The 72,089-nt window shown below is 36.6% G+C and overlaps 3 protein-coding genes and 1 pseudogene across 3 annotated transcripts; 2 read left to right on the forward strand and 2 right to left on the reverse strand.

The window, feature by feature from the left end:
- The first annotated feature begins 6,223 nt into the window (after positions 1-6,223).
- LOC142621067 (metal transporter Nramp7.2-like) lies at positions 6,224-15,216 on the forward strand (annotated as a pseudogene).
- Positions 15,217-32,973: 17,757 nt separating this feature from the next.
- On the forward strand, positions 32,974-43,622 carry LOC142621051 (metal transporter Nramp6.1-like). Its single transcript, XM_075794369.1, has 13 exons — positions 32,974-33,129; positions 33,247-33,325; positions 33,406-33,446; positions 34,930-35,008; positions 35,143-35,247; positions 35,877-35,987; positions 40,400-40,580; positions 40,702-40,771; positions 42,052-42,225; positions 42,412-42,516; positions 42,645-42,776; positions 42,857-42,952; positions 43,281-43,622. Exons 1-13 carry the CDS (start codon positions 32,974-32,976, stop codon positions 43,620-43,622), a joined length of 1,671 nt encoding a protein of 556 aa, XP_075650484.1.
- A 25,908-nt stretch (positions 43,623-69,530) lies between these two features.
- On the reverse strand, positions 69,531-70,214 carry LOC142620496 (uncharacterized). Its single transcript, XM_075793859.1, has one exon. The coding sequence runs from the start codon at positions 70,212-70,214 to the stop codon at positions 69,531-69,533; it is 684 nt and encodes a 227-aa protein (XP_075649974.1).
- A 1,214-nt stretch (positions 70,215-71,428) lies between these two features.
- LOC142620497 (uncharacterized) lies at positions 71,429-71,755 on the reverse strand. Its single transcript, XM_075793860.1, has one exon. It carries the CDS (start codon positions 71,753-71,755, stop codon positions 71,429-71,431), a length of 327 nt encoding a protein of 108 aa, XP_075649975.1.
- Between the last annotated feature and the right edge of the window lie 334 nt (positions 71,756-72,089).

Below are 72,089 nucleotides of genomic sequence, written 5' to 3' on the forward strand. Positions count from 1 at the left end.
GCCGGGCGCTACGAGGCGCTGAGGAGAGGTACCCACGGATAGAGAAACTCGCCTTCGCACTTGTAACTGCAGCTCGAAAACTGAAGCCGTATTTTCAAGCACACACAATAACAATCCTGACGGATCAGCCATTACGGAGAGCAATGCACAATCCTGAAACCGCCGGACGAATGGCTTTGTGGGCTATCGAGCTAAGCGAGTACGATATCCAATACCAGCCACGAACAGCTGTGAAAGGACAAATATTGGCAGACTTCATTGCGGAATTCACTACACATGAGGAGCAGGGGGTAGAAGAGACGCCTACATGGAGAATTCATATAGACGGATCCTCCAATAAGCATGCGGGAGGAATCGGGGTTGTACTCCATACCCCGGAAGGAGATAAGATTGAATGTATGATCCGTCTGGAGTTCCCTGCTACGAATAATGAAGCGGAGTATGAGGCCCTGGTGGCGGGATTGGAGCTTGCAATAGCAGCTGGGGCCAGGAAAGCAATGGTCTACTCCGATTCCCAAATCGTAGCTAGCCAAGTTAATGGGAGTTATGATTGTAGGAATGAACGAATGAGAAGGTACCTCGAAGAAGTGAAGGGTCGGACGAGTGCCCTCAAATTCACGATAACTCAGATACCGAGAGAAGAGAATCAAGAAGCGGATCAACTCGCAAAGGCGGCTTCGGCCGAACCTATGGTCGTCCCAGAGCAGGTATTGTCCTTCGTCCAATATTCATCGTTACTAGATAATGTTCAGGTGCAGGAACTAATCACTAGAGATGATTGGACGGTTCCAATTGTGGCGTACCTCAAGGACGGCAAGCTTCCAGACGGGAAGGAAGACGCAAGAAAATTGAAGGTTAGGGCTGCCCGATTCATACTGATCAAAGGCATCCTCTACAAAAGAGGATTCTCCCGCCCTTATCTAAGATGCCTGGGCCATGACGAAGCAGACTACGTAATGAGGGAAGTTCATGAAGGGATCTGTGGAAACCACTCAGGGTCAAGGTCTCTAGTACACAAGTTACTCAGAGCTGGGTATTACTGGCCGACAATGCAGAAGGATGCCCATGTATACGTGAGAGCCTGCGATAAGTGTCAACGGTTCGGCAATCTTATTAGGCAGCCAACGGAGGAACTCACACCTATGACGGCCCCATGGCCGTTCGCACAATGGGGATTGGACATCATGGGTCCGTTTCCAATGGCGGCAAGACAACTGAAGTTCCTGGTAGTAGGAATCGACTACTTCACCAAGTGGGTGGAAGCGGAAGCTCTTGCTACTATCACGGAGAAAAATATTCGCAACTTTGTATGGAGAAATATTATCTGCCGATATGGGATTCCGAGAGTACTTGTGTCGGACAACGGGAAGCAATTCGACAACGATGCGTTCCGAGACTTTTGTTCTCAACTAGGAATCAAGAATCACTACTCGTCGCCCGCTCATCCACAGGCTAATGGACAAGTTGAAGTCACAAACCGGTCCTTATTAAAGATCATCAAGACCCGGCTCGAGGGGGCAAAGGGCATATGGCCAGACGAACTACCAAGTGTCCTATGGGCGTACAGAACAACGGCAAGAACGCCAACGGGAGAGACACCGTTTCGATTAGCGTTTGGTGCCGAAGCCCTCATACCGGCAGAAGTTGGGTTGACGAGCTACCGTGTGGAAAGCTATGACGAGAGTAAGAATGCTGAAGCATTACGCCTACAGCTTGACCTTGTTGATGAAGTCAGGGCAACAGCGGCTCAAAGACTGGCTCGGTATCAGGACATGATGGCAAAACATTACAACTCTAAGGTTCGGCACCGAGACTTCAGAGTTGGAGATCTAGTGTTACGAAAAGTGCTTGGCGCTACGAAAGATGCATCCCTGGGAAAGCTGGGTCCCAACTGGGAAGGCCCGTACCGAATCATTTCATGGCACAGGAAGGGAACGTACTACTTGGAGACACTAGACGGAAGGAAGTTAAGCCATCCCTGGAACACGGAGCACCTGAAGAAGTACTACCAATAAGTGCAGCAGTCACGACGATACCAACTGCCTTACTTTCCAGTTTAATTTTAGACAGTTATAGCTTTTACTTTTTAGAGCTCAGTTTTTTCTTTTTCATAAACAATTTGGTTTATTGAACTTATGAGTGGAATTTTTTCTAAAAAATGCATGCTGATGAAAATCTACAAGTCCAGGAGTGAACGGTCTACAAGTCCACATAGTGGACGGATCACCCAAAGGATGAAAAACCTACAAGTCCACATAGTGGACGGATCACCCAAAGGGTAAAAAAACCTACAAGTCCACATAGTGGACGGATCACCCAAAGGGTGAAGAACCTACAAGTCCACATAGTGGACAGATCACCCAAAGGGTGAAGAACCTACAAGTCCACATAGTGGACGGATCACCCAAAGGGAGAAGAACCTACAAGTCCACATAGTGGACGGATCACCCAAAGGGTAAAAAACCTACAAGTCCACATAGTGGACGGATCACCCAAAGGGTGAAAAACCTACAAGTCCACATAGTGGACGGATCACCCAAAGGGTAAAAAACCTACAAGTCCACATAGTGGACGGATCACCCAAAGGGTGAAAAACCTACAAGTCCACATAGTGGACGGATCACCCAAAGGGTAAAAAACCTACAAGTCCACATAGTGGACGGATCACCCAAAGGGTGAAGAACCTACAAGTCCACATAGTGGACGGATCACCCAAAGGGTAAAAAACCTAAGTCCACAAAGTGGACGGATAACCCAAAGGGTAAAAAACCTTGTCTAAAAAGTGGATGGATTATCCCATATTACAACTCCATAAAATAAGGCAGACTACACAAAAAGATTAGAAAATCTCATTCACAAATGGACGGGTTATCTGAATATACGACGGATAATAAGCAAGCAACATGCCATTTAAGGTTTGATGAGTCAAGTTTAAAAATTACAAATGACGGTTCAAACAAAAGTTCACTAAACAGTGATAAATTTTTACAAAAGGAAAAGTGTTCTATTCGTTCTTCGGAGATGAGTTCCCGTCCAATGGACCATCGTCTTGCTGAGTAGGAGGTTGAACTTCACCTTCATTTGCTGGAGCAGTGACGGCGAACACTTCATCTGTACTCTCTGACTGGACGGATTGCGCGAGTGTTTGCCCTTGAGCATCAATGTTGATGTGAGATACGTCCAACTCAGGGTACGACGACTTAACCTGACGGATAGCGTCGTCGAACCCGTCTGCAAAGGAGTTTCCAAGCTCCGTTATAAGATTCTCAGAATCACGGTATTCTTGGACGGCTATCTCCTTGGCATTGTCAAGCTTCGACACCGTCTCCGTCAGCTGCTTATCTTTATTATTCAAAAGTTCACGTAGATGCCCATTCTCTTTCTCCACTTCGCCTCTAACTTGCTCCGAGCACTTGAGCTTTCTGTCCATGTTAATCTTATAGGTCTTCAGCTCATGTAACTCCTCCTCCATCGTCTTGTTTTTCTGTCTCAGACGGTCCATGGATGTCTCATGATTAAGGCAACGGCCAAAAAGCCCCTTCATCATCACCATAGCCTGGAAGCAAAAGAAAAACGATGCCATGACAATGACGGGCGTAAAGGCACTTAGCAACAATACTAGACGGATCCAAAATTACCTGAGCAAGGGTGAAGAGTCCCGTTTCACCCATCGCCTCCGTCGAGTGGTTTCCAAGGTCTGCGTAGTCGTCAGCAGTCAGCATGGACGACATCTTCTCGAGAGCATAGCTCGAGTCTTCCCGAAAGAGGACGGGTGGTTTCTCCCCTGGAGGTGTTGGACCCTTCATTAAACCTTTGCCTTTCCCGTGTTTGACGGGCGTTTTCTCAGCTTGTAAGGCCACGACGGGTTCGACGGTAGTCCTCTGTTTCTTCTGAGGACGGTCCGTCTTCTCATGTTGGATTCGTTTTGACGGTACCGTATGGGTCGTCCCTTTTGCTTGACCCCCGTCCTGCTTTTTCTTTGCTGCTTGCTGTTTAATAAGGGCTCTCCTCCTGGCGGCGTCCATTTCTGCAAATCATAGACGGATGAGAGACGAAAGGTAAAGTAAAGCAAAAGAAAAAATGAAAGACGGGTATAGTTTTGACGAACTTACGTTTTCGAACTTTGTTATCGTACTGACGGGCGGCGGATGAAGGTTCGGGTCCGTCACAATACCAATTCAGAGTATCAAGCGTGACGAGTTGAGCCCAAGTTCTTTCCTGCAGTTTTGTCTTGTTAAAAATTCTCTCCAAAAAACTCCACTGCTCCAAGTCAACCTGAGGACGGTCCCGAGCTGCAATAAAGGACGGTTAGACCTAGAAAATAAATTAAATTGACTTCAAAGATCGGACGGAAGCAAAAAAGGGTACACATACCCGACGGAGGCATTATGCCCCATGTTGTGTCGACGGGCATGTTAGTTACATCTCCTGGACGGCACATCCATTCGTCCCCTTCTAAAAAGAAGTAACGACTCTTCCAGTCTCTATTTGAGTCTGGAGTGTCACTGACGAGCCTCAATAAGGGACTTCTAGCTACAAAGCTATACATCCCCTTGGACTTGACGATCTCTGTTGGACGGTAACAATGGAAAAATTCTTCCACCGTCAACCTTCTGGCACCTTCAGACATCGCCCCATACAAAACCTCAACCCCAATGAACACTCTCCAGGCATTTGGGGAAATTTGGGTAACGGACAGACCAAGGTATTGAAGAAGTCGACGGTGAAGAGAACTCAAGGGAAATCTGAGCCCCGCCTTTAAAGCTTGCTCGTAGATCCCAACACCGTCTACCCCCCTGTAGTAGCATTTCTCGGATTTGTTGGGAAGACGTAGACGGATGTTGTCTGGTATTTGGTACTTTGTCCTAAGTGTGTTGAGTTGAGATTCGGTCATGGACGACCTAAAATCGTTTACCGTCCAGAGAGGCAGCATGACGAACTCCCTAAGGCCATCTGGGCCAATTACTGATTGGACGGGAGGATCCACACCGTCCAAGCTACTACTGGACGATTCTGAACTCTCCGTCTCTAGACCACCATCAAGGGAAGAAGAGGTACTTGACGGATCCCTCTCTTCACTTGAAGTGTCAGGATCTCTTGGACCTGACGGAAACTTTTCATCGTAGCCCGCCCCCTCGCGGACAAACGACTGGTTACTTGACGCACTAGACATTACCTACATTTATGACGGTACAACCTAAGACACCGACGGTTCTAAAGAAAATACATATACTTAAAACAGCGAAATTCAAAGAAAGACGGAGAAAGGTTTGGAATACGTACCAAATCGAAATGGTTTCTGACGAGAATCTACGGACGGATCTGCTGAAATGACGGGAAGGCACGATAGTTGTGACGGTTGTGCTCTGCTCGCAAGTTTTTGATATGAAGGAGAAATGAGGGGAGGAAAAATTTGGCTTTTTATAGAGCAGAGGGCGCGGAATACGAAGCGACGCCTCGGTTTGGGTAAATAGCCAATCCATGAGGGCCACGTGCTCTCCGCCAAAAATGTAGGCCACGTGTCATCCGTCATGGTATGCCCAGACCGTCCCCATTCAATACATTGCTTTTAGTCATTCCATGGATCCGTCATATTATAAGGACGGGTCCAAGGAATGAAGGGGGCAACTGAAGGGGATAAAAATAGTAAATGGACGGAAAGAGTGAGGACGGATCGACACCATGATTGACCCAGCTATGACGGTTAGGAGTTGCTGAATATCCGTCTGGTATAAATTAATTATGGATGCCACGTGGCATGTCGTTTGATATGTTTCAGATAAGCTTCTGCTTTATCCCCACGCAAACGTGTATATTTAGACTTCTTGCGGCACACGTTTAAGAAGACTCCTATATGGAAAGGAACTTGAGAAGGAAGTTGTATCCTCAAAGAAAGGTAATTCTACCCACTATAAATACCCCAGAAACCCTAAGTATGAAGGTACGCATAATATTCTTAACTCTAGCACTCTAGGGTTAAAGGAACAAGATTCTAACTTGACCTTCGGAGGGTATTCGGCCGACACCACACCGGTGCTATCTTCTAGGTTCTTTGTTTTACTTTTGCAGGTGTTGCTTTCGTTTGAGGAGTGCTTGGAACTCACTGGTGATATTTTCGGCATCATCAGAAACTTTCACATGCAGTAGTTAATCAAAGTCGAGAGAGAGAGAGAGAGAGAGAGAGAGAGAGAGAGAGGGTGAGAGAAAGAGAGAGATAAAAAGAATGAGCAGGCAAGAACAACAGCAGCAAGTAAGTGATGTTGTACCATCATCGTCATCATGGGGTGGAGGGAGCAACCGTATAGCAGCCCTTAATCTAGAGGGAACCCCACTCCCCAATATCACTGATAGTCCTGATCATGAACAGTTTGATCATCATGATGAGGACTCTTTAAGGTTTTTCTCATATAACCCTCTTCTCTTTCTTTCTTAGCTATGCATTTTCTATCTTTAAATTTCATTGTTCTATATGTTTGGATAGATTATCTTGTTAGAATCAACATTTGAGTATATATGATTGATGTTCCAGAAACCGGGGTAGAGCAAGTTCCTATCATATGTAGGCCTTGGATTCCTTGTCTCCTTAGCTTATCTTGACCCAGGCAATTGTGAGTCTCTTTCTGCCTCTTCCTCTATCTCTATCTGTTTGTGTGCGTGTATTTGACAAAGTAATATCATTTTTACCATGTTGCAGTGGAACTGATTTGCAGGCTGGAGCAAGTCATAGATTTGAGTTAAATCAAATAGGAAAAAGATGGAACTAGCTATTACACTAAAAATTATGAAGAGAGGAAGTCGGTCTTTAACAAAAGTTTAGATATATTATAGGTTTATTTTGAAACATTTCCTAAGAAATATTACTTTTACTCCTTATAGAAGTTTTAATTATATTACTTCTCTTTAAAAAGAGAGGATATATTAAAATTTTAGATTAATATAATTTGAAATATTAATTTATTTCTTGAGTGAACTCTTGCATATGATTTTTTTTTTTTTTTTTTTTTTTTTTTTTTTTTTTTTTTTTTTTTTTTTTTTTTGCATTTTGTTATTGTTAGTTTCAATTGCTGTCAAAACTTGAACAATAATGTCAAATTCTGAATGAATTGTTTCTTATATAAATTCATTTTACATGAATAATTAGTGAACCGTTTGTAGATTAATATATGAAAATAAATGTATTTATCCCATTAATACATGAAAATAAATTAATACTTTGACATAAATGTAAAATTTTGTTGCAATGAAAAGTTAATGAAGAGTATTCATTTTCTTTTAGAATAAATTGCACTTTTGACTCTTAAAGTTTGTAATTATTTTCATTTTGGCCATTTTAGTTTTAAATATTACATTTTGACTTTTCATATTGGATTCAATCTTCATACTGGCCTCTTTAGGTTTTTTTTTTTTTTTTTTTTTCTTTTGTTGAAAATTTTAAAAAGTAAAAGGCCAAACAAAAACTGAATCAAACATGAAGGATTAAAATAAAAATTTTGAAACATAAATGATCAAAATGAAAATAACCCAAAACTTAAGGACCTAAAATATATTGAATCAAAATTTTGTTTTGTTTTGTTTTTTTTTTTTTTGAGAAACTGAATCAAACATAAATGGCCCAAATAATTAAAAATTAGTTTACAAGAGAAATATTAAGCATGGTCGTGCTATTTGCTATTTTCAGCTACTGTGGGTGATACTTATTGGATTGACCTTTGCGCTCATAATTCAATCTCTGGCTGCATATCTTGGTGTAAGCACTGGTAAGATGCACAGCAAACAAATTCTAGAACAAAATATAGAATTTAATGTAGTTTCTGCCTCAATTTTCTTCTTCTTCTAGTAAATAATCAAGATAAGTTTTTGTTTACGTATTGCCACAGGCAAACACCTTTCAGAATTATGTAAGGCTGAGTACCAAAAATATGTGAAGCATTGCCTATGGTTGCTAGCAGAGGTTGCAGTCATAGCCGCTGACATACCCAAAGGTAAAACAATAAAATTGACTTACAAAGACAAATGATATCATTACAATATTATGTTTTTTTATTTTATTTTTTTAGAGAGTTGCAACCTATGGCGTCATTTCTTGATAATAGCTTTTTATCATCAGACCAAGATACCAATCAGTTTTTGGTGTAGGCGGAGATTGAACCCCATATCTTTTATACAATCATCAGAGACTTTACCAATTGAGTTAACTAGAATCACCCATATTATGTTGATGCATGCACTAGCCTCATCATTCTTGAATTATCCTCTCATCCATGTCTCCTTGATCATATTAAAATTAAGGAAGAATAAAAAAATTTCAATTTTTTCAATTTGTGGCAGTGATTGGAACAGCCTTTACACTAAATATATTGTTCAACATCCCAATATGGACTGGAGTTCTCATCACTGGTTTAAGTACTCTCTTACTTCTTGGCCTACAGAGATACGGGGTAATTTATTTTATTACCTATTTAAAATTTTCTGCTCCATTAATTATTTATTAAGTAATTTAATTGGGTGTTTAATTTTTATGCTCTAACTATATATCCACATACTTTGTGTGATATTTTTATGCCAACTAACAATTATCCATGTACGTTTTTGGCTACCCGTTAATTACTATTTTATTTTTAATTGAGACTAATATTTTTATGGCCTACTATCAACTACGTTTTTTTTTTGGCCATATAATTTTTTAATAAATGTGTATAATATTTTTATTCTCAACTATCCACTTACGGTATTCAGCAAAAAAAAAAAAAAAAAAACTTCGTACGTTGTGTGACATATAGTTAGGTTTTATTACATAGTTTGCAAGTAATACAGTTTGGATACAGCTGAAAACTGAAAATGCTGTAGTAAAATAATTTTTAAATTATCGTATAGAATATTAGCATTAAAGCCTTAAAACATTACCCCCCCCCCCCCCAAAAAAGTTTATGGTTTTCAATTAGGTTGAGTTTCTATTGGTATAATTTTTACAGACCTTTTTTGAAGTGAGAAACATAGTGCACAATCTTTTTTCTATTGTTTAATCTACTTCTTATCATACAATTTTGGAAATTTTTTTTTATACAAGATGGAAATTATATTTTAGCCTAATCTAAGTGTATATGTGTGTGAAGCTCCTTGCTGGAAACTTGAATCTCGGCCCTTACCCCTCACACTCCACAAACATTTATACTTGAGGAGTGATCATTGCACCAAGACTGTGCAGTAATTTTGGAAATTACTAAAGCCTGAAGATACTATTGATTTTACCATGTACAACACACAAATTAATATAGTAATGAATGTGATTGATGAGTTTTAACCACCTAATAATGAATGCTTGATTTTTTTTTTTTTTTGTAATTAGTGACACAGCAATTTATAAGTTCTAAGTAGTAGAATTTGCAATATCCTAGCATTCCTTTATAATTTTGGGGTTTAAAAAAAAAAAAAAAAAAAGGGATGGGGCATTTTTTTTTTAATGGAATAAACCATAACAAAATTGGGGCCCTAGGCCTAGGCCTTAAGCTGCCATTGAGTGGAATAGAAGATTTTTATTTGCAAAGAGTCATGGCCTCAACCGTAGTGCTACTCCTTGGAGTTCAAGAAATTGAAATCATGTTCTTTCTCGTTTTCCACTATAGTTATAATTCTTGTTACAACATTTCTGGTTGGTAGGTTAGGAAGCTGGAATTGCTGATAACAATACTGGTCTTCGTAATGGCTGTATGTTTCTTTGGAGAAATGGGTTATGTAAAGCCTCCAGCAGTTGCTGTGCTAAATGGGATGTTTATACCCAAGCTCAGTGGCCAAGGAGCCACCGGGGATGCCATAGCACGCACTTTTGGGTGCCCTTGTGATGCCGTATGTAATTTACTGCTTCATTAAATATCCTTCATTATTTCTTAACTGTTTATTTTCTTCCTTCTAATCGTTAATTTGTGTTATACCACATCGTGCATTCCATATCTTTTGATCAATAGGCACAATCTCTTTCTCCACTCGGCTCTTGTGCTATCCAGAAAAATACCAAATTCTATCCATGGCATCAATGTAAGAATCTAGTGCTTACAAATTGCCCCTTTTAATTTTATTCAAATTTCAATTTAGTATTATAACTTCTGATTTATTCAATTCACTCCTATAACATCCATAATCCATTTTTTTTCAATGTAGTCCTTTCATTAGGATGGTTGCCAGTTACGTGTCCTAAAACAATGTAATTTTGGATTTCTTTTTTTTTTTAATTTCTAAAACGACATCATTTTTAAGACATCTAACAACACTGTTTGACGGAATTAGATGGAAAGACTACATTGAATCAAGGTACAAATTTTTTTACTAGTACAAATATTTCAGAAGTAACAAGATTGAATTGACTTTTAGAAAAATTAAAAGATGTAATTTGTAATTTAATCAAAGAACAAATTATATACTAGTGAGCTCCAGACTCTAGTGATTATCATAATTGTAGATGGTAAAACTAGTTTTATTTATTAAATTGCATAGGAGAGATAAATGCTTTCTTTATTTTCCAAAACAATTGCTTTTTGGTAATGTGTCAAAATGCTTGTGTCTTCCTTGTCGTGTTATATCACAGGATGCATGTCGATATGTCCTAATAGAGAGCGGATTCAAATTGTTTGTTGCATTTCTAATCAATGTTGCAATTGTCTCTATATTGGGCACCGTTTGCTTAGCCAATAATATCTCAAATGAGACTGCGAATCAATGCAATGATCTTAACCTCAACTCGGCCTCTTTCCTTCTCAAGGTTCAATTGTATATATATGAAATTATTTTACATTAGAATAATGGTTAAATAATTAAATTCAACAATTTTTACTTTAATTAAAGATTTTCAAATAAATGATAGTCTATCAATTTAAATACAATTAGAATGTTTATGCACAAGGTCTAACATAATTTTTTAATATTTTTTTTTTAATTTTATTGATTTATGTGTGTAGAATGTATTGGGTCGGTCAAGCTCAACAATTTATGCCATTGCATTACTAGCCTCAAGGCAAAGCTCCACCATCACAGGCACTTATGCAAGGCAATTCATCATGCAGGTCCTGAAAATTAAACATACAACATGCACACACAAACATATATGTTTATATCATGTGAAGCTACCCTAATTAATTGGGATTAAATTTTAATTAATTTAAGGATGGTGTGGCTTTTATAAGGTTTCTTGGATCTTAAGATGAAAAAATGGATTAGAAACCTGATAACAAGGTGCATTGCCATTACACCTAGTCTTATTTTTTCCATTATTGGAGGATCTAATGGTGCAACCCAACTTATCATCATCGCATTGGTTTGTAACTTGTGAACTATGTCTTTTTTTTTTTAATAAACGTTTATACCTATATTCAAACATAGGATAAAAATTTAATGGGTTTTGCTTTGCAGATGATATTTTCATTTGATCTTCCATTTGCTCTAATCCCCCTCCTTAAATTCAGTAGCAGTGCCACAAAGATGGGACCACACAAGAATTCAATATATGTAAGTTGTTTTTGTACTTCTTTTTCTTTTTCTACTTTTGCTTTTAAATGAGGTACAACCATTATAGTGGGTCTTTTTTTTTTATACAAGATAGAATTTCTACTTTAACCTAATCTAAAGGTTTGTTTGGTTAGGAGGGTAGAAAAGTGGGAAAATAGAAAATGGTGGGAGGATAGAAAAGTTTTTATTTTCTCTCCTATTTATTTGGTTGAGAGTGGAAAGTAAAGGAATGGAAAAAAGGGGTTTGAATAAATTTACTCATATACTCTTGTTAAAGAATGATGCCCAATTAAAACAAAAAAGTGACAAATAAGCACAAAAAAGAACAATCTCTCAAATTTATTAAAAAAATAAAAATCATGTCCCCAAAAAAAAATCACATCTAGTTAAAAACAAAAGCCCATAGAAAATCAAAAGAAAATAAAAAGGAAAGAAAAGGCAACTTTACTGGCAGAAGAAGAAGAAAGAAAAAAAAAAAAAAAAAAAAAGAAAGAAAGGCACGCCCAAGCCTTAAATAAATAAATTTAAAAAAAAAAAGCAACGTTTTTACCCAAAAGAAGAAAAAAGAAAAAGAAAAAAGGCAGCCTAGAAAAAGAAAAAGAAAAAAGGCAACGTTGCCAAAAAAAAAAAAACATAAGCCAAAGCAACGTTACTGAGAAGAGGCAAAAGTTATAGCTCATGAATAAAGTGAGGGGTAGGTGAGAGAGTATTTGTGTAAAATGTATTTCTCAGCACTTTTCCCTCTCCATTTTCCTCCCAAATTGGGAGGATAAAAAAAGTGGGCCCAGAGGGAAACCTTTCTTCCCTATTTTCTGTCTCTCATATTTTCTTTCCTCAACCAAATAGTGAAAAATGACATTTTCCATCCTATTTTCCTCCCCCTATTTTCCATCCTCCCTGTTTTCACCCCAACCAAACACACCCTAAGTGTATATGTGTATAAAACTCCCTTCTAGAGACTTAAACCCCGACCCTTGCCCCCCACACCCTACAGGCACTTATACTTGTAAAGTGACCACCGCACCAAAAGTGCGTGGTGGTCATTATAATGGGCCTTGATTAAGGTGATATGCTGAATTTATAATGCTCATAAATGCAATTCATATGTATGAGATTTAGATATAGTCTTTTTAGATACTTTTATCTTAGACTCGTCAATTAAATTCAATCATATAACTACATTACTCAATATAGCATAAAGATAATGAATTTCTTTTAACGACAATTAAATTAAAATATATGGCTTATTGACTATTGCAGTCACATGATTGAATTTAATTGAAAAACATAATTTATAACACCTAGGTAACTATATTTAAGTTTAAAGGTATGTCTCTAATAGTTGAATTAGAAATCTGGGATTCAATTCCCGCCTACACCAAAAACCGGTTGGTGTCTTGGTTTGATGATAAAGAACTATTATCAGAAGCGGACGCCATAGGTTGAAAACAATATAATAAAGAAAAGAGTTTAAAGGTATGAAATTAGATGGCCAAGGCAACCAAAGCATAAAAAAATAAAAAAATAAAAACCACCACATTCTTGTTTCTATTACACACACAGATAGGGATGGCCATACCCATTGAGTAATGGATATCCAACCCTACCTAATCCAATTATTCTGGGTAATACCTAGTTTTTAAGGCATAGAAGGTAATTGGGTAGGGTTTGGATATTACCCATTTACCCATTATTACCCATTTAACTGGCCAAAATGGGTATTTGCCCCATTTGCTCAAAAGGTGTAACAAAATGTCATTGTTCTGAAACTATCTAGCAAAATACCCTTGTTTTGAAACTCGATTTTTAGAAAATCAAGTTTCAATGAAATACTCGATTGGATAAAAATTGAGTAATGTGAGAAATTTTACATGGAACTCAAGTTCCATGTATTTTTTTTTTTTTTTTAAGTTTGATTTCACATAACTCGATTTTCTAAAAATCGAGTTTTTCATTGAAACTCAATTTTTAGAAAATCAAGTTTAAAACAAGGGCCTTTGCTAAATAGTTTCAGAACATAGGCATTTTGCTAGAAAGTTTTGATGAAATGGAAAAATGCCCATTTTGGGCCCATTTAGCTAATTAAACTAACTCAAGTCTAACTCAACTAAATTATTATGGGTAAACCTCAACCCACCCAATTACCCAATAATCAAAATTACCAAATTGCCCCTAAAACTTGAAATTGACCAAAGTATTTCTAAAATTGCCGAAATGCACCATAAACCTAAAAAAGGACCGAAACACCCCCGAAACCTAAAAATTACCAAAATATTCCTGAAACATAAAAAATGACCAAAACACCCCCAAAACCTAAAAAAATGACCAAAATACCCCCAAAAATTAAAATTACCAAAATACCCCTTAAACTTAAAAAATGATTGAAAGGCCACCGAAACCCATAAAATGACCAAAATACCCCCCGAAAACTAAAAATTACCACCCGAAAACTAAAAATTACCAAAATACCCTCTAAACCTAAAAAATGATTTAAATACACCCGAAACCTCAAAATTACCAAAATACCTTCAAAACATAAACTACACAAACTTCTAAGCCATGTTTTAGGTTATTTTGGTCATTTTTTATGTTTTGAAAGAACATGTTTTGTGTAGTTTATGCTTAATACTTCAAAGAACATGTTGTTCAAGTTTAGTATTAAAGTCAAGAAGATTGGACTAAGAATCAAGTGAAGAAAAGGTGTTTACTAAGAAAAGGTGTTTACTAAAGCTGGACACCTACGGACAGCTGCTAGACAGATAGCTATCTATCGAGGTTTAATGAGTCTTGACAGATGTTATCTATCGAAGTATCTATCGAGGTTACATAAATCATAATTTTCAGATCTGATTTTTGGGCCAGGCTTTTGTATTTTTGTAGGGTTTATTTTCTCACAACCCTAGGCATATATAAGGCTTATTTTAGAGGCCGTCACACAAGAGAATATAAGGAGAACAATTACAAAAGGTGACCGAAACCTTGTTCTCTCTAAAAGAAGCTACTGCATCTTTGCGTCTTAGGGTTTTGTAACCAAGTGCTTCTTGATCTTCATTGTTGATGAAGTGAAGAACTTTGCAACCAACATCTTCTTCTCTAGTTGGTGATTGAAGTCGCGTACTAGGATCCGCGCAATTGGTTAGTCACGTACTGGAATTCGTGCATCAAAGGGTGGCGTTCATATATTGAAAAGTTCAAAGGTTCTAAAGCGGTAGAAGGTTTTTGCTGTGAGTTCATCTACGAGGATTGTAGAGTCTAGGGACAAAGGTTTTGTACTAGATTTGAAACTTCTCTTTACTATAGTGAATTGCTTTTCGGGAAGGTTTCTCCCCAGGTTTTTTATTGTGAAACTGGTTGGTTTCATTGGTTTTCCTGAGTCATCATATCTTGTCATATATATTTTTTCGTTGCACTTAGTTTTGACATGATATTGATGTTTGTTTTTTATAACAAGTTTTATGCATAATAAATCTAATTAACAACTTGGGTTTAAAACTTGTTAATTCTCTCAACCGGGGTCTAAATTTCCCAACATATATCATAGCAGTCATCTATCTTACCTTCCGAAAAGACACTGTCGTAACATTTGTTGAGCCTGTAAAGCATCACCACCCAGTAGCCCAAAACAACATGGAACACAGGCTAGGCAATTCTTGTGTGGTGGGCGAGTTGGATCACATTCCTTACAGAGAGGATTTGGTTGATATCCCACTACCAGAGTGAAGGGTTTTTTTCTAGATCAAATGCAACAACAGCCAAGCCAAGGTATATCGTTAGTGGTAGGGAGCTCCAAGTTAAATGTGGCTTGAACTTTCGTCAAGTTCATCTAAGGCTTTCCCCCTATGGAAATTGTATGTAATTACGAACCACCATTTGTAGTTTCCATTATTCAATTGTAAGTTTATGTTGAACCTTTTAGTTTGCCTTTAACGAAATTCGACTTTTCATAATGGCTATTTAATCTCATGATAAATCATTGATAAGCTTAAGTCTCATTGTGATATAGGAGAATGAGGAGAGAAAATAGGAGAAATTTTAGAGATATGATTTCAATAAGTCAAGTCAACAAAATTAAAAAAGGAAATATTAGGTTTGTTAGTTGGTGAAATCCCAATACTGATCCGAATATTCTGTCTCCCAACCCTCCCCTCAAGTTAGAGCATGAATGTCAAACTTGTAAGCAAGGTGACAAAATTGATCTTTGCCAAGAGGCTTTATGTAGAAGCCAACAATACGAGAAGTTCATATTAATCTAGCTTTAATCTTTTCATAAATAAGGTGGCAATCCGGTTCAATATGTTCAGTTTGCTAGCGGATGATGATGAGATTAACAAGAATATGGAGTACTACTTTGTTGTCACAATAAAGTCTCATATGGCCATTATGGTTGATGCCAAGGTCCCTGAGAAGCTATTGAAGCAAAATGAGTTCACATGTGGAGGTCATGACATAATACTTGACTTAAGCAGAGGAGTGAGAGACACTAATTTACTTATTGAACTTCCAAGAGATGGGGCTGTTACCCAAAACAATTCCAATAGTTGGTGACAAATTTCCCAAGTAGTTGGACAAATACCTAATCAACCAGATCTGTTTCGAATGCTAATTTGATAGTATAATTTTCTTTGGAAGACAAAATATTCTGTCTCCCCCCCCCCCCCCCCAAAAAAAAGAGTTACAAGCATTTACTACTTAATCCCCTGTCTTTTGTTTTGAAATTAAGCTTAATAAAATTTAGCATTAAAAGACCAATTTACCTTTTATTGTTTATGTTTTAGAGGGAAGGGTAGATTGGTCTTTTAATGTACATTCCGCTAGATTTAACTAATAATGAGACATGTGTTACATGAGTTTTAGTTTAGAGAGTGAAATCGTGCATTATTGTAGTTTAGGGGATAAGTGTAAAATGAAATATAATTAACAGTGAAAAAGTGTAATTCTTATAGTTTACAACAAAAATGATTGTGATATGTCTTCATAAGTTGTTTTATTATCTGTGTGCCCTGTAATTCTTGCTTATTTCTTTTATTTTAGAATTTTATTTGAACTTTTTACTAGGAGACATAAAGCTTCAATATTTGGATTTTTCACTCAAGAATTCATGCCTAACCTCACATCTAGGGGTGGCAAAGTAAGTCCAAACCCATTTGCCCGCCCAAACTCATTTGCCCGCCTAAACCCACCCACTCTAATTGAACCCAAACCCACCCAATTATTAGTTGGGTTAAATGGGCATCAATCCAATTAGACCCAGTGATTATTGGGTTTTAACTAAAAACCCATTGAGGCCCATTTAACCCAAAAACAATATACCCAAATTCAACCCAACCTTTCAATAAAATAAAAAAATAAATAAAAACCCAGCCCTCAGTGTTTCACGAGGGTTTTCATTTCCTTCATTTTCTCAGCCTCCAAACACTTCTCTCTCTCTCTCTCTCTCTTGCTCTCTCTCTTTCTCTCTCTAGCTCTTCACACCAGTGCACTCGCACTCCGTACAAATCCACTCATCGTGGCTGAAAACCTAGCGGCCAGCTCTTACTCTGGCGCAGCAGATGTGGAAGTCGTGCTCACAGCCATCGCAAACGACTACTTGGCCTTTAACCTCAGGCTTGCCGCACGCACCACAAGCACCAGAGGAGCGGGGCGCGTGGTTGATATTGTCGGTGTTAACGTCGTTCTCTACACCGGGGAGTTCCGAAGGCCTCCTAGCAGTAGCAGAGGGTTGTTGTGGAAGTTCCAAACGACCGATTTTCCTTGCTGGAGACGATTTCAGATCTTAGATCCCAAGCTGTCGATTCCAAGAATCCTACATTTTTTTTTTTTGTGAAGTTTAGTATGGCTTCTGTTGGCATTGGATTTGTTGGCTTCTCTGTATTTGTTTGATTTGGGGTAAGATTTTTTAGGTAAATTTTCTTATTTTTGGTAGATTTCAAATGTTTGGTAGGTGGGAAATTGTGGGAAAGTACAAGAAATTTGTTTAATATTTTTAGAGTATTTTGGTCATTTTATTTTAGTGGCATTTTGGCAATTTGGTTAATTGGGTAATTGGGTGGGTTGGGGTTTACCCATAATAATTGGGTTGGGTTGAATTAGGGTTTGAAGGAATTAGTTAAATGGGTTTTAATGGGTAAATGAGTTTTATATACCCAACCCAATTATGCCCACCCCAAACCCACCCATTTGACACCCCTACTCACATCAAAACAAAATCAAAGAGCTTGCTCATGTGAACTACTTTGGCATTTGCTCATAAAAGCATGTAATGTGATACTCTTTGTTACGTCTTCCAATATTGTTTCATCTAATATATTTTATTTTAACTAATTGCAGACCCACATGATGTGCGAAAAAATTAGATGATTTAATTTGTTTTTTTGTTTAGTGAAAAATGAAAATAATAGATGATATTTATAAGTGTTAGTCTCAATCCTTTTTTAAAATGACGTGATTATTTTCTAACAAAGTATTTGATACAATATATTAGATTTTCTAAATTAATCTATCTATATTTTTTATTCAAAAGTGTTTTAAATTTTATAAATTTTTTTCAAGAAATATAATGCACTTTACATTCAATTATTATATAAAATGAGATATTTTGTAAATAATGTAATATGTGGTTAGAATTTGTTATTTGAAAGTGTTTTAAATTTTATAATTTTTTTTCAGGAAATATAATGTATTTTACATTCAATTATTATATAAAGCGGGATATTTTGTAAATAATGTAATGGTTGGTTAGAACTTGTATAATGTTCTCTCTCTCTCTCTCTCTCTCTCTCTCTCTCTCTCCTTTTTTTTCTTTTTAATTTTTTTTAAAAACCTGACCTAGAACCATATACAAGTCAAAGCATTGGTTGATTGAGAGTAAGTTGTGCATTCACTAAAGGGTTGAACATGACATTTGAAGTAGGTAACTGCTGTATTGAAAATTTTAAACGCATGATTTACCCCTAAATTTTACATTTTACCCCTTGAACTATGACCCCCCCCCCCCTCTCCCAAAAGTCATAACCATGTACTACTTAATCCCCTGCCTTTGGTTATGAAATTAAGTCTAACAAAATTTAGCATTAAAAGACCAATTTACCCTCTATTGTCTGTGTTTTAGAAGGAAGGGTAAATTGGTCTTTTAATGCTACATTCTGTTAGATTTAACTGATAATGAGGCACGTGTTACATGAGTTTTAGTTTAGAGAGTTAAATTGTGTATTCTTGTAGTTTATGGGATAAGTGTAAAATGAGACATAATTGATGGTGAAAAAGTGTAATTCTTATATATTTACAACAAAAATGATTGTGATGCATCTTTCGTAAGTTGTTTTATTATTTGTGAGCCCTTTAATTCTTGCTTATTTCTTTTATTTTAGAATTTTATTTGAAATTTTTACTAGGAGACATAAAACTTCAATATTTGGATTTTTCACTCAAGAATTCATGCCTAACCTCACATTAGAACAAAATCAAAGAGCTTGCTAATGTGAACTACTTTGGCATTTGCTCATAAAAGCATGTAATGTGATACTCTTTGTTACGTCTTCCAATTTTGTTTCATGTACTATATTTTATTTTAACTAATAGCAAACCTATGTGATGTGCAGAAAAATTAGATGATTTAATTTTTTTTTTTTTGTAGTGAAAAATGAAAATAATAGATGATATTTATAAAGTGTTAGTCTCAATCCATTCTTAAAATGACGTGATTATTTTCTAACAAAGTATTTGATACAATATATTAGATTTTTAAAATTAATCTATCTATATTTTTTATTTGAAAGTGTTTTAAATTTTATAAATTTTTTTAAGGAAATATAATGCATTTTACATTTAATTATTATATAAAGTGAGATATTTTGTAAATAATGTAATGTGTGATTAGAATTTGTTTTTAGTACTCCTTACAAATGGTTCATCCCCTATACGTTTTGAATGACCTAAAGAGGAAACAAATATTAGGAAATCCATTACTCAAAAAAAAAAAAAAATACAAAATTGTGATAACATAGGTTAATTTTATAAAACCCTACCAACATTATGCTATGAAGAGAAGGTGACATATTTATCAATAAAGCGACTCCTCTTTTTACATAAACTTTGTTAGGACATATGTGGAACATGTTATGAACATATGTCATTTAGAATTGGCTAATCCTTTGACAAAACACACTTTACTTGTAATTGAGTAGATCTAGGATGTGTTTAATACTTCAAGGAATAAGAGTTCAAGCCCAAGTATTGAAGCCATGCAAATCTATCCAAGAATCAAGTGAAGAAGTGTTCTTTATTAAAACTTAACAAATAGGTTGACAGATGTATCTATCGAGATTTAATATACGAAGCTCGACAAATAAGCTTGACAACTACATCTATCGAGAATTACGAAATTCAGATTTCCAAATCTGTTTTTCAAGCATATCGAAGCTATGTGTTTAGGTTTTCTTTTCTCACAACTCTAGACATATATAAGGATTATTTTAAGGGTCGTCTCACTTGATGAAACTGGATGCAAAGGTTTTATTCATGCATATTGTGACCGGAGACAATTTACCCTAGTTCATATTTCTCTTGAATAAGCTGCTACGTTTCTACGCCGTAGGATTTTGTAACCAAGGAGTTTCTTGATCTTCATCGTGTGGATGAACTGAAGAACTTTGCAGCCAATATCTTTCTCAAGTTGGTGTGTTAGTCACGTGCATCGATTGGTTAGTCACGTACTTAGATCCGTGCATTGAAAGGAGAGATTGTCACTACATTACAAGTCCAATTGTGTATTGGGGTAAGGGTTCAACTGTAAGTTGGTATAAGGTACTGATATTCCTTTACTTGTAATTGCTTGTTTTGATAATAGTGGATTCTCGGGAGTAGTGACGTTAAATTTACCCATTGAGGTTTTGCTTCGGTGGCTTTCCCCATTCGTAAACAAATTACCAGTGTCAAATTTAATTTTCACTGCAGTTAGTTATTTGGTGATTTGTTTGCGCTACTATGTTTATTGCATGTAATTGAATCTAATTAATTAACTTGGCTAATTAATTGATTAATTTACTAAAGAGGTCAATACATTCTTAGCCTATTAAACTTTTCCTCCCATACATTACCGAGGTGGACCGAATGGACCAAAAATAGACCGAATATACTGAAATGGACCGAACTTGACGGAATGGACCAAATTGGACCATATGGACCGAAATACGATGTTGCTATAACTTAACAAGAGTGTAGTAACAATAAATTCTACGTTTCAACTTGTAGATATTATATAGACAAGACGTGCTCCTTGTTAGACTCAATGCCACACAGACCAAGGCTCATGGAATCCCATTATTTTTGGTTCTCTACTGTTGCGGCACTTTTGGTTTTATTTGATTACTTATGAAATAACATGTGCTGCTTTTATTGGTTCCATGCAATTTTAAAATGCAAGTTTGATGGTCTGTGATGTGTAAACTTCAAGTTTTTTCGCGTGTTTGTTCATTGGTCATGGACACGGCACAATGGGATATGTCGTTGCCTATTCTCTACTACTCTTTAGTTGTCAGTTTCTAGATAAGTTTAACCCTCTGAACAGTTTGAAAACAGAAAACAGGACTAGATAATGTTGAATATCATTACATTTTACAATGAAATCTTAATTTATATCCCTGCTGTAAAAAGCCTCTGCTGGTTGAGTTTGGCCCTGCTGGAACAACTACGAAAACTAACCGAGTTCCTGAAATGGGTATGATTCTGTAACAAATTTATATGTAATTGTCAAGCACTTTTTTTTTTTTTGGCATCCCTTGCAATTGCCATCCTGATAGCCATTGCCTAATATGCCCCTTTTGTCTTTCCTGGCTGATTAATTAGCTCCATGTCCTGGGTCACCTAAAATATTTCCTTTTCCAAGTCTCCCTAATATGTCTCCGAAGAAAGTATTAGTAGCACACAATGTCTTTTGCTCCTTTGTCTTCCTTCAAATTATTTAACCTCGCATGTTAATAAGCCCACTGTTGCAAAGGACAACAAGCATTTGGAGATGAGTATAATTCTTCATGTGTTATGTGAAGTTGTTTTAGATATTTGACATATGCTTGACTCTTCAATTTAGTAAACGTACCTGCAGGTTTTAAATTTGACTATATATGTAATTCTTTTAAATTTTCAATTTGTTGGAACTTAGAACCTTGATTTCCCCTCCCCTTAAAAGGTGATTTTGTTTCATATTATTTTGGTGTGAAAATTCATACCAATTTTCATACATATATATATATATATATATATATATATTCTAAACTATATATATAACATCCACATGCATGTACACGCGGATGAACAGCCATATGTACTGTTATACCTATATAATTTGCTTGATGCTTGAATTTTTACGATAGAAAGATGCTTAAATGGACATAACACAAACAAATATAATTTAAAATTAACTGTTGAGGGGTGTGTAGATCTGTATGAATCGGTGGCATGATTGGAAAGAAAATAAACTGCTTTTTTATGTAGAAATTTCCCTTCATCTATTATCTTATAGATGGACAAATAAATTTGTAGGTTAGGCATGGAGATATATTTGTAGAAGTTGAGGTTGTGAGATTCCGCTTCTCAGTGGTGGCGCCACTGTCAAGGTGGTCCTATTTTATATTTATTTACCTTTAAAAAAAAATTTGAGACCACTCTGAATTTTTTTTTTATGCCAACAAAATTAACTTTTGGTCTATAATTTGAGCAACTTAACAATATATTCGGATTTTTCAAGCAAAAAGATAAAACTCAAAAATAAAAATTTGAACTAAAATCTGAAAAAAAAAAATTAAAAATTAAAATAAAACTACTAAAGGCCGGGTAGTGGCTTGATTCTTTGACTAAGTACACTGCCCAATACAACACAATTTCCAACATTTTATTATTATTTTTCCTCACTAAATATATATTACATCTCATTTTTAATTTTTTTTCTTGTTTATTCTTAACCACACACGTCTTTTGTCTCTTCGATTTCTACACTTCAGGTCTGTTTGGATACCGCTTATTTTATGGAAACTGAAAACTTATTGCTAAAAGTACTGTAGATAAAAGTAAAAGTTAGTTAAAATAGTAAAGTGAAGCTCATAAATAGTAACAAAAAGTGCAATGGGCCCATAAAGAGTAGCAAAAATAAGCTGAATAGTAAAATAATTTTAATTTTTCATTTCAACTCAAACGCATGCTGCGTGTGTGTTCGGATAAATTATTTTTAGCCAGCTTATTTTACTATTCAGCTTATTTTTGCTATTATTTATGGGTCTTACTGCATTTTTTAGTACTATTCATGTATCCCACTATACTATTTCAACTAAATTTTACCTTTATCTACAGTATTTTTAGCAAAAAATTTTCAGTTTGAGCAAAATAAACGGTTCCCAGACACTTTTACATCTACGTTTTAAATTTTATTACATCTTCATCTACACTTTTACATCTATGTTTTGTCTTCTTCCTTGTTCATAAATTCTGTCTTCTATCAGTACCAATGCGGTAGTGTCTCTTCTCAAGTTTTGAGTTTCAAATTTCTCAATACGATTTTTTTTTTTAGCTGTACAGGTACTGTTGTTCTTTTTTTTTTTTCTTTTCATTTTTTTCCTTTTGAGGTTTTTCGATGTATAGAATGCAAATTTGTTTTGATTTTAAGAACAATTTTTTCTTTTGAAGCACAAACTTCATGCCGGCCAAATCTTGAATTTCAGCCCATATTTACTGAAACGTCTCGAAACACCCAAAATAGACCGGAATGACCTGAAATTTTTTCAAAGTGGAATAGGGTGGGTTACTGTTCCGGTTTGTTTACCGGCACGGTATTTTCCAGCACCTAATTACCTAAAGGCTAAAACGAAATAAGATTGTGTAATTTATGTTTCTTAAGGAACACCCTGGACAAAATTCTTGCAGCCACCACTGCCACTTCTTGGACTCAAATGTTGGTGTTTTTGAGATTTTTAAACTGGAGTTTTCAGTGAATGCTAAGGTTCATGTTCATAGAGTTTAGTTGGTATGCATTTCTCTTGGTTGTTGATTGATTTCATATTTAACTCTTCACTTTTTTTTTCTTTTTTTTTTTGTAGTTGATCAAAGTCCTCAATCTGAGAAACTCTTTAGAAAAAGAGAAAAGATCCTCAATCTGACATGATTTTTATGTCTTTTTTATTTTTGGTTGTAGCATTTGACCTTCACCACATGTATCTTTTTCTTAATTTTAAAAAAAAAAAAAAAAAGTTCTATTTTTTAAAAGAATAAAGAAGATAGTGTTTTTTTCTTTCTTTCTTTCTGTTGAATAAAAAAGAAGAAGAAGAAGACGAAGATAGTGTTGATGATGAAGCACCAATGATAAGGAATTGTTATGGGTTTGGGCGTGCTTGATGACATATTTGATTGTTATTTGACTACCTAAACATTGGGAGGCATTTCTTATTCACATTCATCATCTAGTGCCTCCGGTGATAACTAATTTCATTTGGATAAATATTATTTTAGGGGAATTTTTCTTTTACATTTTACAGTACAATGTAAAAAGTGTACAACATTTACCACATTTTATGTATTTGCAGTGTATGTTTACATTGTTAGTATAATGTTAACATATAAAGGTCCTAATTTTTATCTATCTCGATTAATTGTGATGATGATACTTTGACTAAACAAAAAAGAATTTGAGGAAATTAAATGTTATCACTCTAAACTATACTTTCACTTACACTTATTACATGAATTTTTAAATTGCACGATTACCATCCTAAGCTATAATCTATGTTTCACTTCGCCTCTTATTGTTAATTAGGCTATTAACTTGAATGAAAAAGCAGGTCACTTGCAACTTACATGACATTTGCATACGTGAGTCATGACACCACATGGAAAGAACAATTACCCCTCTTCAATCATTTAAACAAAACCATTTAATAAATTTAACTATTATGGTCCCACATTATAACCTTTGTTTTAAGGGATTGAAGAGAGATAATTTGGACTTTTCATGTAGTGCCAATGGCAACTCCAAGAATTTTTTCATTAAAGTGGTCACTAAGGAACTTAAATTATACAAAAACTAATAAAAAAGAACTTCATATATTGATAAAATAAATAAATAACACACACACACACACACACAAAGTCTAACAATTTCTTTTTACGAGTTTTCTTATTTTAAAATTATTGCTTGATAGTTTCATTATCAATGCTGCAAGCAGGGACGGACCCAAGGCCCCCCCTCCCCCCAGGCCAAAAAAAAAGAAAGTTTTTAGTCGGTAAATTTTTTTAAAAAAAAAAGAAAAAGAAAAGAGATTTGGGCCCCCCTTAGCAAAATGACTTGGGCCCCCTATCCCAATCGGCCAACCCAGTCAAGAGCCCTGAGCCCATGTAACTCTAAAAAAAATGTAAAGAAGAAAAAAAAAACAAAAACAAAAACAAAACCCAGCAAAAGAAACCAAACGGAGCAAAGCAACAAGCGAAAATGAAGGAAAAAAGAAAAGAAAAGAAAAGAGAGAGACCCATCGCAGACCCAGTCACGTCGTCGCTCAAGCCACCACACGTGAGAGAAATCCATCGTAGACCCATCCCTGTCTCAACTGTCGGCGTTGCATACCTAAACGAGAAACGGCCATACCAGCGCCTCCACTATTGCCACGCGAGACCATCCCTAGCTTAGATTCACAGTCAAATGATGAAGACTAAAAGTATGAAAGAAAATTTGAGTAAAGAATTAATTTGAGATCCTGGCATTGCTTCCTTGGTGAGAGACATTAAGGAAGAAATTTGGTTGCGGAAATAGAAAAAAGAGATCTGATGGTAAAAGTAAAACACACGCTAAGCAGCGAAGAGATTAAGGAAACTTCTAGGAAACTTCCTATTTAAAAAATAATCCTATATTCTTCTTTATTTACAAGATTGCCATAAGTAAATAGTAAGTTAAAAATCTTATCTAAAATGTGAATAAGAATATAAGATTATAAATAAATATTTTTTAAATCCCACCTTATTTAAGATTTCTAAAAAAGAATTAAATTAAATTCATTATTTTATATAAAAGTAACAATTATTATATATATATATATATTAAGAACCCCGAAACAACCTGAAACTGGCAATAATAGAGACAAGTAATAGAAAGAGAAACATTGATTCAACTTTCAAGGAATAAAAATGGTAAAGTTAGGAAAAGTGCTTGTTGGTAGTGCATAATAAGTTCACAGTGTCGAGTTCCATTTTCATAGAAAATGTATTAAGAAACAATAGTGTTTTGTGTATTTTGTTTTTATTAATAGATGTTTGTATCTTAATATATTAAGAAATAATAATTTTGTGTATTTGTATTGGTTGATAGTTTGTTAATAATATATGGATGCACATTTGAATTTTTTTTTCTTTTTTGGCTTATCTCCGGCTTCCCCTAACTTGAAATCCTAGGTCCGTCCCTAGCTGCAAGCTATATCTCTTTCAAAATTTTAGTTCAATAAAATTTTTCTTGGGCTTTGTCTTTTTGTTTGTAAGGGCCTAATATATTGTTAAGATGACTAAAGTTTAAGAACAAAGTTTGGCTACAAACTTAGTTGTAGCCTAAGGCACACTAAAAAAAATTAACATGAGTACATATTTTGAAAATCTAACTGTTGAATTATATGTTCTTTATATTAATAAAACACATATTAAATTTCATGCCAATCGGATGTTATTTACTATCTGATCCATAAACTTATTTTTTATGTAAAATTTTAAATTACAAAAACTTGAAATTTAAACAACTGATTGATGACATAGTTATTGATCTTTGATTTTCTTGAAATTTTGCAAGCATGGAAGATATATGAAGAAAATGTAATCCAATATAGTAGATTTGTCCAAATTTACATCCAATAAAAAAAAAAAAATTAAGTAGAGTTGTAACCTTGGTCTACAACCAAGTTTATTGCCAAATTTTGTCCAAAGTGGTGACAAATTTATATTGGGCCTAAAAAAATTTGGAGTGGTCACAAATTTTTTTTAAGGGTAAAAAAATCATAAAATTTTTAAAGTTTATATATAATAATTATTATTTTTAGGTTAGAATGGTCTTGTGACCACACTGCCTTCAATGTGAAGCCGCCCCTATGCATGTGGTGCCACATATGCAGAAGTCATATGAGTCGCACATGACATACTTTTCCGTTCAAGTTAATAGCCCAATTGACAATATGGTGCAAAGTGAAACATTGGTTATAATTTAGGGTGATAATCATGGATTCTGAAAGTCTAGGGTAGTAAGTGTAAATGAGATTATAGTTTCGATTTGTAAGGTATAATTATTCCAATAATAAAATGGTGATAATATGGCGACTACTGTATCTGAATGCATAGAGTTGACATCAAAATATGCTGAATTTGCAAATGCTTTGTTCTTAAACTTGGAGCTCTGCATCCTTGAGCTACTTGTTTGATTCCATATTTTGAAAATAAAAAAATTTGAATTATGTCTGCAGATGGATGGTTAATGCTATATGCTTGCGTTGGAGAGAATACTCATGCATATTACAGCTCTTCAAGAGACCTGACTACTCCGACCTAGTGCTTGAATGGGTATGCTTTTCTATATGATTCGACTTCTGAGGTTTGATCGACCCTGTCTCACTAGGATTACTTTTTCGGTGCCTGGAAGCCTAGCTCAGAAGCGCCCTAAAATTTGACGATGTTGATATTGCCTTGGTCAGTGATTCTATGGTGGCCAACAGCCTCTATCTTTAAAAAAAAGTTGTGCATCCTCAAAGTGGCGGGGTTAGGAATTTATCTTTGGAGGAGCTATATATAAAAATAAAATAAAAAATAAAAAAATTGTATGAAATGTAAAATAGTAATGTGTAATTTTTTTTGGGGCTTTTTCTATTTGTTTGAAAGGCTTTAATATATTGTTAAGTGGACCAAAGTTTAATTTTATTGGGCATAAAAAAAATTAAGGTGGCCACAAATTTTTTTTTTTGAGAGTAGACAATATTTATTATCAGGTATGGAGGCCAAAATGATAAAAATTTTTAAATTATTTAAGATATTTCCAAAAAAAAATTTGGGATGCCCAAGCCCCCCTCGCTCCTTTAATGGCTACGCCACTGCATCCTCATCAGGTGTACCACTGAAATCTGAGCAACCTGGCTCTTTATTAAATTCGTTGTTTTTTAAATTCTTGTTCTTCTCTCATTTCTTGACTTATTTTAATCTATTGGGTTATTGTGTGAGGAATGCTAAATACTTTCTTTTCTTATATCCTGGATGAAAATTATATGGTTTACAAAAAGCCATTTGTTTGATGTTGTTAGTAACTGAAGTTTTACAATTAACTAATACTGTTATTTTCAATCATCAGTGCTTGCGAACATGTCTCTCATGTTGCGCTCAAATTTGTATTCATTGATCATGAGATAGACTGATTTCTAAGTGAAACAAAGAGCTTGAACTTTAGCCAAACTTTTATTCATGAATAGCTTTAATTAGGATGATTCTATTCGCTCATTTGCATTACCCTACTACATCAGGTTATGCTTAAGTCATTTACATGATTCATGAATATTACTTGGGTCCGGTTAATGTATGCTCTTAGGACATACATTAATTATACATTTTAGGAAAATTTTATGAAAAATTGAAAATACTGTCAAAACAGTTAATCACTTTACAAGAAGTGATTCTCAAAAAAAAAAAAAAAAAAAAATTAATCACTATTCATTTTTTTTTAAAATTTTTTTTTTTCTAAAATAGTTTACTAACATATGCCCTAAGGGTACATATTAGTAAAACTCATATTACTTTACATTGTTAGGGATGCATAAGATCAATTTATTCATTTTTAGGTGATAACATTGAACTTTTAATTGATGTAAAATAGACATCACAAACCGTCCTAGAGCAACGAGGGCACTTGAAATCACAGTGCAAGAGTAAGGAGTGTTAATAGAAATAATTGAGGCAACGGTGTCGGAATTGGATAAAATTTGGATGGTTGAAGGGGAATAATCTTCTAAATAAAAATCGTCATTTTGCCATGAGGTGCGCCTTAATTTTGGTGAATTCCTCCATTAAGGCTCTAGAAAAAGTAAATTTTTCATTTTTAGTAATTTTTGTTTCTTTAGGTGATAACATTGAACTTTTAATTGATGTAGAAAAGACATCACAAACCTTCGTAGAGCAACGAGGGCACCTGAAATCACAGTGCAAGAGCAAAGATCACTAATAGAAATAATTGAGGCGATAGTGTCGGAATTGGATAAAATTCGGATGGTTGAAGGGAACTGATCTTCTAAATAACAGTCGTCATTTTGTCATGAAGTGTGCCTTAATTTGGGTGAATTCCTCCATTAAGGCTCTAGAAAAAGTGAATTTGTCGCTTTTAGTAATTTTTGTTTCTTTAATAACTTTTTGCTCAAGAGTCAAAAAAAAGTTTCACTTGCTTTAGGACAACCCTTAAGGTATGTAATTTATGATTTTGCATTTAAAATCTTCACTTTAAATGGTTGCAGGTGTTCAATGAAGAGCTTTGATTGAAGCAAATGGCATCATTCATTTCAAATAACTCAATAACTTACTTTTTTGGAATTTTTTTTAGAGTGGATTATACCACTAGGTCATGAAAGTTCTGTGAAAATATTGTATTCAAATATATATATGTACACGTAAGATAACTGTTAACATGTATAATGTTGTGGGCTTTAGGCCCAACTAGTTTACTTGTATAACACTCTTACTTATACTACACTTATATTTACTTGTACTGCACTCATATGGAGTTTGATTTTGGATGACAGGACTGGGAATACGATTAATAGCATGAACAGCATGAAGAGCAACTTCGCCCCAAAAAGGAGCAGGAACTTTGGCAGAGAGAAGAAGAGCACGAGCAGTGTCAAGAATATGACGAAGTTTTCGTTCGGCTCTACCATTTTGCTGAGAGGTACCTGGACAAGTTAGTTGATGAACGGTGCCATAGGAATGCAAAATAGCTTGGAAAGCATATTGAGTGTACTCAAGAGCATTATCAGATCGAAAAATTTTGGTACGTTTTGAAAATTGAGTTTCAACCATTTTTGCAAAATTAGAATATACTTGCAATAATTCAGAACAATGTTTCATATTAAAAATCCAGTTATAGCGAGAGTAATCATCAACAAAGACAACAAAATATCGAAATCCACCAATACTAGAGAAAGAGGAAATTCCCAAAAAATCGGAATGAATAAGGTCAAAGATATCAGTAGATATTGATTCACTAGTATTGAAAGGCAAAGCTGGTTGTTTTCCTAATTGACATGAAACACAATCAAAATTTTCTGTAGACACTGAACCTAACAAACCTCTGGAAGCCAATTGTTGTACACGAGAAGAAGATGTGTGACCAAGACGAGCATGCCAAAATGCAAGGGAAGGAATAAAAGAAACTGCAGCAGCTGCGGCAATAGAAACAGGAGCAATAATTGGAAGACGAAGGTTGTCCACGGGAAACATACGCCCAACTCTGGGACCGGTCCCTAGCTCCTGTCCCGTCCTTGGATCCTGCACAATACACCCAAAATAATCAAATATAATTCGATAACCCAACTCAGCTAATTGTCCCACAGAAAATAAATAATAAGAAAGGTCAGGAACATTAAAGACCCCAGAAACTGAGAGGTTGGAGGTTGAAACGGAACCTATATTATGACCAGACATTGTGGAACCATTTGCTGTGCTAATAGTAAGAGGGTGTGGTGCAGGTTTAAGTTCTAAAAATAAGGACGAGTGAGGTGTCATGTGATTGCAACAAGCAGAATCTATAAGCCAAGAGGAAGGAGACATACCGGATAAAGCTGAGAGAGAAGAGGAATAAGATGCATTAGCAATCATACGAATGACATTGGCGATGATGGTGAAAGTGCGACCTAAAGACTTAGACTGTGCAGAGACGGGAGCCATTGGTTGGACACTCTCAATGTTAGCAATAGTGGCAGCAGAAATTGAAACAACTGATTTATTGCGTTGTTAGCAAGTCTCAATATTATGGCCAAAACGTTTGCAAAAATTGCAAAAACGTTTGCTGGATTGTCGGCGACAATTGTTGCAAAAGGAATAAGACCTGTCCTTATTCTTCATTTAGAAGCAAAATATGCAAAAATGGATTGCAAAAATAAAATCTACACGAAAAACTGGGTAAGGAGCACCTGGACTGCAAATAAAAGTCAACCCTAGAGAAAAGTCAACGGTCAAAGTCAACCTTCAAGTCAAAGTCAACGCAGGTCAACTTCAGTCAACGCAGGTCAACGATGACGTGGCGGGTGACTCCTCAACGATGACTGCTACAGATCTGGAACCCAAGGATGATGTCTAGAAGACGTCGAAGGCTCAACGGCAAAAGACTACAGCAGTTGTTGTGACGGTGGAAGCGATGTTGAGAATGGAGTAACACCAATAAAAGTCAGAGCAGTGGCTCTGATACCATCTTGTCCATGGTGCTCTCATCATCCACAAACAGGAGAAGTAAAATAGTGTCTTTGTCAGTGCGACGAAGAAATAAGGCAGAATCATAATGACTGGCCATGTAACCCAAGCGAGAGATGGTAGTGCCAAATTCAGCTCTACCATCTCTCGCTTGGGTTACATGGCTAGTCATTATGATTCTGTCTTATTTCTTCGTTGCACTGACAAAGACACTATTTTACTTCTCCTGTATGTGGATGATATGATCATAACTGGTGATGACCTCAGTGGCATTCAAAAACTTAAGGATTTTCTTAGTCAGCAGTTTGAGATGAAAGATCTTGGACATCTCAGCTACTTCTTGGGTCTTAAAATCACTCATTCTACAGATAGACTTTACATTACTCAAGCCAAGTATGCCTTTGAACTCTTGCCTAGAGCTGGACTCACTGATAGCAAGACTATTGACACTCCAATTGAGCTTAATGCGCATCTGACTCTGTCAGGGGGGAAACCATTGTCTAATCCCTCTCTTTACAGACGATTAGTTGGCAGCCTAGTTTATCCCACTGTTACTCGTCCAGAAATTTCCTATGCTATTCACCAAGTGAGCCAATATCTGTCTGCTCCACGATCAACTCATTATGCTGCTGTTCTGCGCATTCTTCGGTACCTAAATGGCACTTTCTTCCATGGTCTTTTCTACTCTACTCAGTCTCCTCTTGTTCTCCGTGCATTTTCTAATGCTGATTGGGCAGAAGATCCCACTGATCGCAGGTCCACCACTAGTTATTGCTTTTTTCTTGGTTCTTCTCTGATTTCTTGGCGAAGCAAGAAACAAACTCATGTGGCCCGTTCCAGTACTGAAGCAGAATATCGTGCCCTTGCTGATACCACATCTGAGCTTCTTTGGTTACGATGGCTCCTCAAAGACTTAGGTGTGTCTACATCCTCTGCTACTCCTCTTTATTGTGGCAATAAGAGTGCTATACAAGTAAACTAGTTGTGCCTAAAGCCCACAACATTATACATGTTAACAATAACCATTCTAAGTTAGAGTGTAATCATAGTTCCTATAAGAATGGGATTGACATTGTATTACATTTCTGGTGCATTGTTTCATATTCTTTCAAACCAACACTCTATAATAAATTTCTTACTCATAGAGTAGCACGAGCCTTACACATGCCATTAGAGGTGTAGCTATGAATTTTTATTTGAGAGATATTGCAAACCATGTCTAGTTCACTATGGACATACAAAAATATCCAAAAAAGAACATTTCGTATAAAAATTATGATCAACAACGATCTTTCATAAAATAGATTTTTTATTGCAGAGTCTGAGTTGTGAGGGGTTTTATTTGGTTGTTGAGATGAGAGTTGTGTTAAAAAGAAAGAAATATTGGGCAATGTGGGGCATCACTATAGAGGAGGCAAAGGGCGGTAGCATTGAGATTGAGAATTGAAGGGGGAAAGTAAATTTTTGTTTAGAAATGAGCTGCCAAATATGCTATTTGGAGAGAGTGAGTTATTGTTCATTGGATAAACTACAAATATTTGGACAATTAATTCAGGCTAGCTATTATCTTAGTTGAGAACAAATAGTCATTGTCTAGTGGATTAAATACAAATCTCAGGAACAACCGGGTTGGAAGGGCCGGTTATATTATTTTAGGAGGGCACATATCCTATTTTTCTGTAAGTCATAAAAGAAAATTAAAATTTAAGGAGCAATGTAGCCCCTCCCCTGCGTGCAACCCAACCTAGTACTATATTAGACAACGATTGGAAACATCATTCTTAGAATATCTTTTTGTATGTTCTTAAGTAGTGCACTTGTAGACAGAAGAGAGTCAAAAATTTATTTTTCTATCAAAAATATAAATTAAAAAAAAAAGATGGAGTAAGTTAGTGTAGAATAAGTGACAACTAAGCCGTCCCCACTTGCCAAAAGATGATACTTGGTTCATACCAGATGCACTATAAATAAAGGAGATCCATTTGAGACTTTCACATGCACTTGAGAGAGAGAGAGAGAGAAAGAGAGAGAATGCAGAAGCAACAGCAGCAAGTAAGTGACGTAGCACCATCATCAACATGGGGTGGAGGGAGCAACCGTGTAGCAGCCATTAATCTGGAGGAAACCCCATCCGCCAATATCACTGACAGTCCTGATAAACAGTTTGATCATAATGAGGACTCTCTGGTTTCTCTCATATAACCCTCTTTTATTTCTTTCTTAGCTATGCTTACTCTATTTTTAAATCACTTAGTTCTATATGTTATATAAATTGCCTTGTTTGGATAATATATGATGTTCCAGAGATCTAGGTGGAGAAAGTTCCTAACATATACAGGCCCTGGATTCCTTGTCTCCATTGCTTATATTGACCCAGGCAATTGTAAGTCTCTCTCTCTCTCTCATTGTGTTTGTGTGCATGTGTGTGTTTGACAGAGGAATATCATTTTTACCATGTCACAGTGGAAACTGATCTGCAAGCTGGAGCAAGTTACAGATTTGAGGTAAATCAAAAAAAAAAAAAAATGGAACTATTACACGAAGTATTATGGAAGAGAGAATGAAAACAAGATAATTTATTTATTATCTTAACACATGCAAATATATTATATAGGATTATTTTGAAATAATTTCAACCAAATGGAGACTTATATTTCCTGCTTTATGTGTCTAAAATCTTTAGACAAACATTCTTTAGCACTAAGAACAAGCTAACTTCTTAGGCCACTTAGGGCAACTTCCCAAGGGGTTGAATTGGCTAGAGAAGAGCACCCAATCCCATTTGATCAAGCTTTTCCCCTTTTGATGTCAAAAGCAAGCCAACTCTTTACCTAAACAAAAGTAATCTGAGTATAAACATCAAAATAGTACCAAAGAGGTCCATGGCCTCATCCATTATCCATAGACAAGTCCTTAAGGACATCCCAAGCTTGTTATAAAGCCTCCCAATTAAATCTAAACCAACTAGCCACGTTTTACCTACAAAAACTCTAACTTTAGAGCAAAAGCTCATAAACAGAAGCATAAGAGCCACATTCTGAGGTCTTGGAGTGAAAATAATGGCACAATCGATTCTTCCCTTTCTCCCTCACCAACTTTCTCAAATTTTTCTTCTGGTTTTATGTGAAGAAAAGTTTCAAATTTATGTATTTCATATATTTTGTCATTTTTCTGTTGTCTAGCACCTTGGACTTGTTCTTGTAATGCACCAATAGCATCTATTTAACCAATATTGGAATTTTAGACTTGATCTCCCCATCTTATTTCATTTTCTAAGAACCAAAGGGATTTTTGGGTTCTTTTCTTCATTTTCGCCTATTCAAAAATCATCCCCGACAAATGTTAATGTATTTCTTGGGTGCATTCATGCATATGAAATTTTCTTTTTCCTTTAGTTACTTTTAGTTTCAATTATTGTTAAAGCAACTAAATAGACTTGAGAAGTAATGTCATATTCTAAATAAATTGTTACTTGTGTTACTTTTATTCATTTTACATGAATAATTAGTGCATTTCCTATAAATTAATACATGAATTTAAATACAATTACTCCCATTAACAAATGAGAATGAATTAATATTTTGATTTGAATACAAAGTTTTGATGAGATGAAAAGTTAAATAAAATGTATTTCATTTTCTATCAAAGAAGTACGACTTATGGCACAAATTTAAAGTACTGTAACTTACTTAGGTTCATATTTTTAGATGAAAATATACTTCTGACCTTTAAAGTTTGAGACTATATTCATTTTGGTAATTTCTGTTTTATAAATTCATTTTGGCTCTTCATGTTTGAATTGGTTTTATATTGGCCCTTTAAGTTTCAAGTTTTTCATTAAAAAGAAATTTTAAAATGTAAATGACCAAAATAAAAACAACCCAAAACTTTAAAGACAAAAAATATACTGAAACATGGAGGCCAAAATAATTAGAGATTATTTACAAGAGAAACACTAAGCATGGTCGTGCTATTTTCGATTTTCAGCAACTATGGGTGATACTTATTGGGTTGATCTTTGCGCTCATAATTCAATCGCTAGCTGCAAATCTTGGTGTAAGCACCGGTAAGATGCACAGCAAACAAATTCTAGACCAAAATAGCTAATTGATAAAAGCTATTATAGTTTCTGCCGCAATTTTGTTTCTACTAGTAATTAATCAAGCCAAGTATTTCTTTACTGTTTACATCTCTCCACAGGAAAACACCTTTCAGAATTATGTAAGTTTGAGTACCCAAAATATATGAAGTATTGCCTATGGTTGCTAGCCGAGGTTGCTGTCATAGCCGCTGACATACCCGAAGGTAAAACAATAAAATTGACTTTTTTTTTTTTTTAAATAATAATATCCTTACCATTCATGCATGTAGTGGTCTTTTATTCTTGAATTTTCTGTTGGGTCATGTTGAGCCTAATTTGTGTTTTAATCTAGTTTGTGACCCAACCCAACATGAAAACGTGACAATTTTAAAAAGGAGAAAGTTCCATTTAACAAAATCTTGGCCAAGCAGGAAAAGCAGGAAATAGTGCTCTGAGGCTTAGTCCATGGCTGCCCCTAGGAAAAAAATTTGTCCCAATTTTAGCCCGTTTATTAGGATTTGCAATTTGGGTATTTATTTGTTACTTCATTTCAGGGTTTTAATGTATCAATGACTGCTTCCTCTGTAATTTCTCTCTGACAGAGTAAAAACACAACAATTTTGTGGTCATAAGAAAATTACCAAACCATGTAAATTTCTTATGTCATACAATTGCTTTTATTTGTTATTTTTCTATTTTTTGTCTCTCACAAATTTGGATATAGGTTGAATTCCCAACACTTTCCTCAACTATTTCTCATTGTTCATATTCAAATTAAAAGAAGAATGACGCAGCAAGACAATATAGATAATGTCATTAATAAATAACTTTCTAATTTTTTTATTTGTAGCAGTGATTGGGACGGCCTTTGCACTAAATATATTGTCTCACATGCCAGTTTGGACTGGAGTTCTCATCACTGGTTTAAGCACTCTTTTACTTCTAAGCCTACAGAGATATGGGGTAATTTATTCATTATTTAACTTTCCATTGCATAATTTAAGAATCTTTTCTGCTTCATTACTTGTGTTTGAAATTTGGGTGTTTAATTTTTATACTCTACTATATGTCCACATACTTTGTATACTATTTTTATGCCAACTATCCATTATTTACGTGTGTTTTTGTCTATCCATTATCTATGTGTGTTTTTATTCTTTTTTCTTTTTTAATAAATTCAGTCTAATATTCTTATGGCCAACTATCAACTACTAAGTAAGTTTTTTGCCATTTATATTTTTTTAAGAAATATGTATAATATTTTTATGCTCAACTATCTACTTACGCCATTCAAAAAAAAAAAAAAAACAAACAAAGTAAGTAAGTTGTGTGATGTATAGTGACATTTTATTTCATAGTTCGTGACTTGTAAGCAATTGGGTTCATATAAACAATGGGAAAGAAGAGGTATTGACTCGGTCGCAGGCTTTTGGATCCATTCACACTAAAAATTTTCTATCTATTTTATTTTTTAATCCTAGTGATAGTTTGATAATTTTATAAAGTAAAAGATCTTAAAATTGAATATAGTATAACCTCTGTGACTATCAAATGCAAGTCCAAACAATTCACACTAATTGAATCGAACGAAACAACTTCATTCACTGAAGTTGTGAATTAATAATTAATATATATGTATGCATTTTACTATTTGTTTGAAAAGACAATTACGTTGACTTTATTATCTTTTGTTTTTCCCCCCTCTGACCCTCTCTATTCGTGTGGATTGTTGACAAGCAACCACCGATACTAGGTAGTTTATTTTAATATTCTTGACAAGCAACCACCGGACCCATAGGTCGGGATGGTACCTCCCTCATGCACTAATGGCCTGTTTGGAAGTTTAGAGAGGGAAGAGAGTAGAGGAGAGGAGAGGAGAGGAGTGGGGAGAAGAGTAGAGGGGAATGGTTATTTTTCGCCTTGTTTGGATGTTTTTTAAAATTAGTAAGGGGGAAAGGAGTAGTTAGCATTTCCTCTTGTTTGGATGTTTTAAAAATTAGGAGGGAGAGGAGAGGAAATTATTTAAATAGACAAATTTACTCATATTTTAAAAATGGACTTGCAACATTGGTCTATGATTAATTTGTTAGATTAAATAATTATTTAATCAACATTCTCATTTCATCACATACCACTAATAAAAGTATAAAACTACTATTAACTATTATAAAATAATTTTTATTACCTCAAAAAAAATTCTAATAAAAATAAAAATAAATTCAAAACTTCATTGAATCTTATTACTCTGTTTGGTCAAGAATGCCAAGCACGATATCATTGACATAGCAAAACCCAGACGCCTTAAGCTTCTTCGCATGGTGGGGCCCACCAGCTCAGTTGAAAGCGATATCGGCGTAGCCACGGTTGAGCTTGACAGCAACGCCGATGGACCCGCCGGCGTAGATGAACCACCATGCCGCAAGAGATCTGAGCCGCAATCATGGCTTCGATCAGGTGCATCGTGGTTCTCTGTCTCTCTCTGTGTATTTACTTTGTTGTTGAAATTGAAATGGGTTTGTTGTTCATTGTGGGTCTCTGGGTTTGTTGTTCGTTCGGATCGGAGATGGAATCGAAATCGGATTTGGAGGAGCGTAGTTTTGGTGGCATCGGGATCACCGATGAGGTTCTGGCTTTCACGAGGAATATCGGGATGCATCCAGAGATGTGGTTGGATTTTCCAATTGATGAAGAAGAAGACTTGGACCGTATGTGCATTTTTTTTTCTCAGGAAACAAACAGAAAGTCAATGCTTAAATTTTCTCAAGAAACAAACAAACATTATTTATATAATCGGTTTGTAATTTCGTAAATTTAGAAAGGGTGAATTGGAAAATTCATTTGATCAATAATTTATCTACTCTACTCTCCCCAAAAATCTCTCTAATTTGGGGGAATTAAAAATGAGGGGTTAGAGGCAGTTGAAACCCCTCCAAATCCCCCCCTCTCTTTTCTTAAAAAACTTCCAAATAAGGGAATTAAATTACTCTCCCTCCCTCTACTCTACTCCCCCTCCTTTGTTAAACATCCAAACAAAGCCATAAATTAAATCGTGACATAACTTTTCTGTTAATATTTTTGGCAACTTCACTTCAAACTTAATTTTTATAGTTAAGAGAAACAGATAGATGCTTATATCACCATGACTTCAAGCTGTTGATCCCCCTCTCCTATTTTCTCACTGTATTATTATTTTTTTCAAAGGGAGTTGAAATAGTCTGCTACACAATACTTATCGCATTTGATCAAATATTTGCATAATTCCTTATACATCATATGAGTCCTATAGGCATGTAGAGCTCCCCACACTATGAGAGAGAGAGAGAGTGTGTGTATATAGTCTATGCTGATTCCTACTTAGTAGAAGAGGCAAATATAAATCTTTTATAGTATTTTACTTTATACTAAACCAATTGTAGCTTGAAAAAAATAAAATCCAAACAAATGACATATTGTATTTTGTGAAGTATAAAGTGATATGCTTAAAGTGAGACAAAATATTTTTATTCAGGAAAATACGTGGTCTCAACTTTCAATTTGAGGTATATCTTGAAGTTCAAAAAAGTTGAATTTTGTTTCTCTTCAAGTTTTGAATTTCGTTCTATTTTGCCAGGAAGGGCTGTAATTTTCCATTCAAATTATTTAATTGGAAAGAATCACCTTTCCATTCCATCTTGTTCTAAATTTTGGCTCATTCCACTCGTTTTGGTCCATTCCACTAAATCTCATTTGATATGGTGATTTCGACAAGTATCTAAATGATGAAAAAAAAATCTCTAAACTATATATATATATATATATATATATATATATATATATATATATATATAGTTTGACATATACTTATATTATGTAATGATGATATTAAGAATACACATTATTTGATTTTGAACCAATAATTTAATATTGTAGAATATTTTGTGATGCAGGATTGAACTATCTTCTTATCTTATCTCCTTATCTACTTATCTCATTTCTTGTGTGTATCTGTGTGTGTACATATATATATATATATATATATATATATATATATATATATATATATATATATAATTATAAAATTATACTCCAAAATAAGTTATTAACAAAATATTTTGTTCCAATAAACAAACTTGAATGGATCCAAAACGGTATTTAGAACATTAAATTTATTATGTATATATTTGCTATGTGTTTGAAAAGAGAAATTATGTTTGACTTTATAGTTTTTCCCCCACTTGTTGCGTGGATTGCATCATTGCTCAAGTAGTACCAGGTATCACTCAGAGAGAGAGAGAGAGAGAGAGAGAGGCCGTACTAGGAAGTTTATTTTAATATATATATATATATATATATATATTTTTTTTTTTATGTGAATAATGCCCTGTCTTTTTAATTTGCTGCTCCCCATTCTTGCTGTGAAAGTCAAACAAGTAACAACTAGAGCCATTGGTCTAGAATGGTACTTCCCCACACACTAAGTTTGTATAGTTTTGTGACTCATTAGAATATAAGTTTCTGTTTGTTTTTCCATCTGAAACTCATATTTTTATATTGTAAACAACATTACACACACTTTTTTACGTACACATATTTTTAAAAACTACAAAAATCTCATCTCAAACTACTTTACAAAAATCTCGTCTCAAACTACTCTACAAAATTCATGGGACATTTTTTTTTGTTTTTTGGGCAACTTCACTTCAAACCAAAATTTTATAATTAAGAGAAACAAATAGATGTTTATATGGAGCAGCAATGTTTTTTTTAATTAATAAAGGAGAGTTGAAACAGTTTACTATATAATAATTATCTCATGCATCAAATATATGTATAATCTCTTACACAATGTATGAGTCTTACAGATATGTGGAACTCTCACAATATGAGAGAGAGAGAGAGAGAGAGAGAGAGAGAGAGAGAGTGAATATATCTTATGAATGGGATACCTACTTCGTAGGAGAGGCAAAAAAAAAAAAATTCTTTTGTGGCATTCTACTTTATACTCTACCTATCTTGATTGGGGGAAAAAAAAAATCAAACAAATGGCATATTGTATTTGCGAAGTATAAAGTGATACACTAAAAGTGAAACTGAGGGTTTTTATTCGAGAAATGGCATGGTCGCAAACTGAGCTATTTCTGAGAGTTCAAAAAGTTGAATTTTATTTTCCACATTAGTTTTAGGAAAATATTAAAGGTATTATAAATTTAACTACATAAAATTAAAATAAATTAATGAGGTAATGAATGTAATTGATTGACTTCAACCATCTATTAGATCAATGCTTGATTTTTTTTTAGTTATCAATCACAACAGTTTGTAAACTTTATATAATAAAATTGTAGTATCTCTAACATCATTCTTAATTTTAACGTAAAAGAATTTTGGGTGGCCAAATTAGGAAGCTTGAGTTGCTGATATCATTATTGATGTTGGTAATGGCTGTATGTTTCTTTGCGGAAATGGCTTCCGTAAAGCCTCCGGCGGGTGCTGTGATAGAGGGATTGTTTGTACCCAAGCTTAGTGGCCAAGGAGCCGTTGGAAATGTCATAGCCCTTTTGGGTGCCCTTATCATGCCGTACGTAATTTACTTCTTCATTAAATATCCTTGCTCATTGTTTCATATGTATTTCTTTCCTTCTTTCTAATTGTTTGTGTTATATATGATATTATTCATTCCAATTATTTGTGGTCAATAGGCACAATCTCTTTCTCCACTCGGCTCTTGTGCTATCCAGAAAAGTACCAAATTCTGTCCATAGCATCAATGTAAGAAGCTTGTGCTTTCATGCATATACCCAGCCAGCATTAAAACTTTAATGAAAATGTTAAAGCTACATGCACTTTCACTTTTACTACTAAAAGTTTTACAAATTTATGTGATAATGAATGTACCAAATTAATAACATAAGAAATAAATTTCTTAAATGCTTTTTTGTTGAGAGTTTAAAGTTGAAGCAACAATTTGTAAAGCTTACGTAGTTAGATTTGTAATATCCCCATCATCACAAAAGCAGAAGTGAGGACAGTTGCACCCTAACACCTCCAAAATAAATTGTACTTATCTTACGAGGAAGCTTTGCCTAACTAACAAAACAACATCTCATGTAAAACAACGATATATGAGATGGTAGGCTAATTTGGATAAATTGTGAAATTGTTGTTAAAAAAATTTTGTCGTGTCCCACCTTTTCACTATTTCTCATTCATGGCAACTTTTGTTTATCTTTTTTCTTTTCTTTTCTTTTTTGGCTCACAACATTTTAATTAGTGGGTCTCATATTTTACACAAATAATTTTTTTTTTTTAAATTATGTAATATTTTTGTTGGTTACTAAAGCCTTAAAGTCGCCATAATCCTTTTTCTCTTCCATCTCATAGCTTTTTCATAGTTTCAAATTCTGGTTGTTTGCTATAATCTCAAATTGATATGTATTTTATTTTGCAGATATATTGCTATACTATGAACACTGTTAGATTTTTATTTATATTCTCAATTTATTTTAAAGAATCAAATTAGATTTTTAAATTTTAAGTATTTAGATTAATCTCTTAGTTTAGTTGTTAGAAACTATTAATTGATTATTTTTTCCTTTAATTTAATGATGATACAAAATATATTCTTATACATTTTACATTCATATTAGATATTGTACTATAATTACATTAGTTTACCATTATTTATTTATCTTGTTGTTAATGTAGATTAATTTTTTAGACTATATTTGCTTTTAATCTTTCCTTTTCGAATTGAAATCTGGCTTTGCCACTTATTATCACTCTTTAAAAAAATAAAAAATAAAAAATAAATAAAAAGAGAACAATTATACAAATGTGCTCCAATAATTACACACATCTGGATACCATATTTATTGTGATTGGAGAAAAAAAAAATAGTACTCATATACCAGATAATCATGGATTATAAAACTATAATTTATTTAATGAAAGAGTAGACGTAGATAAAGTCTTTATTTTACAAAACAGTTGCATTTTACTAATTTGTCAAATGTTTTTATCTATGTATGCCTCATTGTGTAATACTACAGGATGCATGTCGATATTACCTGATGGAGAGTGGATTCGCATTGTTTGTCGCATTTTTAATCAATGTTGCAATTGTCTCTGTATCGGGCACCATTTGCTCAACCAACAATGTCTCCAATGAGACCGTAAATCAATGCAATAATCTTAACCTCGACTCAGCCCCTTTCCTTCTGAAGGTTCAAATTTATATATGAAGTTATTTTATATTAAAATAATGCTTAAATGGAAAAAATTTATCCTTATTTTTTTTTTCTCCAATTTAAGCTTTTGGGATAAATACTATCTATCAATTTGAATCCAATTAAATCTTTAAGCACAAGGGCTAATATAAATTTTTTTTTTAAATTTTTTTATGTGTGTAGAATGTGTTGGGCCGGTCAAGCTCAACTATATATGCTATTGCATTACTAGCCTCAGGGCAAAGCTCTACCATCACAGGCACTTATTCAGGACAATTCATCATGCAGGTTTTGAATATATATATATATATATATATATATAACTAACACAAATATATGTACATACATAATGTGAAATTACCTTGATTAATTGGGATTAAATTTTAATTAATTTAAGGATGGTGTAGCAATTTTAGGGTTTCTTGGACCTTAAAATGAAAAAATGGACTAGAAACCTAATGACAAGGTGCATTGCCATCACACCTAGTCTTATTGTTTCCATTATTGGAGGAGCTAAAGGTGCAGCCCAACTTATCATCATTTCATCGGTGTGTAACTTGTGAGCTATGTCTTAGTAATGTTGATACCTATATTCAAATATAGAATAAAAATTCAATGGGTTTTGCAGATGGTACTTGCATTTGAGCTTCCATTTGCTCTAATCCCCCTCCTTAAATTCAGTAGCAGTACCTTCAAGATGGGACCACACAAGAATTCAATATATGTAAGTTGCCTTTGTACTTCTACAGTTCTGTTCTTTTAAATGAGGTCAACCAGTATATTGAATGATAGGCTGATTTTATAAAGCCCATAATTAAATTCAATTTATACTTATAAAATGTAGATATATGTAGGGGTTTTTTTTATTATATTATATCTTAAATTTAATCATATGACTACATTGTTTAATATAGCATAAACAATATTATTTTTTGGACGAAAATTACATTGAACTATATAACTTATTGATCATTATAGTCACGTGATTGAATTTTAGTGAAAAACCTAATATTTTCTTTTATCAACTAAGCACCGGACAATTATTCTTGTAGATTTTGGCGATCTCGTGGATCCTAGGTGTGGGAATGACTGGCTTCAACGTTTACTACCTGAGTACAGCCTTCGTGGGTTGGATAATTCACAGCAATTTACCCAAGGTTGCAACTGTGTTCATTGGGATCATAGTGTTTCCCCTAATGCTCATCTACATCTTAGCAATCATCTACCTTACCTTCCGAAAAGACACTGTGGTAACATTTGTTGAGCCCGAAAAGTTGGACCACCCAGAAACCCAAGACAACATGGAACACGGGCAAAACAACTCCTGTGGAGTGGACCCAGTTGATCACATTCCTTACAGAGAGGATTTGGCCGATATCCCTCTACCAGAGTAAGGGGTTTTTTTTCTTGGTCAAATGTAATAAGAGCCATGGTATTTCATATGTGGTAGGGAGCTAGCTCCTATGTTAAATGTGACATGAACTCTCTTCAAGTTCATCTAATAAGGCTTTCTTCCTAGGGAAGTTGCATGTGATTTTGGACCACTTATGGTCGTTTCCATTGTGCAGTTGTAAATTTATGTTGAACCTTTTACTTTCTCTTTGATGTTTAATATAATAAGTCTGTAATGAAATTCAACTTTTCATAATAGCTAGCTATTTAGTCTCATGATAAATCGTTGATAAACTTGAGGGTGTTCTAACCACCAATCTGAAGTCCACGAATTTGAGAAATTCTAGCTGAACCAACCTCACAAATCTCCAGGCATGTAGAATATCATAATTAAAAAGAAAGAGGGAAAAATGCCTTGCAGTTGACACCCCCTTCAACTTTAAAGTTGTGGTCTTTACACCTCATAAACTTTTATTTTAGCTAATTCATTCTTTGAACTTCATACATATGCCAAACTTGTGCTTCCGTTAATCTACTGTTAAATGAACAAACGGGCTCCCAACAAACGTTAAACACAAAATTACCAAAACCAATTGACAGAGACACCAATGGAGAGAGAGAGAGAGAGAGAGAGAGAGAGAGAGAGAGAGAGAACTAGGAGAGGGAACAAATTTAAACCAGCGGGTAGTCCCGCTGCCAAACTTGGTTTCGGAGTACGTAGTCGCCATTCCTAGTTGAACCTGTTGCCGCTGTTCGTGGTCCTGCTGTTGGATAGCATGAAGTTGCCGCTCGTGGGTTCAGTTTTTTGGACGAAATTGCAGTCCGTGGGTTCGTGGCATCAAAGATAGATCAGTGAATCACCTCTAATAGACATTTACTACAACAACGGTCCAGGTGGGCCCAAGGTAGCCCGGCCCCCCGGTCCAAAATTTTTCTTTTATTTATATATATATATATGTCATATTTGTAGTTAGATCTCCCTTCCAAATCCAAAATCTTAGGTCTCTTTTTCTTTAGTAAGTCTAATTAGCCTCACTCAAATAACAACTATCAAACTCAAAAATTTAACAAAAACAATAAAAAAAATTCACAATAGTGATTGTATTTAACAAAAAAAAAAATTACAATATTTATTGGAGAAGCTAAAACTAAATTTTTTTAAAATACAATATTTTATTAAGATTATATCTCTTTCTTCAATTAAAAAACTCAAATTCTCTCTATTCCATTATTATTTTAACAAGTTATTTATATTATTTTAATGAAGTAATAAAAAAAATTAAACATGTAAAGTGAGATGATAAAATAGAAAAAGTACATTTTTGAGGTGCTAAAAGCTAAAATTTTTAGTACCACCATTATAAATACTCTAACTTCAACAACAATAACAAAAAAATCCTAACCAGCCTAGTATTAAAAAAAAAACATTATTTTTATTTTGTTTTGTTTTTGTCTTTATTGGTAAGTAATTCCATTTTGATGTATTTATAAACCACAATTTTCCTATAAAAAAAATAAACAACGATTTTGAATATTTATAAATTTTTAATATTATATGGATACCTATTTGTTTTTTTTTTCTTTTCTTTTCTTAATACTTTAGCTCCGCTAGTTTAAAATCTTGGATTCCTTGACTAAATGGAGCTGTAAGAGCATCTCTAGCAATTTAGCCAAATTTTCATACTGTTTAGAGGGCAAACAATTTTACCTACTTATTTTTTCAAATACATTTTTAACAGACTCTCTAACCATTCTCTATTACATTTAAATATTATTTTTTCATCATTTCATTAATATCATTTTTATTCTTTATTCTTAATGTGAACAGAAAAAGAGAGAGAGGTTGAATATTTTAGTCATAAAACTTCACTTGAAGAGAAATAGTAACTCTTCATGTATGGAGAGTACTGTAGCTTATCTACTCTATTTTTTACAATTTGAAAAGGTTGTTGGAGCTAATTTTTGTGTGTTTACTCTCCAAACATAGTTTTAGAGAGGCTATTGGAAATGCCCTAAAAAAATGGAAGAATGTACACCAATCTCAAATACATCATTGTCTTTCTCTCTCTCCTAAGTTTTTTTTTCTCACTCTCAAATTGAGGTTTCTCTCTTGTCTCCTTTGGTTTCTTTGGAGAGTAATGCTTAGGACATAGAAAAGTGCACAACTTTGTGTCATAACTCGCCATGTAGTGAGTTGTGATTGGTGTAGGTGTGTCTCCACATGGCCCACCATCGCACTTACACCAATCACAACTCACCACGTAACAAGTTGTAGCACAAATTTGTGCACTTTTCTATGTCCTAAGCATTACTCTTCTTTGGATGATATATATGAAGAGTCATACTAACGAATGCCCTTAGGGTAATGGTTAATAATCTATTTTAAGAAAGCTATCAAAATATTAATTTTTTTTTCTTTTCCCATAAAAACTTTCTTTAAATGGATTATTAACTAATGCTATAAGGTTATCTGTTAGCATTTCCCATATATGAAACTAAAAGCCTTGGAGATAACAAAAACATCCAGAGTGTCACCACAAATTAAAATTTGTAATCAAAGCTTAAGCTGTTGGGAACTAATTTAAGACCAATTGAAAATCATTGACCAAAACAAAGTGGAGGGGGGGAACATGTTAAGTTCTAAAGATTTAGATTAAATGTTTAGGATCATGGTTGTATAGTGTTGGCAAACCGAGAGCAAAACATGTCTAGTCTAAGTGTTTAGGGTGTGCTTAAATAAGTGTGTTTCAAGATTTGAAGAAAGATAAGTCATGTTTTGCCTTTCTCGACCGATCGAGCAATAGACCCGACCGATCGAAAATCGCAGACATAGTTTTCCGCAGAAATTTATTTCAATCCATTCTCTACAAAAACATTTAGGGTTTCACTTAATTTTCTTTACATATAAAAAAATTAATAAAAAAAAAAACCCTGGCCAAATTTTGAAGACTTTTGGAAAAATTGTGTATTACTCTTTGTGAGATTTGAGACGTTTTGTACCTCCTAAATATACAAGAATCTACCGAAGCTTAAACTATAATCAACGATTCGTAGAACTAGTTGCTGCATCAAGATCAACAAGAAAAGGTGATCTGAAATCTTTGAGTGGGATGTCAAAGTCACAAGCAAGGGTGTGCTTGTGTTGCTTTAAATCTAAGAAGAGAAAGAATCCGTGGATTTGAAGGTTGCACATAGTCGTGTGTCCATAAGTTACTACATGAGATAGCATTAGATTTAGGGTTAAATCTTTTGTAAAAAATTTGATTCTCTTATAGTGGATTTTATTTATCTTGAGGATAGTTAGGTCAATTCCTCCCTAGGTTTTTACCTTGAAACGAGTTAGTTTCATTGGTTTCCTGGTAATCATATCATAGTGTTATTTACTTTTCCGCAATTTTGAATAATATGATTTATTTGTGTTTAACATAGATCTGAAAATTAATCTAAGTAATCACTTGGTTAATATATTAGGTTAACAATCTGGTTTAAGGGGTCTGAACGAAATCTCAATTGGTATTAGAGCAGGTTAGCTCTTGTTTTTAGGTATCTTTACCTAGAGTTGATCCTTGACTCTTGCTTTCATGGAACACAGTAACTCTCCTGTGATCCCCCCACACTTTGATGGTAATTACTATGCTTATTGAAAAGTTAAGATGAAAGCCTTCTTGAAATCTATTGATGAGAGAGTATGGTTGTTTGTTGAGAATGGTTGGGAACGACCAACCACAGCTATTGGTGAATGGACCACTGGCCAGAAGGAAGCAGCAAGCTTTAATAGTAAAGCTATGAATGTGATATCCAATGTTGTTTCTATGGAAGAATTTAAAAGAATCTCAACTGTTGAGATTGCTCACACTGCATGGAACATCTTCCAAACTATGCATGAAGGCACTAAGGCAGTAAAAATAAACAAACTACAGCAGTTGACATCTAGGTTTAAAAGTATTAGAATGTCTGGAGATGAGCCTTTTGATGAATTCTATGCTAAATTAAATTATATTGTTAATTCTGCTTTTAATTTGGGTGAAGTCTAGGATCAACCTAAAGATTTGGATTAAATGTTTAGAATTAATCATGGTTGTATTGTGTTGGTAAATCGAGAGCAAAACATGTCTAGTCTAAGTGTTTAGGGTGTGCTTAAATAAGTGTGTTTCAAGATTTTAAGTCTAGCTAATTTCAGAAAAGAGAAGTCATGTTCTGCCTTTCTCGACCGATCAAGAAATAGACCCGACCGATCGAAAATCGCAGACATAGTTTTCTGTAAAAGTTTATTTTAGTCCAATCTCTACAAAAACGTTTAATGTTTCACTTAAACTTCTCTACATATTAAAAAAATAAAAAATAAAAAAAAACCCTAGTTACATTTTGAAACTTTTGGAAGACTTGTATGTTACTTTTTGTGAGATTTGAGAGATTTTGTACCTTCTAACTACATAAGAATCTACTGGAGCTTAAACTACAATCAAGGATTGGTAGAATTAATTACTACATCAAGATCAACATGAAAATGTGATCTAAAACCTTTGAGTGGGATCTCAAAGTCACAAGCAGGGGTGTGCTTGTGTTGCTTTAAATCTAAGAAGAGAATGAGTCTGTGGATTCGGAACTTGCACGTGGTCGTGTTACTAAGTTACTACATGAGGTAGCATTAGATTTATGGTTAAATTTTTTGTAAAAACTTTGATTCTCTTATAGTGGATTTAGTTTACCTTGAGGATATTTAGGTCAAATCCTCCCTAGGTTTTTACCTTGAAACGGGTTAGTTTCATTGATTTTTCTAGGTAATCATATTGTGGTGTTATTTACTTTTCTGCAATTTTGCATGATATGATTTATTTATGTTTAACCTAGATCTAAAAATTAATCTAAGTAATCACTTGGTTAATATATTAGGTTAAACAATTTGGTTTAACGGGTCTAAACGAACTCTCAAAGCAGTATTAGACAATATAAGAAAATTAACTTAATTTGAAGTAATCACCTCCATAGAGAAATATTAGGAGAGAGAGAGAGAGAGAGAGGAAATGCACTAAGCAATCAATTGGTTTATTCTTCAGTGAATATAAATGTAATTGAAAATAGTTATATATATATATATATATATATATATATATAAGGATATCTAGACTTCTTCGAGTATCTAACTATTCCCTTGGACATATGCGGTCCTTTTATCCCAAACACACTGGGTTATTACGAGGAGGAATCCCATGGAGATGGCCCCAAGTAGGTATTTATAGAACTATAAAAATATGCTATTGGCCCACATGGCCTTATCCTAAGGGTTCTATTATTACTCATGTCCATTAATAATTCTAACATGTGTTATATGAGATTGATACGCTTGAAATTATAACTAATTAAGGGCTTATTTGGATCACCATGATTTTGAGTAATATCACTTAATTTTCATTACCAAGTTTCCAAAACACATGGGTCCCACCTAAAAATCTTGTTTGGCTTGGTTTTTGGATGATGTTTCCATCACTCAAAACTCAAAATTTTGAGTAATGGATGATAGAAACTAAAAACAGAATTTTGGTATTTTCAGTTTCTGAAATATGAGTTATGATGGCAAAAGGTGAGTTATGTGATTAAGTTATATGACCAAACAAGAATTTTGGAGTTTTTGAGATAAAGTGAGGTTTGGGTTATGAGTTATGGGTTTTGAGTTAGAGTTATGAGTTATAAGTATTGAGTTATGAAAACTGAGTCATGGTCAAACCAAACGAGTCCTAAATGTCTAACTAACTAAATTTAGTTTTACAATAATTATTATTTAAATACCTATAGGGCACAACTACATATTGACAAGGGTATAAAGTTACTCAAAGTGTGTATATCTTTGCGTGTTTAAATAAATTTGTCCATATTGATGTGTGATTAAATTATCTATCCTTGCTCCATTATTTAATCCAGAAGCTTGATATTGAGATATATGGTTATATGGATATTGAGTTAGTTATAAAATGAATAAAAATGTGAACTTCCCTTTAATTCATATATACTTGTTTTAGATTTCATTAATCCTTGTATGATTTCTCGTATGGGTGGAGGTGTTTAGATACTAACTTTTAGTTAGTATCACAAACACATCCCACCCAAGAGTAAAAGACTTGATTCCAAGAAACACTCTAAAAGTGTTTTTAAAAATGATTTTTTTTTTTTTTTTTTTCAAGTGCTTTTCCAAGTAAGCTTTTCAAGCATTGCTAAAGGAAGGGATTTTTCCAAACAAAGAATGAAAAACTCATCTCCAAAGATTCCAAATAAATTTCCAAGTAAAGCGTTTAAAGTTGATTTCGAAGATAGAGTCTTTGCTTATTCCACTTTCCAAAATCATCATTCAAAGATCCTTAAAGTATCAATTTTCCTTGGAAAATGGCTTGTAAAAAGCTATGGGATTTTAATCTCAAAAATGATTTTTTTTTTAAAAACTCACAAAAATAATTTCTTTTAAAAAATGAATATTTTTTCCTAAAAGGCACAATAATCCATCTTTTTGGAAATGATCTTTTTACTTGAAATATTATTTTTTCCAAAAATAATTGTTCGACCTTTAGGTTTTTTCTACCAAAATATTATATATTGGCTTTCCATGTGGCTCGTTGTCGATAAATTATACTGTCCTCGTGTAGGATTACGTTACTTACCCGTCATTTTACTAAAAAGTTACATCTGTTTAAAATTGCTGAGTCAATTTATGATAAAAATAAAATTTTAAACAAAAACTGACTTCCTTTTTAAATTGACTCAGTAATTTTAAATAGATAAAATTATTTTAGTATAATGATGAATAAGTAACATGATTGACTATGAATACCACAAAATTTATCTTCATTGTGAGAACTATTACAAGTTGTCCTTTCATCTCCTGATCTATAGCTTTTTTTGTTTTTGTTATGTGAGCACTTTGAACTATAATGATTATAGTTTCGTATATTTTAAACTAATTTTTTCAATTAACTCAGGCAATGCATATCCATTAGCAAAATTATTCTGCATTCTTCTGTCTATAAAAGTCAACGATTCCTAGTATTGATTGCTAATATAGAGCTTTCACATATAATTTTTAAGTCATTATATATGCAGATGACAATTGAGAAGGGTAATTTAGTAATTAAAACATGACGAAAGAAAAGGTGACGGACACAATAATCTCGTCGGCATTGCTTATTACAAACAACTACATCATAAAGTCTACAGCTTTATAACGAAGTTGACGACCCTAACAAAGTGACGACGCCATAAGCTGACGAGAACAAGTTGGGAGGGTAAGCAAACCTCCGTCAGGTCTGACATGGCCTTACTTGATCTCCACGCATACGTGTATAAGGAGACATCTTGCGCTGCACACTTAATCCTAATCAAGAAGACTCCTACAAGGAAAAGAACTCTAGGAAATATGCAAAATCCAAGAGGTTCACTCCTATAAGCAAAGAACTTCTTGACCAAGGCATGGATGTCAACCTTATACTACTATAAATACCCCAAAATTCTTACAAATCAAGGTACGCATATTTCACCCCAACTCTGGTACTCTAGAGTTCTGAATAAAATATCTCTCTAACTTGACCATCGGAGGGTATTTGGTCGGTACCTCACCGGCATTCCTCTTAAGGTCTTCAGCTTTTATGTTATGCAGGTTCTTGTTGGGGGCACGTGAGGACTGTGTAGCTTACTGACGATTTTCGACATCATCAGTTGGCGCCGTCTATAGGAAGTCTCGCTACTTGTAAAGCCGTGCTATTGCTTCCCGGACAAAGAGTTGCATGGTACTCACTCACTCGATGACAACCATCAACAACGTTCAAGGAGACAAACCACGCACAATGGCGTTTAAGAGACAAGTCCAAGAAGGAGCCAGGAGCCAGGAACTAGCGCAGGGAGAAGGAGCCAAGAAGGGCCAAAAGGTAGCAACACCCTAAGCAGGCCAGAACGACAAGACACGAACCGACCATCTGTCACCTATACCGTCCCGCCTCACATAGTCGCTAAGATGCAGATGATGAAGGAGCAGATGGACTGTATGATGAATGCCCTTAAAGGACGGGTGTTTAATGATCTTGATAACCTGGTCCAGTAAACTGACTTGCCGTTCACAGCGTCTGTCAATTCATTCCCCCTTCCACCAAAGTTTCATATGTCACTGGTAGAAAGTCATGACGGGTCCAAGGACCCCTTAGATCACTTGGAGTCTTTCAAGACCCTGATGCACCTTCAAGGGGTGTCGGATGCAATCATGTGCAGAGCCTTCCCCACCACATTGAAAGGACTTGCAAGGATCTAGTTCAGTAGGCTGACGCCCAACTCCATTGGTACTTCCAAGGAGTTAAGCACCCAATTCGCCTCGCACTTCATCAGGGGGCACAGGTATAAGAAATCCACCGCATGCCTAATGAACATTAAACAGTGGGAAGATGAGACACTAAGGTCTTACATAACTCACTTTAATAAAGAGGCCCTCTCGATCGACGAAGCAAACGATAAAATACTCGTGGTGGCGTTCACCAATGGGCTACAGAAGGGTAAGTTCCTATTTTCTCTATATAAGAATGACCCGAAGACCATGTCAGAGGCGCTTTATAGTGTGAACAAGTACATGAACGCAAAAGATGCATTACTGGCCCGAGAAGAGAAGCCCAAGAAAAGGGAAAGACAGGAAGATGTACCGCTGGACAGGGGACTAGAGATGGCTAGAAGTAGAGAACGGTAGGAGGACTGACGCTCCAAAACACCTGCAGGGAAGTTCACAAGCTTCACCCCGTTAACTACCTCAATCGACCAAGTGATGATGCAAATTAAGGATGAAGGAGCCCTAATCTTTCTCGGCAAGCTGAAAGGAGATCCTAACAAGAGGTCAAGAGACAAATATTGCTGCTTCCATCGTGATCACGGCCATGATGCAGCTGACTGCTACTACTTGAAGCAACAAATAGAAGCAGACCCACCACAGGAGCAAAGGTTCGTCAGCAAGGAGAAAACAGACCCACCACAGGAGCAGGCTCCTCAACAGGAGAACGAGTGCCCCAGACCACCCATCAGAGATATAAGAATTATCATAAGAGGCACCGTGACTGCTGGGTCGTCAAAAAAGGCCCATAAGACTTATTTCAGGATGGTTAAAAACATCCAGCTGACGGTTTCCATACCCAAGACGGGGCGGATCGACAACCCCCTCATCGGATTCTCGGAAGAAGATGCACGACGTCTTCACCACCCACATGATGATGCACTCGTCATTAGCATATGAGTAGTTGAATATAACACGCAACAGGTTCTGGTTGACAACGGTAGCTCGACTGACATCCTTTGCTACCCTGCATTCCAACAGATAGGGCTTGGTAGGAAGCAACTAGTTCCAACTAACACTCCGCTCGTTGGCTTTAGAGGGACGAGGGTTTTCCTCCTTGGTGTCGTTACTTTGGCTGTTGATAGCATGGTTTTAAAAACCGAACCGAGAATAAAACCATTTTTTTCAAAATTTCTGGTTTTTGACCGGTTTTTCCCGGTTTTTAACCGGTTTTATGGCATTTAATTGGACCGGACTGCACCGGTTTTCCTGATTGAACCGGCCGGTCTGGTTTTTAAAACAGTGGTTGATAGGCCAAAAACGTATTGACCATTTGTAATGGATTAATTGATTGATGAGCCAAGTTATTAATTAATCAAATTAACATGCAAATTGCATGGTAGCATAAACAAATCACCAATTAAACTAAGTATGCAGCAAAAATTAAATGACACGGTGATTTTTTTATGAACGGGAAAAACCTACACGGCAAAAACCCCACCGGGTAATTTTAAGGTCACCACTCTCGAAATTCCACTATTATCACAACAAGCGGTTACAAGTAAAGGAATCTCAAGTACCTTACCAACCTACAATCGAACCCTTACCCCAATACCCAATTAGACTTGTTCTGTAGTGACAATTTCTCCTTTCAATGAACAGCTCTCAAGTACGTGACTAACCAATTGCGCAAATCCCAGTACACGACTTCCATCACCAACTAGAGAAGGTTGTTGGCTGCAAAGTTCTTCAATTCATCCACACGATGAAGATCAAGAAGATGCTTGGTTACAAAACCCTTTGGTGCACATTACACAGCAACTTCTTCACAAGAGCGATGAACTAGGGCAAGAACTTTGTCTCTAGTCACAATTTGCTTGAATAAGGATTTCTCAATACTTGAGCAACTTGTATACTCTTTGACGGCCCTTAAAATAATATTTTTATATGTCTAGGGTTAGGAGAAAAGAAAGCCCAAAGACACATCCACGGATTGGAATTAAAACAGAACTCAAAATCTGTTTTTCTTAAACCTCGACAAATAGAGGTGTCAAGATGCTGTCGAGCTACAGGGCTGGAACAGCTCTTTAAACCTCGACACATGCTAGCTGTCGAGCTTTAATGAACTTGCAATTTTCAGCTTGTTTCTAAGATAGACTTGATGACTTCTACTCTTGATCTTGAAACACAATTTCTTGAAGCATAAAACTCATCCTAAATCTACCAAATTATAAGTAAAGTGTGTTTTGTCAAAGGATTAGCCAATTACATAAAAGAATGACATATGTTCTAAACAAGTGAAACACATATGTCCTAACAGCTGTAACTGTAGGCGACTATCCCCTGTAGATCACTAAGAATGTAACGTTTCTCATGCTCAACTGCTCTCCTTACAACGCCATCATAGGATGGCCTACCCTCAATTCATGGAAGGCTATAACCTCAACCTACCATTTAATGATCAATTTCCCTACAGATTATGGAGTAGGGGAGTTAGGGGGAGATCAAGTGGTTGTACGCAAATGTTACGTAGCCATGATGGAAATGGATGACCACTTCCAAGCCATGAGCATAGAAGAACATCGGACAGCGGCAGAGCTCATTGAAAGACTTGAAGATATACTTCTTGGTGATTCTCGACCAGAGCAAACAACCAAGATCAGCACCCTTGCAAACCCGATGGTCCGCCAAGTGCTCACAAATTTCCTCAAAGAAAATCGGGACATATTCGCTTAGAGCCACGAAGACATGCCAGGAATCGATCCATCAGTCATAGTGCATAAGTTGAATGTATGACCTTCCTTCCCACTCGTCTATTAGAAGAAGTGGGTATTCGCCTAAAAGAGAGACTAGGTTGTGGCGGAAGAAGTTCGCAAGTTACAAGAGGCAGGTTTCATTAAGGAAGTCTACTACCCCGATTGGTTGGCGAACTTCATAATGGTCAAGAAGAGCAATGAAAAATGGAGGGTGTGCGTAGACTTCACGGGCCTGAATAAAGCAGGCCCCAAAGATAGTTAGCCCCTCCCGCGGGTCGACCTCCTAGTAGACTTTACAGCTCACCAGCTACTGAGCTTCATGGACGTGTTTTCAAGATACAATCAAATCCAAATGGACGAAGCTGATCAAGAAAAGACTTCATTCATAACTAGCCAGGACCTTTTTTGTTACAAGGTCATGCCCTTCGGCTTAAAAAGCGCGGGCGCAACATATCAATGGCTTATGAACAAGATGTTTGCATGGCAGATTGGGAGAAATGTCCAGGTCTATGTCAACGACATGCTAGTAAAAAGATGAAGGGAAGATGATCACTTGGAGGATCTCAAGGAAACATTCGACACTCTTCGTTCCTACAACATGAAACTTAATCAAGGCAAGTGTGCCTTCAGAGTGATGGTGGAAAAATTCCTAGGATTCATGGTCTCCCAGAGAGGTATTGAGGCTAACTTGGACAAGATCCGAGCTATAATAAAAATGGCACCTCCTAAAAATGTAAAAGAGATACAACGCCTCAATGGCAAGGTAGCCGCACTTAATAGATTCATGTCCAAAGCAATAGATAAATGTCTACCATTCTTCCACATGCTAAAGAAGTCATTTGAGTGGACAGCCGAGTGTCAGCAAGCATTCGAGGATCTGAAGGCCTACCTCATTTCCCCACCGCTACTAAGTCCCTCGCAACTAGGGGAAGGGTTGTTCCTCTATTTAGCTGTCTCCCTAGCCGCCGTCAGTGTAGCCTTGGTCAAGGAAGATGACATGGTGCAGAGGCCCGTGTACTAAGCCAGTCGAGCACTTCATGGTGTAGAAGAAAGGTACCTTCCAATGGAAAAGCTCACCTTCGCTCTATTCATAGCAGCCCGTAAGCTCAAGCCATACTTCTAAGCCCATATGGTGATCGTCCTAACTGACAAGCCCTTATGGCGAGCGATGAGCAGTCTTAAAGCTGCCGGACGCATGGCACTATGGGCAATAGAGTTGAGTGAATTCAACATACAATACCGCCCGCGTACCGCCATCAAGGGACAAGTGGTCACCGACTTCATTGCGAAGTTCACTAACACGGAAGGCTAGGAGGCAGGTGAATATCCCTAATGGAATATATACATGGACGGGTCATTCAACAAACTAGCTGGTGGAGCAGGCATTGTACTTCAATCTCTAGAGGGCGATGAGATCGAATGCATGGTTCGTCTCAATTTCCCCACAACTAACAACAAAGTGGAGTACGAAGCCCTAATAGCAGGGCTAGATCTCGCCAAGGTAGTAGAGGCCGCGAGCATGGTAATCCATTGCGACTCTCAGGTCATCACAAACCAAGTGAACAACGATTATGAATGTAAGGGCGAAAGGATAAAGAAGTACTTGGAGCAAGCAAAGAGAAGGGTAAACGAGTTGCAGGCCAAGATTGTTCAAATTCCAAGGGGAGAGAAAAAGCAAGCCGACCGTCTTGCCAAGGCCGCATCAGCAGAATACATGTTCACGCCCAACAAGTTACTCTCCTTTATTCAACTCTCCCCATTAAAGATGTCATCGATGTGTAGTAGATAGGATCTGAAAGTAATTGGACCACCCCTTTAGTCTCTTACTTAAAGGATGGCATGCTACTTGACGAGAAGGGTACCGCAAGAAAGCTGAAGGTTCAAGCAACGCAATTCGTCTTGATAAAGGACGTCCTGTATAAGAGGGGTTTCTCCCGACCGTACTTGAGATGTTTAGGCCTTAAAGAAGCAGATTATGTCATGAGAGAAGTACACAAGGGGATCTGCAGCAATCACTCAGTGTCACGATCATTGGTGCATAAATTGATTCGGGCTGGATATTACTGGCCGACTATGTAGAAGGACGCCCAGATTTATGTCAAAGGTTCAGCAACATCATCAGACAATCGACAAAAAAGCTAACCCCAATAACGGCTCCGTGGCTGTTTACCTAATAAGGACTAGACATCATAGGCCCATTCCCGAAAGCAATAAGACAGCTGAAGTTCCTAATAGTCGACATAGACTACTTCACCAAATGGGTGGAAGCTGAAGCCCTGGTCACCATCACTGAGAAGAACGCGCAAAATTTCGTTTGGAAAAGCATCATTTGCAGGTATGGAATTCCTAGGGTATTGATCTCAGACAATGGAAAGCAATTTGAAAATTACTCCTTTAGAGACTTTGCTCACAGTTAGGGATCAGGAACCACTACTCCTCCCCTGCCCATCCTCAAGCCAACGAACAAGTTGAAGTCATGAACCAATCCTTGCTCCGAATCATCAAGACTTTGCTCGAGTGGGAAAAGGGCATGTGGCCAAAGGAGTTGCCCAGTGTACTATGGGCGTACAGGACGACGGCCAAAATCCCCACAGGAGAAACTCCATTTCGACTGGCATACGGAAGTGAAGTGGTCATCCCAGCTGAGGTCGAATTCACAAGCTACAAGGTGGACAATCACTACGAGGGAAGGAACAGCAAGGCCATATGTCTACAACTTGACCTAGTTGACGAGGTCAAGGCAACAGCTACACAGAGACTCACATGATACCAAGACCTCATGGCCAAACACTACAACTCCCAAGTCAAACACCGAGACTTCAAAGTTGGAGACCTCGTCTTGAGGAAAGTGATAGGCGCCGCCAAAGACCCCGTACATAGGAAGCTAGATCCAAACTGGGAAGGACCCTACAAAATCACATCATGGCTAAGGAAAGGCACCTACCACTTGGAGACTCTTGACGGGTAGAAGCTACACCATCCGTGGAACGCCAAACATCTTAGGAAGTACTACCAGTAGAAGACAACATGAAGAACGCTAGTCCTCATTTCCAATTTATTTCTTTTAGTCAGTTATCTTAGTTTACTTTTACCTACAGTACTTTGTAAGCCCAAGAGGTTGAGTTTTATTCTTTTTGGAATAATTTTCTACTTATATATGCATCCATCACAATAAGAGAAATTTATTCAGAAATGACTGGCATATTTGTTGTATGGACGGAATTAGTTAGTCCTTAAGTGGACGGATTCATGATTACGTCCAGAAGTGGACGACCTTATTACTAAGTCCAGAAAGTGGACGAATTTATCACTAAGTCCACAAAGTGGAAGAATTTATCACTAAGTCCACAAAGTGGACGAGTCTACTACTAAGTCCACAAAGTGGACGAATTTATTACTAAGTCCACAAAGCGGACGAGGCTACTGCTAAGTCCAACAAAGTAGACTAGCCTAGGACCACGAAGTGGACGGGCCAATCACCAAAGTCGACTAAGTAGACGAGTTTAATATAAGTCCAAAAACTAGACAAAAACCATTACCAAACCTACAAAGTAGACGAGCATAAATCCACAAAGTAGACGAGCCTATTACCAAGTCTACAAAGTACACAAGTTTAATGGAAGTCCACAAAGTGGACTAACCTACTCCTAAAACAACAAAGTGGATAAACATTGTAGGCATACAAAGTAGACGAGTTTATTTAGTGGACGGGTTCACAACTTAATAAGACGAATTCGTAAAACCCGCCAATAAACAAACAAGTAAAATCCATAAGTAGATGGATCCATGACGATTGCCCAAAAAGACGGGTTGAAATCATTAAAGAAGACGAGTCTAAGGACACCTTAAGTAGACGGCTTCGCCATATTTTACCAAGTACAAACGTATCTTGCCATACAAGTGCAGAGGATGGACATACACAAATATGAAAAGCAACACATATACTAAGAGTGACGAGTGTAAAATACTACAAAAAGTAAAGTTTTTACAAGCAAAGCCCAAAAACAAATGGGCATCAAACATTGTTTGAAATTGAATCCAATTTACAATAAAAAGAAAGAAAAGCTGAGTTCAAGGGGCTGGGGGGTCTTGAGGATTCTCGTCATTCTTGGGATGAATATCCTGGATGCCTTGAGTAGAAGGGTCTTCTACAGTATGAGGATTGGCTGACGGGGTTAAAGGGTCGACGGGTTGGTCCACGGCAGGTTGGGCAAGGACAAAGCTGTCATCTTTTGGGTCCGCCTCGAACTTGGTAGTATCGTCGCTTTCCTCAAAGACAGTATTGCCCACAGGGGTCAACAGTAGAGGCTCGTCCATAATGACTTTGGATAAATCCAAGTCAGGGTAAACAGACTTGACTTGCTTTAGGCAGTCCTCAAATCTGTCATCATAGTAGATGGCACAAGCATCTATGAACGGCTGCAAAGCCTTAAATTCTGCCACAGTGTCACTCTGGCCGTTTCCACTTGGCTTAAAAGATCTTTCAACTCCTTTTCCGTCGTCACTTTGGCTTCTTATTCTTATTTCCTCTAACGACCTTCCTCCTCTAGCTGTTCCTTTAGCGCCTTCACCTCCTTATTGAGAGTACAAGTAACTTCCTCGTATTGCTTCTGCCCATCAGTTAGGTTCTTGATACGCGTATGCAGACGGGTGATCACTCCGTCTTTAGCGACGCCCCTATCCTACAAAGCCTTCATACGAACCAGAGACCATATGGAAAAAACGACATCAACTCGTTGAACACAAGTAAAAAGTAATGACAAGGAATAAAAAAAATCAAATCAAATCAAGTACCCAAGCAAGGTCAAAAAGGCCTGACTCCCCTAGTTCTTCCATCACCTACTCAGCACAAGTATCTAACTCCTCACTTTTGAGGATGGTCTCCATCACCTCAATGGCGTAGTCCTTGTGGGTTAGGAGACGGCGACCAGGTCCCTGAGTGACGGGACCTGATGACGTCATTAACCCCTTACCTGCCCCGTGGTTTGGCTTAAGGGGTGACAACTTTTTAGGGTGTTTGTCCCCAAGGGTGATAGCAGCCTTCTTAGGAGGACGGTCGCCTTTCCCGTCAACTTTCCTCTTAGCCGCCGCCTTCCTTACAGCTTTAGGAGCTACCGAGGACATACCCTCCCCCTTTGCTTTCTTCTTTTCTTCCTTCTTTCGAGTAGCAGCTGCCCGCACCAGCGCCCTCTGCCTAGCTAACTCCATCTCTACAAAAGATAAGAAACAAAGGTTAAGACAAGAAATGGCAAAAAGAAAGTGGCAGGATAAACTAATGGATAGTTACGACGACGAGAATAGGCGTTTAACCTATGAGCTGCCAGCGTCGACTCCAGACCTCTGCAGTAAAGGTGTAAAGTGTCGAGTGTAATTAAATCTTGACACTTCCTCTCGGCCAATGGGATTGATGTCACCCGACAGATAAAGTCTTCTTATTCTACTATAATACATGGATGAACACTAGCTGAAAAAGAAAGAGTAAACGGTGTTGGAGATTTGAAACGAATAAACTAAGGGAAGAAATAGACGGGGTTAACCTGAATCCCTAACAAAAGCACAAGTATTATCAAAGCAATAAGGCATCGTCTCCCACTCTTCCTGATGGCATACCCAGTTCATCCCTTTGAAAAAAAAGTATCTACCCTTCCAATTCCTATTGGAATCGAGCATATCAGACACCAACTTTAGCTCTTTCTTCCTTACTATGAAATGGTATATCCCCTAAGATGAGGCGATATGTTGAGGTCGGTAGCACCAAAAGAACTCGTCAAGAGTTAGTTGACAATTCCCTCCACTCAGATGACCCCACTAAATCTCAGCCCCAATGAATATCCGCCAAGCATTAGGGGCAATTTGGCTGACGGATAAACCCAAAAAATTAGCCAGTTGACAATAAAGTACCGTCAATGGCAGCCTCAATCCTGCTGCGAACATGGCATCGTACATACCAACGTCCACGGTTTGCTCTGAATAACATCTCTCGAGCTCCCTAGGGAGACGGATGGGGATGTCATCTGGAATTTGGTAACGGCCACGTAAGGTTTTGAAAACCTTGTCCGACATTGTCGGCAAGAATTTGTTGATGGACCATTTCTTGGGGAGGATGAAAGGACAGTCATCTCCGGGGCCTCCCGAAGTACTCTCTAAGGTCTCCACACCACCATCACCTTCATCCCCGTTACTCACTCTTTCTTCCTCCTCACCACCGTCATCTTCATCCCTGTCACTCTCTCTATCCTCTTCCCCTTCATCACCCTCATCTTCTCCTCTACAACTCTCCACTTCCTCGTTAGGAGATTGGGTTGATGTTCCCCTCTCTGATGACCAGGAGAAGCCCTCTTCGAGCTCATGACCTAATTGGAAAACCTTGTCGTAACCCGCTCCCTCGTGGATCAATGATTGTTCAATCATCACTTCTCTAGACATCTAACGACCTACAAGCGACAGATTCATTCTAAGAACCTAAGATCACGGCCTTACTATGAAATTAATTAACTAAAAAAAATAAAGATAAAGGGTGGAGTAAAAGAATAGAAGACTTACAGGTAGACGATTCCTTGAAAGAAAAGGATGGTCTGGAAAAGATGATGGCAATTGAGGTAACGAGATCAGCAGGTTGATGGAAGTAGGAGCTCAGGAGGCGACGGACTTACTCTCTCAAGATCAGCAAGGGTCAGAAAGTAGGAAATGAGGGAGAAGTTGAAATATATATATACATATATATATATATATATATATATATAGGCAAAGAATGCATAGAAGACAAAGCGACACGCTAGTTCAGAGACGGAACCAATCAGTTTGAGCCATGTTCTCAAGCATTTAATAAAGGCGGCTCGAGGCATCATACATAAATGACCTTTCGACGATGTTAACTCCATAACCTGTCAGCTAATGCTAACAAGGCTATGGAGTAGGGGGCAGCTGATAAGGATAATTTAGTAATTAAAACATGATGAAAGAAAAGGTGACGGACACAATAATCTCATTGGCAGTGCTTATTACAAACGACTACATCATAAAGTCTACAGCTTCATAATGAAGCTGATGACCCTAACAAAGTGATGACGCCATAAGCTGACGAAAACAAGCTAAAGATGGTAAGCAAACCTTCGTCGGGTCTGACATGGCCTTACTTGATCTCCACACATACGTGTATAAGGAGACATCTTGCACTGCATGCTTAACCTTAATCAAGAAGACTCCTACAAGGAAAAGAACTCTAGGAGATACGTAAAATCCAAGAGGTTCACTCCTATAAGGAAAGAACTTCTTGACCAAGGCACGGATGTCAACCCTACACTACTATAAATACCCCAAAACCCTCATAAATCAAGGTACGCATATTTCACCCCAGCTCTAGTACGTTAGAGTTGTGAATAAGAGATCTTTCTAACTTGACCATCGGAGGGTATTTGGCTCGTATCACACTAGTATTCCTCTTAAGGTCTTCAACTTTTGTGTTGGGTAAGTTCTTGTCGGAGGCACGTGAGAACCGTGTGGTTTAGTGCCGATTTTTGGCATCATCAAAAATAATACTTGGGAGCTCGTTTAGGGAAACCAGTTAACCTGCGGCATATATATAAAATTAATTTTTATCTATTTCAAAAACAAGAATAACTAAATAACTCATATGTGTACTTTAATATAAACAGAGGAAAATACAATTTGCCAAGGAGTGCAAACATCATTCTTAAATCTATATATATATATATATATATATATATATATATATATATATATATATATATATATATATATATATATATATATATATATTGTTTATTTTTAGATGGCACACTTCTTCTAGACAAAAGGATCTAAAAGTGACAAATTTATTTCTCTATCAAAAAATAGAGAGAGAGAGAGAGAGAGAGAGAGAGAGAGAGAGAGAGAGAGAGAGAGAGAGAGAGAGAAAAGTGACATGTCCATATTTGACGATGAGGAAGCCAACCCATCCAGAACTACCCTGAGCTAAATCAAATAGAAAAAAAATTGAAACTCTTACTTGAAATATAATTGAAGAGAAAATGAAAACAAGATCATCGATTAGTTATTTTAATGCATGCGGATATATTATAGGTTTATTTTGAAATATTTTCCATGAATTATTTTTACTCATTATAGAAGTTTTAAGTATATTACTTCTTGTTAGAAAGAGGAGCTATAGACTGTAAGGACACAATTTGCACCTAAGCCCAATAGTAGAAAGGGTATAGGCCCAAAGAGCTTAATTCAATAAATTTGTAGAGAGGGGGTCTTAAATCTAGTTGTTTATGGGCTTCATTCACAAAGGTAATGGCTTTAGATCACAAAAAAATATTTTGGGACAAGTTTATATGGTGAAAAATTGTCCTCGGACTCAAGCCAAGAACCTAGTTCTTATCCTTCTTTCTTCCTAAAGGAAGATTACAAAAATATCCACTCTACAGTGTTTTCCTTCTTTTTCTCCAATCCTTCTCTCTAAATGTCTCTCCTTCCTTTTATATCACCCTTCTTCCTTTCTACATCCTCCACGTATGGATTAGATTATTGGTTTTGGATACTTATCCCATCAGCCCTTCCCTAATTGGACAAGTATCCAAGGAGCTAGTTCTTATCCTTCTTTCTTCTTAAAGGAAGATTACAAAAATATCCAGTCTACAGTGTTTTCCTTCTTTTTCTCCAATCCCTCTCTCTGAATGTCTCTCATTCCTTTTATATCACCCTTCTTCCTTTCTACATCCTCCACGTATGGATCAAATTACTGGTTTTGGATACTTGTCTCATCGGCCAGAGGTTTAGCTGCAAAAAATTTAATGCGTTGGTAGCAGCTTTATCTTAAATATTTCATAATCCTTCTTCCTATCCTATATGTCCACCATGCATACCCTTAATTACAGGATCTCCTAGAACATGGCTTTTGGATGTGAGGCAACACTTTCCTACCTCGGCTTTATTTAGCCGAGGACTCCTCCTCGAACCAACTTCCGAGATGACCTTAATCAGCCTTTGCCTCTTAGGTCGATATTTCCCCATCCTCAGACCATTTAATATCCTCGGATTGGGACTCTGGCCCAATACATACATAAATATATACTCCTAGGCCCATTGACCCTACAATAGCCCCTCGAGATTCTCATTTCTGCCATATCAGGATGAAAAGAGGATCTCAATATCTGTCGTTATTATTTTGGTACGTCACACATCATCCCTGACAGTGAAGGAGTCCCTTAAACTGCCCATTGCACGTTCTTAACACTTCGGCATGCAAGACGCCCTTTCATTAAATTTCTATGGCTTTATGTCCCCTACGTTCTATGATGTGATGCAGATCCAATGGTTGAGGATTGTGCAGGAACACAGGTGGGGATTTTACCGCTTGTAAGCCTCCTTTGATATAAATATCACCTAATCAAATCATATTTCCCACTTCAACATCCATACAAACAACCTGCCAAATTTCACAATCTATACTTGCCTTCACAATTACCAAGAATTAGTCTGAGAAGGCTTTTCTTCTTAGCGTAAGTCTCCATAAACCTCTTCACTCATTTTCTTTTCGTATATTTTTCTCTTTTGTGTCTCTTTCTCCTCGGCTCTCTTTTCCCTTTCTTTATTTTTCAATACTTCTAACCTACTCTTAAAAATGGGTAGATTTGCCTCTTTAGTAGATTCTGAGGAAAAAATAGAACAGTTTAAAACTTTGTATAGAATTCCACCGAGGGTGCCTATTAGGTACTGTAAGAAAGAAGAATGGCACGAGAAAAGGCGAGAGGGAGAAGTAGTAATTTCGATGATTGCTTTTATAGAGAGAGGGATGAAAACCCCAATGGGAACAGACACTAGGGATTACCGCAAGGCCCATAGATTAGCTCCTACCTAGTGCACCCCAAATATGTTTAGGATTTTAGGTTCGGTGCGCCCCATCACAACGTTAATTGGATTTACAATATCCACCACCTAACGGGGCAGGGATATTACCTAAAATCTAGGTATCCCAAGGTTAGACTGATCCAATGCCTCCCTAAATCCAACAAGGGTCTGAAAAAATATTTCTGATCATATCTGGGGAATGGCACGATGGCCTCCCCTGTCCGATGAGGGAAGGGGAACTAGGTGAGGCTCTAGGTTTAGGTCAACTACTTATAATTGCCCCTTCTTCTTTTTCTTTAATTTGTGTCTATGTAGAAATTTTCTTTTGACTTAATACTGTTTTTCTTGATTATTTTGCAGACAGACACGCTGCTATCCCCCACTTTGGCCTTGTCAACCAAGTGAAATTAGATGAGATACTAAAGGCTGAAGTATTTGTACACACTGATAATCAACTCTGAGCAGCACATTTGATCCTTGGCTACACACCCATCTCCAAATCCTTCCAGGCGCCAAAGTGTGTGATTAGAGCAAAAGACCCACGCCTACACCGGATAAGTGTTGCTACCAAGGGTTTCCTTCTTAGGGCACTCTTATTCCCCAAGTTACTCTCGCCATACAACCCATACCTAACAGTATTCCCACATACCTTTTCCATCCCAACACACAACTGGTGAAACGACTTCCTCCCAACCCATCATTAAGGAAGAGGAAGAAATTGTTAAAGTCTCAGATTCTGAGGACGAATTCGAGATTTTCAACTAGCCTACTTCCTTGGCAAGCCCAACTGGTGACCTCGACATTTCATCTTCAGATCCAGCAGGCCATCCGCAAGAAGAAACTATCAGTCCGAGTATAATGCAGATCCAACACAAGACTAGACAAAGCCTCAAAGATATAATGGAATCTCAGGTAGGGAATCAAGAGCCTAGAAAGACCACTTAGACTAAACTCCCCTCCACTAAGGATAGCCAGAGAAGTCTTCTTAGCCTAAGCTCCCTCATCTTCCACCTTTTCAACCCCAACGAGCTTATCAGGTTGACCATAAGAGAAAGAGGGATCAACCTAAGGGCAAAGAATTGGCTAAGGGGGAGAAGAGCCACCTTCCCAAGGACGTGGAGCCACCTTCCCAAGCGAGCTCGGACAACACAGACGAGCCTGGAGAAGAGGACTGAGGTTCAGGCCCCTGTGTCCACCCCAATTTAGGCCCCGGTAATGATCCTAGACAATCATGAGGTCACTGCCGATGCCTCCATTAGATGTTCTGATCCAGAAACAGCTGCATGTGTGGCTGACTCATTAGAGCAAGCTCTTATGTTGCCTAAAGATATGGCCGAGCTGAGGCAAATAAGGAAGCAAGATGTCTTCATGACACTGAAGAAGGAGCCCGCCATGGTAAGATTCCTATCCAAATTTTCTCCAACTTTTACTTTTTTACACTTAGTTTTTCTGATTTGACAATGCCCTTTTGTTCCTTTCTATTGTTGTGAATAGGCCGTCCAATCTGCTCATAGGGCTGAGGAGATAATTATCAACTACCACAGAGCAATGAAGGATGAGGAGGCCAAGCACATCAATGCCCAAAAAACCTTTGGATTAGCGGAGAAGAAGCTACAAGAGGTCACTTCCCAACTGAACAAGGCAGAAAGTGATAAAATGAGCGCCGAGGCAACTCTAAAAGTAGCTAAGAGGTAGGCTGAGACCCAACGGCTATAGCTTCGCCAAGCCGACAAGAATTATACTATGGCAAAAAAGCTGGTAGAGGACCTTCAAAAGAGTCTAAGGGAGTCTAAGAAGGCAAAGGAGGAGGCCAACAAAGCCAAGGAGGAAGCTGAAAAAGCCAAAGAGGAAGCCGAGAAAGCAAGGGATCGAGCTAAGCAAGATGGATACGAGGTTAGGGTGTCTAAAACCGAGAAAACCTTAGGTTACAGGTCTCGGAGGTATGTAGGCATTACTGCCTCCAAGTGTGGAATTAGGCATTTACTCAAGCTGGGGTTGATGCCTCTTCTACCCTTTGGAATACAGAAAATGTTTACTACCCCCCAGCCATCCGAGCTTTTGTTCCATCTATCCCCGTGGTTGATGCTGCATCCTAGGGAGCAAATGCTGGAAAGGATGGTCAGTTGAAGCCCTTCTATCCACTAGACCTCAGTCTGAGGAGGTTAAGTAGTTTGAGGCCACTGGACAACCAACTGAAATAACTAAAGGGGTGGTCCATAATGTTGTTCAACCTCCACTGCCCCTAAGGGGCCTACCAAGGAGAAGGGAGCTACTAAGACAATCGAAATTTTCCTGGCAACCCTTCCTATCACTACTAAGGAGGATCCAAAGGGCAAAGGGGCTTCTTTTGACACCACGGCTCCTACCAGCCTTCAAAGACTTCCAAGGGTAAGCTTGTGATAAAAACAAAGCCATGAATGGTCCTTGTTTATTCTTTCTTTTAGCCTTAGTTTTTTTAATTTTTTTAATTTTTATTTGATGTAATGGGATGTTCTATAAGTAAACTACCTCTTCAAAAGGCTTTAAATTAATGAAAATGATGAGCTTTTCCTTTACGTGTATGTTGTTTGTATCTTTTACTTGTATAATTTCTATTTTCCTCAGTGCCTAATTAGTAGGACAATGAAATATGCCTAAATATGTCATCTACATAAGTGATAATTCCTTTCAAATGAATCAAAAGTTAGTTAGTCAACCAATCTAACAAAACACCTTTATAACTACAAAGTCTATACATCACAATAGAATAATCATTCACATCATTTCCAATATAACTTAATGATCTTAAGGAAGTAATCAGACATAGTCCAGGCAACAAATATGTTTGATATAATTACAAATGCTTTAAGTGATGCTCATGAACTCCCACCTATTCAGATCATTGTCTTGGGAGTCTCCAAGATATGCGATCAGAAGAGCTAAACATAATCAAGATTAGCCTTAAGTGTAAACTGACCCATAATGGATGATCCGAGGAACCAAAGGGTTCTGTTTGACATTTAGAAAAATAACTTACAATGTTAATTTACCCAGAGTAGAGGGTTCGAGAAACCAGACATAACTAAGGTTCTGCTTAACACTTAGAAATATGTTGTGAGATATCAATTTACCCAAGGTACGTGGTCTAAGGAGCCAAGCATAGCCAAGGTTCTGTTTGATACTTATAAAAATAACTTACAGTGTTAATTTACCCAAAGTAGATGGTCCAAGAAACCAGATATAATTAAGGTTCTGTTTAACACTTAGAAATATGTTGTGAAATATCAATTTACCCAAGGTATGTGGTCCGAGGAGCCAGGCATAGCCAAGGTTCTGTTTGATACTTAGAAAAATAACTTACAGTGTTAATTTACCCAAAGTAGATGGTTTAAGGAACCAAACATAACTAAGGTTCTAAGGTTCTGTTTAAAACTTAGAAATATGTTATAGAATATCAATTTACTCAAGGTTCTATTTGATACTTAGAAAAAGTACGAAATGTTATAAACAACATGTAATAAGAAGGATTTTTATTAATAATAATACCTTCGTAGGTTATTTACATTCCATGGATGTGGTATAACTTTTTCATCTAAGTCTTCTAGATGATATGCCCCTATCCCTGCTACCGAGGTAATACGATATGACCCTTCCCAATTGGGCCCTAGTTTTCCCCACGCCAAGTTTTTTGCAGTACCTAACACTTTCCTTAATACCAAATCCCCTGGTGCTAGTGGCATTAACTTCACATGTGAATCATAGCCTTGTTTGAGCTTTTGTTGATAGTACGCCAGCTGAATCATGGCATTTTCTCTTCCTTTTTCGACCAGATCAAAACTTCTTCCCAATAATTCATCATTATTGCCTGGAGTGAAAAAGCTTGTCCTCAATATTGAGAATCAGGTTTCAAGAGGAATTATAGCCTCGACTCCATAGGTCATTGAGAAGGGTGTCTCCCCTGTTTATCTTCGAGGTGTAGTATGAAACATCCATAAGACGTGTGGTAACTCTTCTACCCATTTCCCATTGGCATCATCTAACCTCTTCTTGAGTCCATTCACTATTACCTTGTTGACAGCCTCTACTTGTCCATTCCCCTGTGGATAATTTAGGGTGGAATATCTATTTGTAATGCCCAAATTACAAAAGTACCTCCTAAAGGCCTTGTTATCAAACTGAAGACCATTGTCTGAGTTGAGGGTATGAGGAACTCCAAATTTGGTGACAATATTTCTCCAGACGAACTTTTTTGCATCTAAATCCCTAATATTTGACAATGGCTCAGCTTCAACCCACTTAGTGAAATAATCTGTGCCAACTAGTAGCCATCTCCTGTTCTCTACTACTTTAGGGAAAGGTCCCAAAATATCCAAGCCCCATAGAGCAAAAGACCAATGGCTGGACAAAGGATTGAGGACGTCCCTTGGTTGATGAATATTTGGAGCAAACCTCTGACACTGATCGCACTTCTTCACATACTCCTGTGCTTTTCTTTGCATATTTGATCACCAATACCCTTGGGTTAATGCCTTGTGAGATAAAGATCTACCCCCAGTATGGCTTCCACAAATTCCTTCGTGTAATTCTTCCAATAGTAACTCAGTTGCCTTAGGATGTATACATAACATGTATGGTCTAGAAAAAGAGCGTTTGTACAACTTTTGGTCCTCAGATAACCAAAACCGAGGAGCCTTTCTTCGTACTTTGTCAACTTCGGACCTATCTTCTAGTAAGACATCTTTTTTAAGGAACAACACAATAAAATCCATCTGGCTAGGCCCTACCTGAGTTTGATGAACACAGACTGCATTCCCATTTATCTCATTAGGCCTACACAAATCTTCTACCAGAATAACCCGAGGTAAACCTTGTGTCGAGGACATTGCTAATGTGGCAAGAGAGTCAACATGGGTATTTCTGCTTCTGGGGACTTGCACTAAGATGAAAGACTCAAACTTTAATTATAAATGTCTAACCTGGTTTAAATATTCATGCATCCTCGAATCCCTGGCCTCTAGTTCCCCTATAAGCTAGCCAACAACTAGCCTCGATTTCGAGAACATTTCCATCATCTTTTCTCCCATTCTTTGAACCATAGTCATCCCTACCAAGAGAACCTCATACTCAGCCTCATTATTTGTGGCAGAGAAGTTCAACCTCAAAGATTTCTCAATAACAATTCTCTTCGGAGAGATCACAACCAGCCCTACTCTTGATCCTCTTTGATTTACAGCGCCATCCATGTACACTTTCCACAGCAGAGGTTCCTTTAAGGAGATTGTGCCAAATGATTTTTCGTCCATGTCCCACATTTTGACATTTTCTTCTAATGAGGGTTCAGCAAATTCAGCCAACAAATCGGCTAGAACTTGGCCTTTTATAGAGGTACGAGGCATGTACTTGATGTCAAAAGCTCTCAAGATGGTACCCCAATTGGCAATCTTTCCTGTGTTATCGGCACTTTGAAGTACTGACCTAAAAGGAAGTTGAGTCAAAACAACAACTGAATGGGAATAGAAGTAATGGGGAAGCTTACGTATAGCATCCACCATTGCTAGAATAGCTTTTTCCAATGACAAATAATGCACCTCAGCCTCATGTAGGGATTTGCTCACATAATAAACTGGCCTCTGTACACCACCATCAACCCGTATCAGCACCAGAGTAACAGTATGATAAGCCACAACAATATAGGTGAATAGAACTTCATCCATCTCGAGCCAAGACATGATAGATGATCGTGAAAGATATTCTTTAAGCTAGTGGAAGGCTAAAGCACACTCCTCAGTCCATTCAAATCTCTTCCACTTATTCAACAACTGGAAGAAAGGCCTACATCTATCTGTGAACCGAGAAATAAACAGGTTTAGGGCAGTAGTCATCCCTGTCAACCTCTGAACTTCTTTGGGATTCCAGGGTGGCTGCAAGCTATTAATTGCTCTAACCTATGCAGGGTTAACTTCAATTTCACTATGAGTGACCATATAACCTAGAAATTTACCCGACCCCACACCAAAGGAGCATTTAGAAGCGTTAAGGCATAGTTATATTTTCTTAGCGTCTGAAAGGTGTCACTCAAGTCTTTCACATGCTTGGACACCACCTTTTTTTTCACCACTATGTTATCCACATAAACCTCAATAGTTTTTCCCAATTGTGGCTCGAACATTCTAGTCATCATCCTTTGATAAGTAGCCCTTGTGTTTTTCAAACCAACGGGCATTACCTTGTAATGATAATTCCCTGTTGGAGTGACAAAAGATGTTTTCTCTTGATCATCCACAGCTAAAGGTATTTGATGATAACCTTGAAAAGCATCCAAAAAACTCATCTGAGGATGCCCAACAGTGGCATCCACCAACTAATCTATATGAGGCATTGGAAAAGGATCCTTGGGACAAGCCTTGTTTAAATTTATGAAGTCCACACATACTATCCACTTCCCATTCTTCTACTTCACTACCACTGTATTAGCCAACCACTAAGGATAAAAAACTTCTTTGATAACTTCGGCTTGTTTGAGCTTGATCACCTCTTCTTTAACTGCCTCGGAATGCTCTTTGGATAAATGCCAAGGTGGTTGTTTCCACGGTACTACAGCCGGATTGACATTTAGATGATGGCAAATGAAGCTTGGATCTACTCTAAGAGCCTCATAAGAGTTCCATGCAAACACATCAATATTTTCTTTCAAGAACATCATCAACTCTTCCCTCTCCTGAGGGGCAATTGAGATCTGACCTGAAAATACTTCTCCTTATCACTATCTATTATAATTTTTTTCCAATCCCTCACACTCTGTCTCCTCTGCCGCAATGCCAACTGACGCTGGCTCTTTTGATTGCTACAAACTTTGCTTGGTTGATGCTGAAGACTCTACTTCGGTGTGATGCCTGATGGCGGTCACCATGCACTGCCTGTCCATAGGCTAGCTACCCCTCAGCTCTTCCACCTGGCCAACAGACAGATATTTTATCTTCAAATGCAGGGTGTAGGAGATAGCTCCCATGGCGTGAAGCCAGGCTCTCGCCATGTTGGCTGTGTAGAGGGAGAAAGCATCCACCACTATGAAGTTGACATCTACCATCTCCGCCCCAGTCTGCATTGGTAGCGTGATCAAACCCATTGGTATAACAACCTTCCCATCGAATCCTATTAAGGGTGAATCATAACTAGTTAAATCCCCCAATTTCAGCCCCAAACCTTTATACAAATCTGGGTACATAATTTCCACCCCACTATCTTGATCAACCATAACTCATTTCATGTCATAACCACCAATGCATCATCATGTAGTTGTAGAGTACCAACCTTGTTATCGTTAGAGAAACTCAGCGTTGGTCAGCCCTCGGTTCTGCTCCTTTTGGACTCTTAAGTAGTGTTCCTCTACATTGAGAACTGACCCTTCGCAGTGTGGCGAGAAAAACATTGATTGTACCCAGAGATGGTTTCGAAGAAGTATCCCTCTGTGATCCTGATCCTACATGGCCTCCTTGTCCAATGGGATGGTATATGAATTGCTTTAGCTTACCTCTTCTCACCAGCTGCTCCAAGTGACCCCACAGAGTTCTACAATCCTCGGTAGTATG

This window comes from Castanea sativa, chromosome 12, assembly GCF_040712315.1.
Source record: "Castanea sativa cultivar Marrone di Chiusa Pesio chromosome 12, ASM4071231v1".
Taxonomy (NCBI): domain Eukaryota; kingdom Viridiplantae; phylum Streptophyta; class Magnoliopsida; order Fagales; family Fagaceae; genus Castanea; species Castanea sativa.

Coding starts and splice junctions, on each gene's coding strand:
- LOC142621051 (XM_075794369.1), top strand. CDS start 32,974: ATGCAGAAGCAACAGCAGCAAGTAAGTGACGTAGCACCATCATCAACA. Junction 35,248..35,876: donor AGCCGCTGACATACCCGAAG/GTAAAACAATAA, acceptor TATTTGTAGCAG/TGATTGGGACGGCCTTTGCA. Junction 40,581..40,701: donor TTGGGTGCCCTTATCATGCC/GTACGTAATTTA, acceptor TGTGGTCAATAG/GCACAATCTCTTTCTCCACT.
- LOC142620497 (XM_075793860.1), bottom strand. CDS start 71,755: ATGGTTGATCAAGATAGTGGGGTGGAAATTATGTACCCAGATTTGTAT.
- LOC142620496 (XM_075793859.1), bottom strand. CDS start 70,214: ATGGATGAAGTTCTATTCACCTATATTGTTGTGGCTTATCATACTGTT.